At 34.9% G+C, this 72,089-nt stretch overlaps 2 long non-coding RNA genes across 2 annotated transcripts; one reads left to right on the top strand and one right to left on the bottom strand.

Annotated features, from left to right (window-relative positions):
* Window positions 1–7,489: 7,489 nt before the first annotated feature.
* LOC136027960 (uncharacterized) lies at window positions 7,490–13,694 on the bottom strand. Its single transcript, XR_010617709.1, has 2 exons — window positions 13,494–13,694; window positions 7,490–7,798 (listed from the first exon to the last, which is right to left on the bottom strand). It is a non-coding gene; the product is annotated as an uncharacterized LOC136027960 (long non-coding RNA).
* Window positions 13,695–52,247: 38,553 nt separating this feature from the next.
* Window positions 52,248–62,227, top strand: LOC136027958 (uncharacterized). The gene is made up of 2 exons (XR_010617707.1): window positions 52,248–52,385; window positions 61,956–62,227. It is a non-coding gene; the product is annotated as an uncharacterized LOC136027958 (long non-coding RNA).
* Window positions 62,228–72,089: the final 9,862 nt, after the last annotated feature.

Genomic DNA, 72,089 nt, shown 5'->3' with positions numbered 1-72,089 from the left:
TAATACCAGAACAATAGGTTTTAAGTTTATTTACAATTTCCTTTAAAATTAAAGAAAGGTCAGTAGCAGCAATGCGGGTTGGACATTTAGCTGCTCCAGCAATAAACCGTGGTATAGGGGGATTCTTATGAAATTTTACAGTCCAATATAGGAAAGGGAACTGTTTATCATTGTCATTTATTTTAATATTAAACTTTTTAAAAAGTATTTCTTCAGTCTTTTAAATTAAATTCTCATCCTCTATATTTACCTTTTCGTAAACATTAGTTGTGCATAACTCCCTGTTTAAGATATCACAATACTGCTTCTGACAAATTATGGCAAAATTATTATTAGCTTTATCCACTGGAACAATTACAAATTCATTCTTTAGATTAGCAATTGCTTGTTTAATCTTCGCATTATAAAATAATGATTTAGTGTTACTATTTTTTAAGTTAGAATATATTTTATTTCTTATTCTACTAATAATTAAATTCTTCCAACTTTGAAAACTCTCTTTATTTTTATTCTCTTTCTTACACCACTTATCAATAAATAAATCAAAATCATTTTCCAAGCCATGAAGAACACTCGATGGTTTCAGATGATGAGAAAGACGGAAATTAGCCCCTTTATTCATTATAATTTGAAGATCATCTTGCTTTATTATTGACAAGTCACCTGTTATAACATGTTTGTAAGTAGGATTTACAAATGGGCCAAGTTGCTTACAATTACAAACCGGTTTCCAATTTATATCACTATCTAGTCTTTTTAGTATTAAAATATAATTAAAAATAATTTGCCCAATAGTTTTTGAAAATTTATAAGTTAAAACTGGACTATCATTATAATTCAAATTACTAGGAAGGGCCTGTTTCACATGTCGCTGATTTAAAATTTCTGGTAAATTAATATCTTCAATCTGCTTACAAGTAAAATTAATAGGTAAATATAATCTGTTATCCTTATTACTAATCTTATCGAACTTTTTTCTTTTTTGACATAAATTTCGTTTTAGTTAGAATGCAAATTGTATCACATATTACTTTAAAATTATAATCAAGAGCTGTATTATTCTTAACAATCCAGAAAAGTTTGATTAAATTCCTCTTGGATAAATTATTTAGACATTTTATTACAGAAATCATACCCCTAGATTCAAGTAGCTGGCATAGATCTATAGAAAGCATATGTTTTTGTCAACGTCCCCTCAATATACCCTAATAAGTTTCCACCGAATACTATCAGTCGTTCTTTAGATATTGTTGGTATTTCTTTTTCACAATCAGCGAGGACAAAGTGTGTTTTAATACTTTGACCTCTCTCTCAACATTTCTTTAAAGTTTCACCTTAATAATTTAATGATTTTGTTGGAGATTCAGAGCCAAACATGCCATTTCTTCTTAATACAAAACCTTATATGTCTGCAATGTGCAAATTTCATAAATTATAGCCCGTGTACCAAAGGACAGGGATGACCAGGAGGCCTTGTTAGTTGACCTTTGGACTATTTTGTACAAAGTAGCTATCTCAAAGTTTTGATCAGACATATTTGGGGAATAGAGTGTGGGGGAAGGGGGCTGCCCTCCAAGCATATTTTACTCTTAAAAAAAGTGCTTAAGTTTTATTTCTCAATCAAATTAACCCCCTCCATAGTTTATACGACCACCCTTTGCATAAAAACCTTATACTTTCATTATGGGCAACATTTATATTATACAGAACTTGCCTTAGGGGTCGAGAAAGGTGTTTGTCAACCCCGGAGGTATGGTTATTTGATCTTTGGACTATTTTGAGCAAAATGGGTATCTCAAAATTTAATCTATATATTTAGGGGGGAAAGGTGCTAGTTAGATTTTTAGAACAGAGAGCTTGCGTTTACCCACAAAAAATTTCCTTCGGAAAATTCCTCCTAAGAAAATTCCCCTCAGAAATTTCCTCCCACAGAAAATTGCCCCATGGATAATTTCCAGAAAGGTGCTAAAGGGTGACACCTCCTTTCTTAATGCACTAAAATGTTTCTGGAGTTGATTTTAATCCTTTACACAACTAAAGTGATTTATTTCATAATACATTGATGTATTATTAGGGAGATTATTATTTGGAGAGGGGCCTAAGATACCTAAAGCAGTAAGTTTCAATGGCCTTTTTTCCAGAGCCTCTTTGAGCCACCAGATAAAAATTGAATGAGTTTTTGAGACTTGTTGTCTATTCCTTCTTGGTTCCCACTTTTATTTTTGGTCTACACCTTTATTATTGGTGCTGGGAGGGGGAGGGATAATATTGTCTTATATCCTAGGAGTGACCAAGTTATTCCAGGCTGTGTTTCCCAATGATAAACCCTTCATGCTATTAGGGACAAATTGGATAGTTTGAAATCTTTGTTTTACCCGGGGGCCATCCGTTCTTTTTTTACTTTCCTCTCCACATGATTTTAAGTTCCAGTCTAGGACCCTTAGCCATTACTGATATATTGCTTTTGTACCCTTTTGACAGCCCTTCTGCATATAGTGTGTTTTGAAGGGTTTTATACTCTTAGTCTTTTTATACCTTTATACTCTAAGGGTTTAAACTTTACACTCTAAGGGTACCTTTTTACTCTTAGCCTTTTTTGAGACTCAAAATCAAACATGCTTCTTTTTCTCAACAATCAAGGCCATACCTAGGGGGTTAGGAGGTTTGAAACTCCCCCCTCCCAGCCTAGAATGTTTCTAAGACTCGTAAACACGTAAGAAAAATGAATATAAGCAAATTATGGACGTGTTTTTTAAAGTTTTTTGTAAACACCTGTCCCCCGAGAAAATCCTTTTGTAACATCCCCTCCTGAAAAAAATATCCTAGATACTGTCCTGCCAATAATCAACCTTATATATAGACAATGGGCACCTTAAATAAATTAAAATAGTTCCCCCAGGAGCTATGGGGATTTTGTCTTAAGATAGCAAAAAGAAAAAACAGGAGAGTAGAACTTTCAATTTTCATTCGAATGAACATCCAAAATCATCCTTGGGAATTGAGGAAAGGGGGAATATTCAACGATAAATTTTCAGAGTCTTCTCAAAGTTTGTACGAAGAAAATTGACAATGGGCAACTTTCATAGGTTAGAGCCCTTGCCCCAAGGGCTTTAGGTCTTTTTTTCAAAATTGGAGGTACAGTTTTTTTTTACTTTTCGACTATTTTGAACAAATTGGCTGTCTCAAAATTTAATTTTGTACCAAAGTTTGTACCATATTTCTGCCTGGGATCCTGTCTATTTCTTCACGCAGCTGTAAGTAAAATTCATCTGAGTCACTAGTAACTCTATCAATCGGTCCCAGAAGGGTATATATTACTGGGACTGATACCCTGCACTATTTGGTCATAAAATGAAAAACTGGAATTTTATGATTAATACCTTCCTATCCTAAACAAGAAAGTTTCCTTACTCATCTTGGGTCTTAATCCCTGCATGAGCAACCCGTCCTTCCTGCCTGAATGAATAAATTATAAACTTTTGATACAATATCAGTTTTTTTCAACCCTTGGGATACGATACGAGTTTCCGAAACTTCTCACAAATCCAGTTCAAAGTGTCTGAATTCGTAAGTAAAAATGTCGATGCGGTAGGCTATTACTTTTTCAAAGTTGTAACTTTCCGAATTGTTTTTTTTTATTCTTTAGATCATTAAAATTCTTACAGCCTCGGGAAAAACAACGGCCCCAGAGTGCAGTATGGGGACAAAACAATCTTCTCAAGTCTAAACAGGACGCTTAAGCCAGCTTAAAACCTTTTTCATGCCTTTTTTCAAAGCAATCAGGGGTAACACTATAGCGTTACCGATAGTAAAGGGCCATAAGGCTTCAATTTATTAACTATTTACTTTTTTCTAAGAGGCTCTTTATATGGAAGGGCTGGTCGTCTAAAATTTGGAGGGGGCTAAGTCAAGTGTAAATTAAAAGTTCTAGTGCCCTTTGTAAGAGTCAAAGGTTATTAGAGGGCAACCGTTCCCCTCCAGCACCTTTACTCCCAAAGGCATTCAAGCCATATTGTTCAAAATAGTCCAAATGTCATATAATTATGCCTCTGAGGCTGCCAAACCACCTTTGTCCTTCAGAGCGAGGGCTGTAGGCTATGCAAGTGTCCGAATATTAGCATATAAGGTACTTATTGGCGAAAGAGGAAGCGAAATTCAGTGTAAACCAAAAGTTTTAGTATTCTTTGTAAGAGTCAAAGGTGATTAGAGGGCAAGCATTTCCCTCCCCCACCTTTATTCCCAAAAGCGTTCAATAAAAATGTTGAGTTAGCATTATTGTTCAAAATACTACAAAATTCTAATAAGTATGCCTCTGGGAGGGCGAATTCACCCTTGCTTCTCAGGGCAAGGGCTGTAAGCTATGCAAATTGCTAAATATTAACATAATAGGTTCTTTACTGGGAAAAATGGAGGTCAAATGAAGCGTAAATCAAAAGTGCTATTAACCTCTGTAAGAGTCAAGGGTGATCAAGTGGTAACCATTACCCTCCCGCGTCTTTATTCCCAAATGCATTCAATGAAAATGTCGAGTTGGTCATATTGTTCAAAATAATGCAAAGATCAAGTAACTATTCCTCTGGGGTTGCCAGTTGACCTTTAAACCCCTGGCAAGGGCTGTAAGCTATGCAAGATGCCCATTAGTAACATATAAGATCCTTTGGATCCTGGCTCTCCAAAAAGGCTCAAACTTTTAAAGTGAAACTTTCAAGAACCGTAAGAGAGATTCCGAACATAATAAAGACACACTTTGCGGTTGCAGGTTGTCAAAACGAATATCTGCATTATCTCAGGAACGGCTGAAGTTCTCCCGTTAAAATTTTCAAGGGAAACTAGCTCCCCTCCATTCCCTATTTAGCTGCTTTCTCTGCTCAACACTGAGCGAAATTTGAAATTATAATTTTTTTTCAAACTGGACAAATTTCTGATCGCTATGACTCTAGCGATGCCTTACATTCCACAATCAAGTGCTATGATTTTTAAGTTCCAGCGTAAGACCTTAGCCATTCCTTATATATTGCTATTGTACCCCTTTTACAGCCCTCCTGCATATAGTGTGTTTTGATTTTTTTTTTACATTCCCCTCAATATTTTCTCAAACTTTATACCCTTAGCCTTTTTGGAGACTCAAAATCAAACACGCCTCCTTTTCCCAATTATCAACCTTATATATAAACAATGGGCAACTTGTATTAAGTAAAGTACTTGCCCCAAGGGCCATGGGGGTTTTGTCATCCCTGAAAGGATAGTTATTTGACTATTAGACTTTTTTAAATAAGATGGCTATCTAAAAATTTTGATTTGATGTATTTGGCCAAAAAGGTGTATGTGGCGTTGGTTACCCTCTGATTACTTACAAATTTTTAAATGACACTAGAAATTTTCGTTTATAATTGAATGAGGAACTTCCAAAGTTTATACGGTCACCACTTCCATATGAAGTAAGACTGAGAAAAAAAAATAAATAAATAATAATACCTTGAAGTCTTATGGGTCATAGGCACAGCTATATTATTGCCTCTGATTTAAACAGATAAAAAGCACTTACGATGTCCTCTCTAATGAACATCCATAATTATCCTGGGTGAACAGGGGGAGGTTATCCGAAAAATATTTTCCACTTTGGGCAAATTTCCGTGAAGATAATTTCGGCGGAGGGATTTTCTCGAGGGATTTCCCACGAGGGGAATTTTCCAAGAGGAATTTTCTGAGAGGATTTCTTTTTGGGGGGAGGGGTATTCTAAAGAGGGAAAACACCCAGTACCAAAAAGCGTAGCTAAAACTCTCGATTTTCAATCCAATCAGCCTCCTCCATAGTTTATACGACAAAAAGTGACAATGAGCATCGTTGTCAAAGTTGACCCTTAACCCAGGGGCCGTATATTTTTTTTTTTAATTTGAGGTGCAGTTAATTTTTGGATCTTAAAAAGTTGCTTTGGAACTCCAATTTTTAATCATACGATCTTCCCTCTAAAGTTTTTACATCCACCTCTTCAATCTGAAGTGTATCTGGGAGAAAAAGTACAGTACATTGAACCTTATGGCTCTTCACTATAGGCAGTGCTATAGCATTGTCCCTGAAAGCTCGATTCCAAAATTGCAATTCTCGGCTCCAAATAGTGTCTATAAAAAGAAAAACGAAAAAAATGGATAACAAAACAAGGAGTGGCAGTAACATTTTTACCCTTTTGGTGACGTTTTATGTGTTTTTTAAGCTTCCATCTGAATTTAGACCCAAAAGAAAGACATATAACTACCGAAAAAGAAGTTTTCTGGAGTGAATTTTAGACAGAAGGGTTTTGATTACGCATTCTAACTGAAAACAGGAACTAAAATCGTGTCCAAATTGCTGTTAAGCAAATTTTTCACAAAATTTGGCTTATGAAACTCAGATTTATGAAAAAAATACCAGGACCATTTTACAGCGTTATAACATTTTGAATTAGTACCTGGCTAAGCTTTATTTAGAAAAATCAGGCTTTTGACAACAACGCTTGAGATGCTCCTAGTTATGGATTTAAACAGCGACTAAGGCCACACTGCCTTTCCATCGCAACAACAAATTACAAGCAGAAATAATAAGGAATTTTTTCTTAAGACAGTGGAATTCAAAACTTTAAAAGAATATTTAAGAAAACTTCAAAAGTTATTTGAAGTTTAAACTTTAAAGAGCTTAAATCTAAAACTTTTTAGTTTTGAAGTTCGTATTTTAATTCAAGATTCTCTTCTATATTTTCGTTTGTGTTGTGCTGAGGACGACCCTTGGACAAAGGGCTTAAATGTTCATTTAAAGTTTGGAATTCCATTGTCTTAAAAAAGTCCCCTATTGTTTCTAGTTGTAATTTATTGCTTATACTTAGGGATTGTAACTCAAAACAAACTAATGATGCTTTCGTTAAAACAAAAAGAAAAAAAGGGTGAAAGGTCAGTTTCTGCACTGTTGGAGTAGGAAAATCTTAATCCAAAACATTGAATGAGTATTTTAATATTTCAAATTTTTCTTTATTACTGAAGGAGAACTTCAAACCTATGTTTTAAAATTTTGTTTTTCTCGAATTCACTGAGGTTTCAGATTTTTTTTATCTTTATTAATGTTGCCAAATTCTTTTGTCAAATCTGGAAAATTAGTTTCTAATTGTTTATGGCACACATTGTATTGTTTTATGTGTTTAGTTTGTTTTTTTTTAACTGATTTGAGTTTTCACCACTTTATTACATAAACTATTTTTCTTTCACTTTTGATTGTGTGTTGTCAGTTATAGTCAGTGTCATTTTTTCTTTGGGGTGGAAAAGAAAATGAGTGGAAATTCAATTTTTCGTGAAAGAAACTTATGTCCACTGGCTTATTGCCAAGATAGTAAATCCAAGGAAATACGGAGGAAGAAAGGATTTTTAACTCCTTTTAAAAAGGTACATAAAAAGAGATAATTTTAAGAATCTAGAAGCTAGTGTCCATTGCTAAACTATATCGCGCTAAATCAACTGCAAAATATTTAAGCCAAAAGTTCCTTTATTGAAATTACAAGAATAGAATAAGCCAAACAGCACATCAGAAAATTAATGAAATAATCCATGCAAGTAAGAGTTAAGAGTTAAGAGTAGGAGTTTGCAAACTTTAAAAAAGATTCGCTACAAATTCGCGTCCTTGTTCAGAACTCTGTTCACTCATTTTTTTTATTATTTTTTTATTATTTTATTTTTATTTTTTTATAAACATAAGATTGGAATAGTCGAAAGCTTCAGGTGATGGCTTTGCCAATGCTGCGCAAACAAACACCAATGCGGAAAAGATTGCGAATACCTGCAACAAAATATTCACTTAACAGTCTGTTAAATGAATTAAACAAAAGAAAAAACAGTTTTTTAACTGAAAGTAGGGAGCGACATTAAAATTAAAACTGTCCATTCCTCAACGCTCCGCTCTTTGCGCTAAAGTTTGACTCTGTCTCACAACTCTACTTTTGTTTTAAAAAATAACAAACTTTAGCAGAAAGAGCGGAGTGTTGAGGAGCAGAGAGCCCTTTTAGTAAATAGAATAATTTCTGTTCGTTTTAAGTTTTAATACCACTCCTTACTTTCAGTTAAAAAACACTTGTTTTATTATTTGATTTCTGGACGTTTTCGAATTGATGCAGGTGTTGAATTTTACTCACCGTACATGAATAATTAAAACGAAATCTGCATATATATTTTACTTTTTTCTAACTAGTAATAACGTTATAATAACCTAAGTTTGTTTTTTGTTCCAGTTGCTTAAGAATGAAAACTGAATCCCAAAGGCTGTTCAGTTAGATTAATAACCTTTATAAATGTTAAATAAGAATTTTTAGCGTATGAACGAGCTATTGAGGAGAGGCAACCTCCCTCATATACGTAATATTTCCTGTTTATATAAGTTTCAATCTTACTTCTTACTTTCAGTTGAAAAAGCTAGTTTTGTATTTAATTGCTGAGTTTTTTTTAAATAATTTTGGGAAATCAAGCTCCCCCTCCATGGAGAATTTCCTTCCCCATGAAAAATTTCTCCATGTGAAGATTCTCCGATATAACTTGAATTTAGGATATTTGTAAAACTAATTTTGTAAGGTATAGCAACCGAAAGGCCAAAGAGGTCGAAAATATATTTATTAAAATGAAAGTCACAAGTTGATAAATTCTCAAATCACTGAAATGATTGAAAGAAAATATCTTAAAAAGATATATGTAATAATTTATGTTCGTTTTAAGTTTTATGTCATTCCTTACTTTCAGATCTTCAAAAGATCTTCAAAGATCTTCAAAAGATATATGTAATAATTTAAGTTTGTTTTAAGTTTTAATGTTATTCCTTACTTTCAGTTGGAAATAACTTTTTTTATTTAATAACAAATACGAGCCGATATCATAGTTATGAAGCTGTTTAACATAAAATTAAAAGCTGAGATGGTCCAGAAATGAGGCAAAAAATTAATATCAGCCATTATTTAGCAAAATTTGAACTTTAACATAAAGAGCGAGGCATTGATGAGGGGCATTGATGAGAGGATTTTATTCTAGTTTCCTTTTCGTTGGAATGGAATTGTAAATACAACAACTCAACCAAAAGAATTCTTTTTATAACAAACTCGTACACAAAACATCAAAAAACTCATACAATTCATCTCAAGGCGTTGGTAGCATTGGTCAGGAAACCACCGTTAGTTTTGCGCGAGGCTTAAGTTTTACAATGTGGTAAAATGACAAAATTTCTAAAATAAAAATACATAACTTTATGGGTAAGTAATACCAGACCAAAGGAACTTCGAAGAGAACAAACAATTTCAGAAAGAAAAGTAGGCTGTATCGATTTGTAGCACCAAAAAATTGGATTTAGTTTTTGCTGAAACGCCTTAAAATTTGAAGGCACGTAGACAAAGCAAAGGAAGTCTCTGTTCAGATTAAACAAAATAAAAAAAAAAAAAATTGTTGCATTAATTCGTAACGTTCCAATTCTTGCAAGACATCAAAATTTAACTCTTTTCTTCAGTGTTTAGATTCTTCAATAATGATCTGCATTTATTTAAACAAAAATAATGTAACAAAGTGAAACATGAAAAGATTGTTTTGATAAATTAATATATAAAGATATTTATATGTATAAGGATATATAAAGGTGGAGATCCAGAGTAGCTACAATCCAATAGAAGATGAAACCCAGATTTCAATCCGTATAAATATAAGTCCCCTTCTCCTTCCTCAATGCTCTGTAGCAAAAATATTATTAAACATTACGGCTCAAAACTGCTGTTGATTTGATATTTTGACTGAATACTCCAATTTTGCCTATTGATTAAATTGTAACCTAATAATTTACCCCAAAACAAAATCAAGAGATTTCTTTGGGCCATATAGATCATGTGCAGTTGATTATACGTTGGCGTGGGGTTATTACAAAACATGAATACTGATAAATCGCATAGAGAAAAATGCAGAAAACCCATCATTAAACATTTTTTTAAATGATGGACTTGGAACATATTCTTTGCTCTTTATCAGTGTCTACTTAGGTCAAGAATGTACCGAAGGAAGGTTGATACCTAAGAGATTAACTGTAACTGTTGAAACTTGAGAAGTGATTACAAAAATATCTAGTTTTAGGATGAGTGCCTCCTTACTATCAGTCAACAATGAGATAGAATCAGAAATGATCCTGATAAAATTGAGAAAATTTATTAATTCCCAATAAAGGTTGAGCGACTGTCACAAATTTCATCAGTTTTTTTTTTAAGGCATTATAATATCAGGACGAATCCTATTTTGATATTTGAGGGTTGTAAAGTTACATGAACCCTCTAGGATTTCCTCCACTCTGTGCTCTGAGGGTTAAGGCAACGGAAGCTCTTTTAATATTGCAGAGAAGATTATTTGATAATTAAACTTTATTTTGTAAAGAAATTTTTTTTTTATTTATTTTGAAAAGAAAAAAAAACGCTAAACGAGATCCTTTTCTTGAAATATTATCGTGCAATATTTTAAATTTAACTTGGAGATTTTTCTGAGGAGGCGGTATTCCTCCTTGAATTTAGGGCGACCCTGGGTACGCATTGTATTAAGAACCAGCAGAATTTAAATAAGAAAAAATAAGTTTTTTTTCAAATTAATGCAAAGAACGATATTAAAACCTCATATGAAGAGAAACTATTCCGCATGTGAAGGCGCTGCCCCCTTCTCAATCCCTCACTCTTTATGCTATATTTTGACTTTTTGTTAAAATCTTCTAAGAATGACTACTCAAACACAAGGGCCGTTTCAACGGAAAAAACAGCTTTTTTTAAATCACGAATTGTCCTTAGCGCAAAGAGCAAGGTGTTGAAAAGAAAGAAGCCCCTCTCACACAGGGAATATTTTCCCTGTCATTGTTGACAAAGGTCATTTTTCCAAGGTCATTGTTGAGTATAGTGGCAATCTTCCTGTCTGAGATAATAAAACTATCCGCTACCAGCTGAATCTAGGCGTGAAATCTTTTCCAGCGCGAATAAAAAAAATTAAAATTGCAAGTTTCAAGGTCATTCGCGATGGTCCCTACTGTACTCGTCACTTCTGGCATCAGTTACGAAAGATTTGGCGATCATTGTGGAAATTTTTCTGAAACGTGATTTAATAGTAAAAAAAGCAAAATTTTCAATTTTCGGGGTCAAGCACCCCCCGTCCGAGTATATGACGCCCATTTTCGTGATCAGTGCTATCGATTACCCCATATTCCGTTGTCAAACCTTCTGCTGCTCACTCATCACCTACCAGACACATTTTCGTTGAGTGGCTCCCTGACTACAGGGAATATTTTTTGTCCGTTATAAGCTCTAATTGTCAGTCCTTACTTTCATTGGATTTTTTTTTAATTTAATATACATCTATATTTATAGATGTCTAGGTTGTACTTGGTGATACAGCAGGAAATTTTAGGGAATAAAAAGGGAAGAAAAATAGAGAGATTATATTTGAGATATTTTGGGAGACTTTAAGGGCTAAGTGGGGAATTAAATAGCTTGGTAATAAAGAATTGCTCTTACTAAGGGTAAAAAGACTTTAGAATGATAGGATACTGGGAAAAGGCTATTGGCTTACCAAATAATACTTTAGTAAAGGTGTTATCTGGAGAAGCAGAAAAGAAGAACAGATTCTTGTTTCAGGATAGAAGAGAAAATTCATGGGCTCCCAAGGGAGATCAATTTTAAATAGCTCTGGGTTATCATGGGTTTTGAATGAAGGGAAGGGGATAGGCTAATCGAAGTAAGTTTAGTAAATTTAGTATAGGGTGTTGGGAAGACCAGGGGATTCAGAAATGGCAGTGTGAGGTTGCAGCTTCAGTGTTTCTTGGAGTTTACTAGCGGAGGAAGGAGGTTTGGGGACATTGATCCGTTTGAACTAAAAAATCAGTATAACACTAGCGAAATATATATATTTTTTTATCTGTCAGGTGCCATTAAATACATTAGTAAAAAAAGGGGTGGCTTTTATCGTGCAATTTATTTATTTATTTCGGTCACAACAAAGAACTTTCATATAAGGGATAGTCAAGCGTTTTTACCCAGGCTCCATGCTCAAAGGGTTCATAAACCATATGGACCTCTGCTTACGAGAAAAGGAATGCTTTTTAGCAGTTTACGTTGAATCCTAATTTGACTGAACAGGATTATCTGTGACAGGGATTAACTTAAACCATCCTTAAATTGAAACCGGCACAAATATCACCACCAGGAAAAGGGATCAATGGAAATCTGTTTTAAACTCCTATACTGAGCCACTGAGCTCAACTACCACAGGTGGGTTTTGAATAAAGAGTAGCTATGCCACACTAATGTTTAGGTGCCCGTTGTCCAAAAATACGGACCAAAATCAAGGGTGTTGTACAATATGGATTTCCTTTTATTTCCGAATGAAAGTTTACAATTATTCCTTAAGAAGGTTTACAATTATTCCTTAAGAATGGCTGACCTAGCAAAACTAAACTGGATTATCTTGAATCAGAGTAAGAAAACAAACAAAAGGTACAGGTTTGTCCAAGACATTTTTATGCTTAATTCATATTTTGTATTTTCATGAAAGTTTCATGCAACAAGCCTCAGTCAGTGAACTTACTATTGGAACCATTTCATTTTGTTACCAGTTCATTATACTTTTCAGAAGAGTTACTGATAAATAGTCAGTAAAACTAGTTAGTCTCAAAGTTATGACTCGTATTTATCTATAACCCGACTGCTTAAGAAAACAGGGGAAAGGTTGTAATTATTTGAATTTTGTTTCAAAATTGATCCTAGAATAATTTTGCCTACTTTGCCTTTAAAGAAATGGAATTATTGTCTGAAACCCAATTTATTTTCGGGGAAGAAGTTGTTGATACCTCTGACTTCTGCAAGATTTTATCTTCAACAACCCCAAAAAATCACCCAAACTCTTAACAGGAAGAAAAATTAAAGAAAGGCCAGTTACAAACCTCATGTTATTCTGGCCATTATTTGTATTAATGAATAAAAGATTGGGATGTAAAATATGTTTAAGGGGTCAGGAGTGGGAAGATGTAAGCCGTTGGTTTTTTCTTTAAATCTTGAATATGCATTTTTATATTTTGCAATAAAATTTTGCAAATTTTAAAATAGTGAAGTTGAATTGGAAGTCAGCAATGCAATTTTTCTTAGAAATAGTTATGATAACAAGTGTCTTTTTAAATGGTAACGTTATATAGAAAGTACGAAATGTGAAAGGTATCAAACTAGGGCACCCTTGATCTTTCTTCTGGGAAAAAAAGGAAACGAAATTCCGCCTAGCCTTTCATAGATCAATTTTTTTTAATAATCTAAGCCTTTGGCCTTATATCCCTAAAAAATAATTTTTGTATCGTATCTTTAAAAATGTATAATTATTGTCGAAAATCCAATCATATTTTCCGTGTTGCTAATACTATCAAATTTGACCAGATATAACCTTGAACAAACCCAAGAGAGCTTAAAAGAGAGAAAGATTAAACAAAGGTCACTCACAAACTTCATAGTATTCCAGTTACTAATCTGATTTACAATTGAAGAAAGTTGCAATCGAATATCGATATATACCTTTAAAATACCACAGCGGGTTTTGAAATAATTTTATCTGTATTTTCTAGTTGGGTAACAGGTTTTATCTTATATTTACGTACGTTATTTTGTAAAAAGAAATAAACTTAGTTTAGAGAAGTAATGATAAGATATACTGCCCGCATTGTAAGATATAAAAAAGTTTTCAATTTGACTTTCTGTATCTTAGAAAATGGAACGGAAGCCAAAAAATAATTAGATTTGAAAACAGATGAGGCAAAAACTTGAATGCAAAGATGCAACATTAGAACAAACGAAAGTCTGAGTGATTTAGCGTCATGGCTGATAAGTTTTAGGAGAGACATGAGGATGGGGTGCCGGTCCTACCCATGAAATAGGAGACCTTATAAAGAAATTACATGTTTTGTTACACAGTGGCTGCACCCTAAAATGGCTGCACCATTCATTTTAGGTTGCACCCTAAAATGAACAGAAATAGGCAGAAGTTTTGATTAACCAAGTAAACGCCGAAAAAACTTTTATCAAAAACACTAGAAAATATTCAAATATTTCGGTTTTGTATCCGGAAACCTTTATCAGTCGTGAAAAAAAAGTAGAATATATTGATTAAATTATTCTAATCGATCATACTGATAAAATATATTGATCACAACTAGAAAATAAAAGGAGAACCCCTGGTATTGCCTATTGGAAAGAACCTTGTACCTTCAATGTATTTTCTTTTCGGACACTTCTTACGGAGTGGGTAGTCTTACAAGCTCGAGAGATGGCTCATTCGATTGGAAATGTTAAAGATTCTGTAGCCTTTGGAAGAGTTACAAGTTATTGGAAGTGACCAGTTACCTTCCCCAAACTTTAAACTTACGCGGAGCCTATTAGCCGCTCCCTATGTTAATTTTCGGTTTGACTAGAAACTTAGATTCTTAATTCATTGGGATAAGGTGATTCCAACGCAAAAGGAAGAATACCGAATTATTTGTTCAGGGGCCCGAGAGTGCCCCAAAAGGGCAAAATACATCTTTTTCCTAAACCACTTGATTTTTATAGCTTTACGGTTCAAGCGACAATGGCGTTTGGACCAAAAAGATCTTAATGCAGGGTGAAAAAGTGAAAAAAGGCTTGAAAAAGAGCCATTTTTTTTATGGCTTCAAACCTGAAATTGTTAGGCCCTGGGCTGACAAAACCCTGATATATAAAAATAATTTAGTTTTTTGTGTCTTATACCCCCCCCCACCATAAAAATGGGGCCAAAAGTAGGGTCAAACATATTTTGATCGACATTACAGTTAAGTCCTTATTGTTATTAAATAAAAAAAACAAGTTTTTTAACTGAAAGTAAGGAGCGACATTAAAACTTAAAACGAATAGAAATTACTCCGCATATGAAAGATGCTTTTCTTATGAAAATATATGTATCTTATATATGAAAACTTATGTATCTTATATATTTCTTATGGAATCTTATATATGAAAGCGGGGCATTGAGGAGGAAAAGCCCCTTCCATATACGGAGTAACTTCTCTTCGTTTTAAAATTTAATGTCGCTCCTTACTTTCAGCTAAGAAAACTTGTTTTTTTTATTTAATTTCTGAACGTTTTTGATATAATGCATATTTTGATTTTGGCTATCTGCAAATAATTTATTAAAACAAAATTTGTATATTATTTTTTTTTGGCTAAATGGCTTTGTCATAGTTTAATCGGAAGATTTTGAGAAAAATGGAGCGGGGGAGGAGGCCTAGTTGCCCTCCGATTTTTTGATTGCTTAAAAGGCAACTAGAACTCAAAATTTTTTTACGAACGTTTTCATTCGTAAAAAATATACGTAGCTCACGAATTAACTTATGCAACGAACTTCCATTTTCATATGTTTTTATTACGTATATGAAGGGGTTCACCCCCTCGTCTCAATAGCTCGCTCTTTACACTAAAGCTTAAATTTTGTCCAAATTCCTTTAGAATGACCCTTGAATCACAAAGTCTGTAGAATAAATAGTTGAAATTACAAACAAATACTTTCAAACAGTTCGTGGTAACGAACTGTAGTAAGGAGCGACCCGGCTCAATAGTTACCAAAACTCTAAAAAATTGAATTTTGATATCAATAGCTACATCAAAAGAATCGGATTTTAATGCTGATTTTAAATATATAAGTTTGAAATACAGCCTGATATTCGAACTTGAAATACATCAAGTTTAGTCTTACCCATCAAAAGTTACGAGCCTGAGAAAATTTGCCTTATTTAGGAAAGTAGGGGGAAACACCCCCTAAAAGTCGTAGGATCTTAACGAAAATGACACCATCAGTTTCAGCGTATCAGAGAACTCTATTGTAGAAGTTTCAAGCTCTTATCTACAGAAACGTGGAATTTTGTATTTTTTGCCAGAAGACAAATCACGGGTGCTTGTTTATTTTTTATTTTATTTTTTTTCCCAGGGGTCATCGTATCGACCAAGTGGTCCTAGAATGTCACAAGAGGGCTCATTCTAACGAAAATGGAAAGTTCTAGTGCCCTTTTTAGGTGACCAAAAAAATTGGAGGGCATCTCCCACGCTCATTTTTTTCCTAAAGTCAACGGATCAAAATTTTGAGATAGCCATTTTGTTCAGCATAGTCAAAAACCATAATAACTATGTCTTTGGGGATGACTTACTCCCCCACAATCACTGGGGGAGGGGCTGCAAGTTACAAACTTTGACCAGTGGTTACATTTAATAATGGTTATTGGGAAGTGTACAGACGTTTTCAGGGGGATTTTATTTTGTTCGGGGGTGGGGCTGAGGAGAGGAGGCTATGTTAAAGGATCTTTCCTTGGAGGAATCTGTCACGGGGGAAGAAATATTCAATGAAAAGGGCCCAGGATTCTCTTGCATTACTATAAGAAAACAATGAAAAATAAACATGAAAACGGTTTTTCAAATGAAAGGAAGAAGTAGAATTGAAACTTAAAACGAACAGAGATTATAACGCATATGAGAGGTTCTAAAAATACTTTAGCATAAAGAGCGAGGTATTTAGGAGGAGATAAATACCTTGCTCTTTATGCTAAAGTATTTTTAGTAATTTCGAGTATTTATTTTACGGCCTTTCTGATTCAGGGGTCATTCTTAAAGAATGGGGACAAAACTTACGATTTAATGTAAAGAGCGAGGTATTAACGAGGGTACAAACCCCCTCGTATACATAATAAAAATATAAGGTTATGAAGGTTTGTTACGTAAGTTAATTCTTAAGTTACGTATATTTTTTACTAATAAAAATGTTCGTTAAAAATTAAAACTTCTAGTTGCCTTTTAAGTAATCAAAAAATTGGAGGGCAACTAGGCCTCCTCCCCCGCTCCATTTTTCTCAAAGTCTTTTTGTGCTTTTTAGCTATCTACCTTTTTTTAAGCGATTCCTCAACTATCTACTTTTAAACAACTGCTTTTTTAGCTATCTACCTTTTTTCAACCGCTTTTTCAGCCATATGGTTTTTCAGTCATATCTAGTGAAAATCTTGATTTCTATGAGAAGGATAGCTGCCCCCTTGCCCTCTCCCCCCGTCACCATGTGTATGCGTATAATAAAAATGTCCAATTTGTGATATGTTTGAAGTAAAAGTAAATTTAAAGCCATAAACGTAATAAAGAAATAATTTTCTCGTAATTTTGGCAGGATTTTTTTTTTTTTTTTTGTTCGTAAGATTTTGAACAATAAAAACCACATTGTCTAAAATACTTATTGTGTTCACCGAATGTACACTTATTGTGTACATTCTAGGGAGAGTGGGTATTTATTTATTTTGTCAATAAATAGACAAAATATATTTTCCAACGAAAATTCCAAGAAAAGTTACAATACAAAAATATAGGGGAGGGGAAGACCCAGTAGCCCCATTTACCTCCCGCTCTTTCCAATTGACGCCCTTTTTCTTGATTAAATTTGTTTCTCGAGCAATGTGGTCAATAAGAAGAATTTGCTGCAGTAGTATTTCCAATCCTTCCAGAAAGATGTTGATTAGATTGGAAAGGTTAGGGGCGGACTCAAAAACTAGACTTGACTACCATCTATCCTTATTTTTATTGACCTGTACATTAAAAGCCGCTTTGATCCTGTTTATTTCTTCACGTAGCTGTAAGTAAAATTCATCTGAGTCACTAGTAACTCTATCAATCGGTCCCAGAGGGGCATATATTACTGGGACTGATACCCTGCACTATTTGGTCATAAAATGAAAAACTGGAATTTTATGATTAATACCTTCCTAACCTAAACAAGAAAGTTACCTTACTCATCTTGGGTCCTAATCCCTGCCTGTGCAACCCGTCCTTTCTACCTGAATGAATAAATTATCAATTTTTGATATAATATCAGTTTTTTCCAACCCTTGGGATACGATACGAGTTTACGAAACTTCTCACAAATCCAGTTCAAAGTGTCCGAATTTGTAAGCAAAAATATCGATGCGGTATTAGTTTTTCAAAGTTGTAGCTTTCCGACTTGTTTTTTATATTCTTTAGATCATTGAAATTCTTACAGCTTCAGGAAAAACAACAGCCACAGAACCAGTGCAGTATGGGGACTAAAAATTTGGTTCGATAAATTTTGGGGAAAATGATGTGAGAAGGGAGGGGGGCAGATAGCCTTCCAATAGCTTTTGTATCTTAAAAAGTTGCTTTGGAACTCCAATTTTTAATCGAACGATCCCCCCTCTAAAGTTTTTACATCCACCTCTTCAATCTGAAGTTCATCTGGGAGAAAAAAGTACAGTACATTGAACCTTATGGCTCTTCACTATAGGCAGTGCTATAGCATTGTCCCTGATTGTCCCTGCTCGATTGTCGCTGCTCGATTCCAAAATTGCAATTCTCGGCTCCAAATAGTGTCTATAAAAAGAAAAAAACGAAAAAAAATTATAACAAAACAAAGAGTGGCAGTAACACTTTTACCCTTTTGGTGACGTTTTATGTGTTCTTAGCTTCCTTCTGTCCAATTTAGACCCAAAAGAAAGATATATAACTACCGAAAAAGAAGTTTCTGGAGTGAATTTTAGACAGAAGGGTTTTGAGAGTAAAAATCTTCAGTGTTAATTATCAATGATATTCATCAAGCTTAGCAAATTACTTATAAATCCCAGACAGCTGTTATGCTAAAAATAATAGTAACCTTGCTTATGATGCAAAGCTCGAAAAGCAGACAAGCAAAATAATAATAAAAAACACCATGAGACTGAAATCCTTTCAATAGAAATTTTTTCATGAAGGAAAATGTAAAATATAGTATCGAAATAACGTAAAACACAAAAGGATATGAAAATTCCCCTACGAGAACCACCCTTAATCAAGAAAACAAAAACAAATTTTTTGATCCACTTCACGTTTTTCCACTAAAAGTCTCTATGCAGCTTGAAATAGTTTGGTATAAAAACCAAAAGGAAATGGACAAACACAGAACCGTGATATTGCTTATAGAAAAACAAAAAATCCGCTTTTAGGTAGATACGAGCTTGAGACTTGACAATGGGACAATTAAATGACTATGGTTTGGCTCCTTAGTCGCTTTTTGAATCTCGTCAAGGTTACCTGACGTTTTTGGATGTTTTTCACCCAATTTAAATATCAGGTAGATATTTTCAGGCTCATATATTGTGAAATATAGCATCAAATATAATCAGTACAGCATACTTGAAATAACCATAAAACCAAAATGCCATCAAATAAAAATTGATCAAAACGTCTTTTTTACTGTATAAAGTTTTTTACTGTCTTAAAAATTAGATTTGAAAACAGATGAGGCAAAAGCTCGAATGCAAAGATGCATTAGAACAAACGAAAGTCTGAGTGATTTAGCGTAATGGCTGACAAGTTTTAGGAGAGACATGAGGTTTGGGGTGCCGGTCCAAGTCCAACCCATGAAATAGAAAAACTTATAAAGACATTACATGTTTCGTTACACGGTGGCTGCACCCTAAAATAGCGGCACCATTCATTTTAGGCTGCACCTTAAAATGAACAGATATAGGCAGAAGTATTGATTAACCAAGTAAACGCCGAAAAATCTTTTATCAAAAACACTGGCAAATTTCCAAATATTTCGGTTTTGTATCCGGAAACCTCTATCAGTCGTGAAAAAAAGTAGAATATATTGATTAAATTACTCTAATCGATCACACTGATCAAATATATTGATCACAACTAGAAAATAAGAGGAGAACCCCTGGTATTGCCTATTGGAAAGAACCTTGTACCTTCAATGTATTTTCTTTTCGGACACCTCGTACGGAGTGGGTAGTCTTACAAGCTCGAGAGATGGCTCATTCGATTGGAAATGTTAAAGATTCTGTAGCCCTTGGAAGAGTTAAAAGCTATTGGAATTGACCAGTTACCTTCCCCAGACTTTTAACTTACCCAGAGCCTATTAGCCACCCCCTATGACATAAGGTCACATACTTATGAGAACGCTTCTGCTCAAAATAACCAAGCGTTCCAATAAATGTGCCTATATTGATGACCTAGCCCCTGGAGCACCTGGGAAAGAGCGGCAAATTATGGAAATTACAAATCGTTTATAAGTAGATTTTAAAGAAGAAAATAAGAGGGGGGCATCTTTGATCTTAGTTGTCCGATAAGCTCAAAAATTAAAACGCATAGTTTCTTGGGAGGTTGAAGGTGTTAGGGGTCTTAAACACTCTGGACTAAGGGGTCATAAATCTGGACTGAAGATAGGCTATGAACTATTTCGAGTGTATGAATATCGGCGAATTCCTAGGTGCTGCAGGAAATGTCACTCACCTGACCACCTTGCTGTAAAATGTCCCGATAAAAACTATAAATGCTCACAATGCTCTGGTCCCCATATGAACTCCAGTGACTCACCTTGCAGTAACACCCCAAAGTATACAAATTGTAGTGGAGATCATGCTGCTTACAGTTTTCGTTGCTCCAAACTAAAGGCTCTTGCTAATTCCAAATTTCCAGGACCTTCTCACTTGCAATCATGAATGAGTATAAAGTCTCAGTTTGCTCTTTCAACATCAATGGGACAAAGGATAAAGTGTTAAGCCTTGACGAGAAACTAGCTAATCATGATGTTGTTCTCTTACAAGAACGCTTGCTCCAAAGTCGCAGCGTAAACTTTCTAAGGCGAAGTTTTCAACATGCTGTTTCATTACGAATGGCCGACATATCCGAGGCAGGCCTTCCGGCGGTCTTGCCTGTATAATTAAGCGACCTCTGGCTGGCTATTTGTCTCCTAGCTACTACCAATCCTCTGAACACTATCTTGCAATCCGGTTTGCAGACGTGATCATAATGAACACCTATTTGCCCGTTGATAGAAGATCTGTTTCTTCCTTCTCCAGCTATGCGAATGCCTGCAATAAATTAAAGACTGTATCTTGATAATTAAAGAATATATCTGGTATTGAGCGTCTGGGTTACAAGTGGGTGCTTATAGACGACTTGAACTGTGACATCACCGTTTCCTCGACACGAATAGAAGCGCTTTTTCAGTGTCTACCCTCAGTATTTAAGGTCCTAACGAAAGACCTCAGTTTTACATATATCCACTGTAATGGTTCTGTCTCAAATTTAGACCACTGTAACTGCTATCATTCATTACAAACTTCAGCCGTACATGCTGATGAAGATGAGAGAGATTATGATCATTTACCTCTGTATTTTGATGTTATGGTCTGACATATACTCGAACCAACCCTCAATGTCGCATAAGTGGTTTGGAAAACGCAATTGGTCTAGTGCGAACATGCCTCTTTACCTTGTCACACTTGGAATTCTACTGTCCACCGTACGTGTTCCTTTCCTTCTTCTTTGCAAAAATGCGTACCCTATTATTGACTATGCTCGTGCTGATTTGGATCGCGATTATCGTGACATTATCTTATGCATAAAGCAAGCTGAAGATGTGTCCATCCCGCTGATCTGTGTCAGGTAATAATGATCTGTGTGGAATACCCAAAAACCGATTTGGAAGTGTGATCCTTTGATGAAAAAAGTCAAGAATAAGGCCAAATTCTGGTTAAGAATCTGGTCTGCCTGTGGTCTACCTTCTCGGGGTACTGTGTTTGTTCTAAAACAAAAGACAAAACTCGAAGGTAAGCGCCATCTTCGTGCCGTTCGTTAGTCCGGTGAAACTTTTCCGAAAAGTAATAGTGAGTGGCGAAAAGTGATAAATTCTGCCAAGTTTCCGGATGCAAGCTCTATTGATATTTTATCTCGTCCATCTTGGATCGAACTTTATTCAAAAATAGTTTCGAAAGTTAATTATGCAGTGCATAAGCGTTTTTCATGTTTGCTTGAAAAAATTTGCCGCCACGTTTATGTCAGAATCATGTGATTCCAGTTGAAAAGTGGGCTATTGTTAAAGGTATTAAGGCTTTAAAATCAAAATCTTTGGATATTGATGGGATTAGTGTTTTGAATCTTGTTCCGAAATCCTTTGAAGTGGTATCTCATCTCCAACTGTTTTTCAAATGTGTTTGAGTAGTTCGTGTGTGCCCGACTCGTTCTTATGTGGTAGCGTTACGTCACTTCTAAAAAAAGGAAAAGATCCGGTTTCTTGTACTTCTTATAGCCCATAACGGTAGCTTGTACTCTTAGCAAGCTTTTTGAACACCTCCTACTACCTTATATCACTAAGCTTGCTCTAAATGATAATAATCAATTTGGTTTTAGATCTGGGCTAGGCTATCAGCATGCTCATCGTGCTTTGACTTCTTTATTTAAATTTGCCCATCGCACTCGTCACCTACTTCATTTCACAACCTTAGCCTTGTCTCAAGCATTTGACAGTATTTGTCATACTCAAGCATGTACAGCCTTATGACAGAGAGGAGTAAATCCGTCGGTAATTCACGTGCTTCGTTTTTGGTAGTCCCATTCTTACCTTCGACTTAAGTCATTAGATAATTTTTCTTCGGTCATATCCCTGTTCGTTGCGGTATAAGACAAGGGGGAGTTCTTTCGCCGTATATTTTTAATGCTTGTATTGAAAATGTATTATCAAAATTATCGACTACGTGCCCATTAGGACAGTCTGATATATCATATCTGGCTTATGCGGACGACCTTCTTCTGATTAATCAAACTGAGTCTGGTCTTGACCGTTCAGTGAAATCAGTTAATTCTGCTTTCCGCGATATCGGCCTGTACCTAAATATTGAAAAATGCGAGTTTCTTGTTTTCTTGTTTTCAAACTTGTTTCATTTCTTGTTAAAATTATTACCGGTACTGCCAATTTTTTTTATACCTTTTTTTTGTATATATGTACAATTTTTGTTGGTATAAATATACAATATTTATACCATTTTTTTGTATATATATACAAAACTGGTTAAAAAGTATTGTGCGACAGATATTACTGGAGCCTTCGAAATAATATCTGCGAAGCTATGTATTGAAGCGCTTTATAAGCTAGGTTGTTTTCATCGCATTATCTGTCTTTTTTCTGTGTGTGATTAAATTTGTTTCTTTTGTATTAGTTTTGCTGTTTTTCTTTTGTATTTTACTCCATTTAACCTCTATTTTGTGAAGTGGGCTATAAATAAATTATTATTACTATTATATATAAATATATATAATGTGTAAATATATATATATATATATATATATATATATATATATATATATATATATATATATATATATATATATATATATATATATATATATATATATATAATTTTCTGTTTGATTCGAAACTTAGATTCTTAAGTCATTGGGATAAGGCAATTCTAACGCAAAAGGAAGAATACCGAATTATTTGTTCAGGGGCCCGAGAATACCCCAAAAGGGCAAAATAGATCTTTTTCCTAAACGAATTGATTTTTATAGCCGTACGTTTCAACTGACAACGGCGTTTGGACCAAAAAGATCTTAATGCAGGGTGAAAAAATGAAAAAAAGGCTTGAAAAAGAGCCAATTTTTTTATGGCTTCAAACCTGAAACTGTTAGGCCCTGGGCTGACAAAACCCTGATAAATACAAATAATTTAGTTTTTGGTGAATTATACCCCCCTGCACATAAAAATGGGGCTAAAAGTATTGTCAACCATATTTTGATCGACATGACAGTTAAGTCCTTATTGTTATTAAATAAAAAAAACAGGTTTTTCTAACTGAAAGCAAGGAGCGACATTAAGACTTAAAACGAACAGAAATTACACCGCATATGAAAGGGGCTTTTCCTATGAAAATATATTTATCTTAATATGAAATCTTATGTATCTTATATATTTCTTATGAAATGTTATATATGAAAGTGGGGCGTTGAAGAGGAAAACCCCCTTTAGTATACGGAGTAACTTCTGTTCGTTTTAAGTTTTAATGTCGCTCCTTATTTTCAGCTAAGAAAACTTGTTTTTTATTTAATTTCTGAACGTTTTTGAATTAATGCATATTTTGATTTTGGCTCTCCGCACACAATTAATTAAAACAAAATTTTCATATTATTTTTTTTGGCTTAATGGCTTTCTCATAGTTTTAATCGGAAGATTTTTAGAAAAATGGAGCGGGGGAGGAGGCCTAGTTGCCCTCCAATTTTTTATTACTTAAAAGGCAACTAGAAATTTTTTACGAACGTTTTCATTAGTAAAGAATATACGTAGCTCACGAATTAACTTATGCAACGACCTTCTATTTTCATATGTTTTTATTACGTATATTTGGGGGTTCACACCCTCGTCTCAATAGCTCCCTCTTTACAATAAAGTTTAAATTTTGTCCAAATTCCTTTAGAATGACCCCTGACTCACAAAGGCCGTAGAATAAATAGTTGAAATTACTAACAAATACTTTAGCGTAAAAAGCGAGGTATTACGAGGAGTTGAACCCCTTTTATGCGTACTAATTTATGTAAGTTTTAAGTTTTAATGCTGCTCCTTACTTTCAGCTCTCCATGACAAATTCCTCCATGGAAAGATCCTCCCACTTAACCCCCCTCAATTTCACCCCCCAACAAACCAAAAAAAAAAACCCTAAAAACTTCTCTACGCTTCCAAAAAACCATTATTCTGTGTAAACACTGGTAAAAGTTTTTAACTTGCAGCTCCTCCCACGGGGACTGTGGTCGTCCCCGTGTTGTTCTTCCCCAAAGACATTCCTCTCCAAAGATGTGGGTGGTTATGTTGTCCCTGATAGCAGAGTTATTTAAGTTTCGGGCTAGTTTGAACTAATTGGCTTTTTCAAAATTCTGATGAAACCATTTTTGAGCGAGGACAGCTAAAAAGGGTGCAAGAGGAGGATAGGAATCTTTCTAATATCTTTAAACCACCCTCCCCCCTCAAGGTTTTCTAGAATTTTCTATTTAATCCAGTCAGCCCTTTTTAAGATATTACAGATCCACATTTTCGAAAACTAAATGTACATAGTGTCTTTCGATGTAGTTTAGGATATCCCTCAACATTCTCCAAATTTTCACCTTAATACCTTTGACATTTTTGGATACACCCAGATACAAAACTTTCCTCATTTCTTAATGATAAAACCTGTATGTAAACAATGAACAAATCCCGTGTTCCACAATTCTAGTCCCGGACAATAGGGGGCATGGCATCCTTGGAAGTACAGCCATTAAACCTTTTGAGTAGTTTGAATGAAATGACTATTAAAAAATTTTGACCGTTAATGAGGAGAGAGGACAAATAAAAAGGGCAAGGAAGGTGGTGAGGGGGCTAGTTTTCTTCCAATCTTTTTTCAACGTCCCCTCAATACGCCTCGATAAGTTTCAACCTAATTCCATCAGCCGTTCTTTAGATATTATTGATATTCCTTTTAAACAATCAGTAAGGCCAGTGTGTTTTAACACTTTGACCTCTCTCTCAACATTTCTTTAAAGTTTCCCCTTAGTACTTTAATGTTTTATTTTTGATCCAGATAGATTCAGTTGCTATCAGCCAATCATATTGGAAAACACCTAAACTCATTTAACCAGTGTTATAATTTGTTCGTCTCATATCGGATGCAGGAAATTGATTTGGATTAGCCTCCTGCAAACCTAATTGGATAATTTCTGGTGCTATTTGAAGCATGGGGGTTGTAAAAAAGTCCCCCTTGCGTGTAAGTCTTTGTCTCGTGTTAATTAGTAGTTTACGATGTCATCTTGGAAAATCGGATATGTTGCGGTTGCTAAGTTTCAGGGTTATCCCTTGTGGCCAGTTAAAATTATTGGTGAAGTCAAGCAAGCGTGAGGTCCAGCAAAATTCACCATTTTCTGCTACGGTTCACATGATTTTCAAACAGTCTCTTCCCAAAGCCTCCATGACGTCAAATTAAAGAGAACAGAGGTACTGCAAAAATTACTAACGAGGCCAAGTTCGCTTTCTATGAAATGGACAATGACCCTGAAATCTACCAGCCATACTTGGAAAAATATCGTGTTAAGCGTAAGGGCACTGTTTCTAACAGCACCGATCAACCAGGATATCTTTCAAAAAATCATCCGTCAAAAAACAGCTAAAAAAAACAGCTTTATGATCTGTTTTGGAACTAAATAAAGTGTATAGATTTACCCTTCCAGCGAACCCTGCGCGGCCTGATATGATTGCCCCGGAACTCGCCCAGTTTTCGTCTAAGGATGTGGCTAGAAAGGTATTCGTTGCTAGGAGCAAACCGGCCAAATCTGTTATATTTGTGTCAGAAAGTTTAATCCTACGCGGCCTGATATGATTGCTAAGAGCAAACTGGCCAAACTGGAAGGATTAGAAAGGCTACTGCAGCAACTTCTTCTTGTTGACCACATTGATTGAGAAACAGATTTAATCAAGGAAGGGTGTCGATTGGAAATAACGGGAAGTAAAGTGGCCTGGTGGGTCTCCCCCTCCCCTAGATTTTCGTATTATAAATTATTTAGCATTTTCATTAGAAAAATACTTTTTATCTATTCATTGATAAAATAAATAAATACCCCACTCTCTCTAGAATTTAAAATACAATTTGCCCCCTCCACAATACTTTTAAGTGAATTGGAAACCAGAGATGAGTTTTGAGGACTGAATGTCAGTAATGGTTCTTTAATAATAGAGGCTGAATATGAACCTAATTCCTTATAAGAGGACTAATTTGGTAATAGAAACGAGAGACCTGGGGTAAGGCCCCATCAATAATTTCAAGAAGTCATAATTTGAATTTACTAAATAAATTTACATTGTGGGAAATCCGAAATAGATAGAATGTGTCTTTCGTGGTTATGATATCTTGTGCAAGTTCCGCATTTAGCAGGAAATTTGAGGTAATTACTTCCAAAGTAATGTATTATCATTTAGTAAAGCATTAGCAGATAAGCATTAACCAACAGGTTGTTATCTATAGGTTAGAATTGGAATTTTATAAAGGAAGCTCTTTGAATACTCTGTCATCGGGGTTATTTCTGTGTTCTACTTTCTTCTGTCAGATTCTTAGCACCTTCTTCATCTGGCAGGTCTTTCCCCATCAAGGTTTCAACCTACACTTAATGAGACATACAAAGCACACACTACCTGGTGATCACCGGTACCACAAAAGTAATAGCGACAGCCAAACAGTTGCATAGGACTGCCGTAATCGTCATTGCAACAATTAGTCACTAAATTAACGGTTGGTCACTATTGTAACTTTTTAGACCTAAACACACATCTCTAGTGCTCAATGTTTTATTTCTTTTTTGGACCCTCTTCTTCTAGTTTCTCTACTCTCTATGTTATATTCATCTTTCTCAGAATTTGTGTTTCTAACCGTTTTTTTTTTAGTGGCAACAAAACAAAAACATAATAAGGCAAGACTAATCATGATTTACAATTAAGGGCTAGACCCCTTAAACTCTCTAAGAGTCTTGGTCATCATTTGTGCTGCAGTGAACACCATTAGTATTATAGACAATATGGTTTTTATTATTCAAAATCTTTTACTACTTTTCAAAATACTTTTACTAAGTGAGAAGGAAACTGTTTTCGTTCAATCTTTTTCTTTCAAATCTGTATATTTCAAACATATCACAAACTGAACATTTTTATTATATGTTTACACATGGTGAAGGGGGGGAGGGGACAAGGGGGCTCTGTCCTTCCCTAGAAATCCAAATTTTCACTAGATATGCCTGAAAAACCATATGTTTGAAAAAGCGGTTGAAAAAAGGTAGATAGGTAAAAAAGCAGTTGTTAAAAAGTAGATGGTTGAAAAAGCGGTTGAAAAAAGGCAGATAGGTAAAAAAGCAGTTGTTAAAAAGTAGATGGTTGAAAAAGCGGTTGAAAAAAGGCAGATAGGTAAAAAAAGCCGTTGTTAAAAAGTAGATGGTTGAAAAAGCGGTTGAAAAAAGGCAGATAGGTAAAAAAGCAGTTGTTTCAAAGTAGATGGTAGAAAAAGTAGATTGTAGAAAAAACGGTTGAAAAAAGGCATATAGGTTTAAAAAGCAGTTGTATAAAGTAGATGGTTGAAAAAGCGGTTGAAAAAAGGCAGATAAGTAAAAAAAGAAGTTGTTTCAAAGTAGATGGTAGAAAAAGCGGTTGAAAAAAGATAGATAGCTAAAAAAAGCAGTTGTTTCAAAGTAGATGGTTGAAAAAGAAGTTGAAAAAAGGTTGATAGGTAAAAAAGCAGTTGTTTCAAAGAAGATGGTAGAAAAATAGGCTAAAAAAAGGCATATAGGTAAAATAAGCAGTTGTTTAAATGTAGATGGTAGAAAAAGCGGTTGAAAAAAGGCATATAGGTAAAAAAGCAGTCTTTTAAAGTAGATTGTTGAAAAAGCGATTGAAAAAAGGCAGATAGAAGTTGAAATAGAAGTTGTTTAAAAGTAGATGGTAGAAAAAGCGGTTGAAAAACGATAGATAGCTAAAAAATAGTTGTTTAAAAGTAGATTGTTGAAAAAACGATTTAAAAAAGGTAGATAGGTAAAAAAGCAGTTCTTTCAAAGTAGATGGTTGAAAAAGCGGTTGAAAAACAGTAGATAGCTAAAAAAGAGCTGTTTAAAAGCAGATGGTTGAAAAAACGGTTTAAAAAAGGTAGAAAGCTAAAAAAGCAGTTGTTTAAAAGCAGATGGTTGAAAAAGCGGTTGAAAAAAGGTAGATAGGTAAAACAGCAGTTGTTTCAAAGTAGATGGTTGAAAAAGCGGTTGAAAAAAGGTAGATAGTTAAAAAAGCAGTTGTTTAAAAGTAGATGGTTGAAAAAAGGTAGATAGGTAAAACAGCAGTTGTTTCAAAGTAGGTGGTTGAAAAAGCGGTTGAAAAAAGGTAGATAGCTAAAAAACCAGTCGTTTAAAAGAAGATGGTTGAAAAAGTTGTTGAAAAAAGGTAGATAGGTAAAAAAGCAGTCGTTTAAAAGTAGATTGTTGAAAAAGCGGTTGAAAAAAGGTAGATAGCTAAAAAACCAGTCGTTTAAAAGAAGACGGTTGAAAAAGTTGTTGAAAAAAGGTAGATAGGTAAAAAAGTAGTCGTTTCAAAGTAGATTGTTGAAAAAGCGGTTGAAAAAAGGTAGATAGCTAAAAAAGCAGTTGTTTAAAAGTAGATGGTTGAAAAAGCAGTTGAAAAAAGGTAGATAGCTAAAAACAGTTGTTTAAAAGTTGGTGGTTGAAAAAGCTTGAAATAAACAGCTGGAATTACAGAATAAAAGCCAAACAAGAAGACACAATCAATAGTGCATTGGAAAGATTTATCTCAAATCCAAGAAGATTAAGGCTGAAGCTTATTGATGATTTACGATTTTTGGTGATTACTTATTAATAAAGGTTTCATAGGTATGATAGAACTTTTTGGCAATGTAAGGTTCTGTGAACTGAAAATATAACTTCAGATGCTCCTTGCCCTTCATCTGCTGTCCCCCTCCCTTAGACAAGAAGCTATGTGCGCCCATGTGTCTACATATGGTTTCTTTTCCTTTCGCCCTAGCTTTCTTTCCTCTCGTCAACATTCAGGGTTAACCCTCCTTGAAGCTTTAGCTTGATCCCCCAGGCCTTACTCGACATCCCCATCCCCAAGCCTATAAACTATTTAGATATACCATCTTCACTTGTTACCTTTTGATTTACATTCCTACTTCGCCGATAAAATATTCTGTCTAGTAACATCATTTTATATTGAAAATTTTATGCAGGCGGGAGTTAAATCCATGAGCCCTCTCCTCTCAAGTCTACATAACTTTCAATTTGCCCCCCATCCACCCCCTAGAGACACTCTGAAAATTTCAACTGGATACCTTAAATTGTTTCCGAAATATTGTAAATCCAGTGTTTTGATAACCTGGCAACAACTACTTTCTTTTGATTCCGCACAACTTATTTGTGAATAGATTCCATATCATGCAAGAGCTTATAGTGCATAAATATTTGAGTAGTTGGAGACGAAATTGTCCCCCCCTCTTCTATAACCAACCCTAAATCATAATTCAAGTTCTGCATCCTTGCACTCCCTGAGAGTTTCACATTCACCCCTCTCCCCAGGTCAGTTTTCAGATTAACTATTTGTATTACCTGCATTGACCCCCCCCCCTAACATACTGCAGATCAACTATTTGTATTACCTGGCAACAGACAGTTTTTTTCATTTTGCTACATAGATGGGAATAGATTTCAAGTAGCATTTTAACTGTAAGTTAAAAAAATACTAGGTGGATCAAAAAGTTATTTAGGTTTTATTCATAAAGGGTATTTCTCTAGAGAGAACTTTTATATCCCTGTGTGTTTCACGTCATTTCTATGCTATATTTTAGATTTTCTTCATAAGAAATTCTTCTATTGAAAGGAGTTCTGTTTCTTAGTGCTTTTTTTTTTTTTTTTTTTTTTTTTTTTTTTTTTTTTTTTTTTTTTTTTTGCTTGTCTTGTCAAAGTTTGTTCAGTTTCCCTAAACAAAATTCAGTCCAGAAAACCCTTTTTTTTTGCTTTTTTTTTTAGTAGTTATATGTCATTTCTATAGGGTCTAAATTGGACGAAAAGAAGCTGAGAATCACCAAAATTTCGACGAAATGGCTAGAAATATAACCGCTATTCCTGGTTTTGTCATTCGTTTTCTTATTTCTCTTCTTTCTTTTATAGACCAGTATTTGGAGCCGAGAATTACAATTTTAAAATCAAGCTTTTGGGGACAACACTATAGCACTGCTAATAGCAAATGGCCGTAAACGCATCATGTTATCCCCAAGAGCTCTTCATATTGAAGGGGTGGTTGCAAAAACTTTTGGAGGGGGGTCATTTGATTAAATATTGAAGTTCCAATGCACTTTTTAAGAGTCAAAAGTGACCGGAGGGCTACCAGTCCCCCTCTGTAACCTATGAAAGTTGCCCATTGTCAACTTTCGTCGCACAAACTTTGGAGAAGGCTTGGAAAATTTATCATTGAAAATTCCCGCCCAGAAAATCCCCCCGCGGAAAATTCCCTCGCTAAGAATACACCCTGAAAATCACCTCCGCGGAACAAACTTTTTTGTTAATTCCCCTCCTCGATCCCCAAGGATGATTTTGGATGTTCATTCGAATGAAAATTGAAGGTTCTACTCTCCTGTTTAAGGTAAAAGCAATGCTAGACCTGGGCCTATAGTAAAGAGCCATAAAACCATAAGTATTATTATTTAGGTTGTTTTTTCTCAGGGACACTTCATCTGAAAGGGGTGATCGTATAAAATTTGAAGGGGCTCATTCGATACAACTAAAATCGATAAAAAAACAGCTTCATGGTCCTCGAAGAGCGAGTGAAAAAGATCGAAAGTAGACTTGACGATATTGGGCAGGAAGATAGGCTGGATACACTTATTTTCAGTGGTGTCAAACAAGCCTCCAGGTGCTGATGTAAAATCGTGTATTAATAGTATTATCTCGGACAAGATGGGCGTACAGGTTACTGTTTCGGAACTAACTAAAGTGTATAGATTTACCCTTCCAGCAAATCCTACGCGGCCTGATATGATTGCCCCGGTACTCGCCCAGTTTTCGTCTAAGGATGTGGCTAGAAAGATATTTGTTGATAAGAGCAAACTGGCAAAATCTGGTATATTTGTGTCAGAAAGTTTGACTAAGAAGCGACGAGAAATACTACAACTGGCTCTTGATAGGTTAGATAACCACAATGTATGGTCCGATCACGGCCGTATTTTCGCTCGATCTGGAACTGACACTCGGCCACGCGGAACGTGGAGTTGTGACGACATCTAATCTGAATGTTGTTTTTTTTCGTTATAGTAGTTACAAATGTGTACTTCAGTATTTTCATTCTTTGGTAGTAATAGTTCTTTAATAGGAAGTAGGATAATTTATTTATGAATGTTTTAGCGATTACAACGGTTAGAAAATAATCGCTTTTCGTTGGATAATATTTTGTCGAGTGACGTTGGTAGCCTGTCGGAATTTTGGGATAAACAGCCTGCAAGGCTTATTAAATATGTTGCAGTAGATGATGTGAGGATTCCAGATTCTCCACTGGAATTGTCATTTAACTACTTCACATGAAGATGTAGTTGATATAATTAACAAACTTGACAGTGAGGTGCAAGTGATAGGTATTTGTGAATCATTTATTAGTAAACAGTGTCCTGCTTCGTTATTTAATTTTCCAGGTTACACACTTATTTCCAAGAACCGGTCAGCGATGGAAAGGGGAAGTTTAGCATTTATAATCAAGGATGATGTAAAACTTAAAGTAAGGGAAGATTTGTCTTTATGGATTGAAGGTAAGATTGAAACTTTTGTTATTGAAATAGTGACAAGTAATAATAATCCACTTTTATTTCATCGGTGTATAAACCCCCTGGTGCTAGCACGGATTTTTTCCTAGAGGAATTCGAAATTTTAATATCAGAAATAAATCTAAATTTTGATAAAATTGTAATCATGGGTGATTTTAATTTTGATTTATTAGATCTTCAAGCCAAAAATTGGGATTTCCTTAATGTCATGCTTTCATTTGGTCTTTTCCCATTAAATTCTATCCCATCCCGATTAACGGACCATTCTGCAACTTCGATTGATAAAATCTTCGTCAGTGAAGTTAGGGTGGAAGATAGCACGTGTGACGTATTAATCCATGCTGGTTCAGACCACTTACCGCTTCTTTGTTTGTTGCAGAAGTTATCAGATTGTAAAATTAAAAGAAAAAAATAAGATTCTTCGGAGTGACATGAAAGAAGTTAATCTAGCTAAATTTAAAAATGAAGTTAGTTCGTTGAATCGGGAGGTGGTTTACAATGAAAAGGATGATGCTTGAAAATTTTTTAATATTTTTTCAGATATTCTTTACCCTGTGTTTGAGAAAAATTGCCCATTGAATGAAATTAATTGCAAAAAAGCTAAACCGAGAAAGCCGTGGAGTAATGATGAAATTTTGAGTTTAATAAGCCAAAGAAATGAATTGTATTGTCAATATCTTGATAATCCATCTGAAGTGATTTTAATGAGTTTAAAGAGTTGAGAAATTATGTAAATAATTCAAAAAGAAATGCAAAGAATAAGTATTATTCAAACCGTTTGAAAATTAAGGAAGGTAATATAAAAGATACTTGGGGAATTGTCCGTGAAGTGATACGATGTGAAAAAAAAGATATGAGTATGACCGATTTAAAAACTAACAATAGAATTATTCATGATAAATTGGAAATAGCAAATAACATGGGTGATTATTTTTTGAAAATTGGTAGTGTTATACAGAATAAAGTGCATGCAGCATACAGAACGGGTTTGAATTTGTACCATGTAATGTAGAAGAAGTTGAAAAAATTGTTTATAGCCTTAAATCAAATTCTTCTGGTGTAGATGGATTGAACCTAAAGGCTTTTAATTATGTGTCGGTGTATATTTTGCCAGTACTGGTTCATTTTATTAATCTCTCAATGGTTAAAGGACATTTCCCGTCGGAACTGAAATGGTCTAAAATCATACCTTTATATAAAGGTGGGGACCCCTCAGACCCCTGTAATTGGCGACCAATTTCCATTTTACCTTTATTTAGTAAAATTTATGAAATAGTTATGTATAAACGATAGTATGATTTTTTGGATTCGAAGAAAATTTTGTATAATGGACAGTTTGGTTTCAAAAATAAACATTCCACAAGTTATGCAGTACACCATCTTTTAAATTTTGTTGATCATGCGCTTGAAAATAATGTGGTTCCTTTAACTGTTTTTGTAGATTTCCGTAAGGCTTTTGACACTGTTGATTTTAATACTCTTCTAAGTAGACTAAGTGGGCTTGGGTTAGGTAGTACTTGTGTAAAGTGGTTTTCACCGTATTTGCATGGCCGGACTATCAAAGTTGCTTTATCAGATATATTAAGCAGAGAGTTCGGTGTTAAGTGTGGAGTGCCTCAAGGTTCCGTGCTGGGACCTCTACTTTATCTTATTTATGTTAATTCGTTGGCCTCCTATGTTGGAGTTGAAGCGCTGACCTCTTTCGCGGACGACACTGCGATAACAGTAATTGGTAGTTGTTTGGTGCAGGTTGCACATTAGGCTAATTTAGCACTTGAACGTTTGCGCAGTTTTACAGTAGGTACTTCCCTAGCAGTTAACGCATCTAAAACAAATTACATTATCTTTAGTAGAACAGGTAGGCTACTTAATAATAATAATTAATAATGTAATGTTATTGGTGCTAAAATGGCTAGGGGTCTAGGAATTTTGAGACGTGTAAAAACAACTTTTCCATTCAAGATTTTAAAAATCATTTATTTTTCCCCTGTTCATCCTTATATAGATTACGGCCGTGTTCATTAGGCTAGCAATTTCTTTTCTAATTATAAAAGGATCCAGATTTTCTAAAATAAAAGCATTCGATTGATTTTGGACATAAAAGTGCAGGTTGAATCCCAAACTATTGCTAGCTTTTCCTGGTGTAATGTTTTAAATGTTGGTCAGATTCGTGACTACCAGGCATCAATTTTTGTGTTCCAGACGATGAAACATATATGCCCTGAGTATTTCCATGATTCTTTTTCCATTAATCAGGATTACCATAATTATGATACAAGAAATTCTCAGTTTTTAAGCCATGAACAAAGAAAAATAGTCAGACCATCATATGTGGTTCGTAATCTGGGGCCTTCTGTGTGGAATAGTCTGCTGGCTGGCATCAGGGAGTGTGTCATTTTATATGGGTTTAAAAATAAATTGAAAACATTTTATTTAAGTAATAGATTTTGAAGGGCAGGAGGCTTTTGATGTCTTTTTTTTTGCAGTTTCTTGGTGTGGGGTGGGGGCTGAACACCGGTAAATAATATTTAATAGGATTATTTTGTTGCATTTTCTTCATGTGTAAGTGTTATTGATTTTATATATAAGATAGGCTAGGTGGTTAATCATGAGATGTTATGTTTCGATAGTTATTTTTAAGATATAAATCATAATATAAAGTTGGAGCACAAGTCCTTATGACTTTCTTTTTGCTGCAATAATTTATTTGAGTTGTCATTTTTATTTATGTTTTTATTGTGATAAAATAAAACTTACCTACCTACCTAGAATCAAACACGCCCTTTCTTCTTAATATAAAACCTTATGTGTCTGCAATTTGCAACTTTGCATACCTTACAGCCTCTGATCCGAGGAACGGGGTTTGTCAATCTAGGAGGCTTTGTTATTTGACTTTTGGACTATTTCGAACAAAATAGCTATCTAAAAATTTTGATCGGATGCATGTGGGGAAAAGGGTGAGGAGGAAGGGTGGTTGTCCCCCAATCACTTTTAACTCTTAAAAAGGGTACTTAAGCTTTAGTTTCCAATTGAATTAGCCCCCTCAAAACTTTATACGACCACACTTTACATAAGAACCTTATGCTTTCACAGTGGGCGACAAGTGTATTATACAGCACTGACCCCGGAGATTGGGGAAGGAAGGTTAGCAACCCCAGAGGCATGGTTATTTAAGGTTTGGACTGTTCTGAGCAAAACGGGTGTCTCAAGATCTTGATCGATACATTTAGGGGAAAAAGGGGCTAGCATGATCCTTAAAAAGGAGAGCCACAGTTAACCCGCAGGAAATCCCCCTTGGACAATTCCTGCTCTTAAATGCTCTAAAATGTTTCTGGAGTTGATTTTAATGTTTTCATAGCTAAAGTGATTTACTTAATAATGCAATGATGTATTATTAAGGAGGACTGATATGTCTTTTTCGAGGGAGGGGGGGGGGGGTAAGATATCTAAAGCAGTAAATTTCAATGGCCTTTTTTTTCAAAGCCACTTTAAGCCATCTGATAAAAATTGAATGGGTTTTTGAGACTTGTTGTCTGTTCCTTCTTGGTTTTCACTTGGATTTTTAGTCTAAACCTTTATTATTGGTGCTGGGAGGGGGAAGGAAGTGTTTCCCATGTCCTAGTATTGACCTTGTCAATTCAGGCTGTGTTTCCCAATGATAAGTCCTTCCAGCTATTACGGACAAACTGAATAGTTTGAATTTTTTTTATTTTTTTTTACCCCGGGGCCATCCGTTCCTTTTTTTACTTTCCTCTCAACATGATTTTAAGTTCCAGCCTAAGACACTTAGCCAATCCTTAGATATTGCTATTGCGCCCTTTTGAGGGCCCTTCTGCATATAATGTGTTTTGATTTTTTTGACATTTCCCTCAACATTTTCTAAGGGTTTTATGATCTTAGCCTTTTTATATCTTTATAATCTAAGGGTTTTAACTTTATACTTTAAGGGTACCTTTTTACTCTTAGCCTTTTTTGAGACTCAAAATCAAACATGCTTCCTTTTTTCAATAATCAAGGTCATACCTAGAGGGGGAGGGGGAGGTGTTTTAATCATCACCGCCACCCCCTCATCCCAAAATGATTCTAAAACTCTTAATAACGTAAGAAAAATTAATATAAACAAATTTTAGATATGTTTTTTAAAGTTTGTGTACACCCCTGTACCTCGAAAAAAATCTTGGATACTGTCTTGCCGATAATCAACCTTATATGTAGACAATGGACACCTTACAAAGAGTAAAATAGTTTACCCAGGAGCTATGGGGATTTTGTCATCCTTGGAAGCATAGTTATTTGACTATTATGAATAAGATTGTTATCTCAAAATTTTGATCGGATACATTTTGCAAAAACGGCAGTGGGGGGCTGGTTGCCCTCAGAATTACTTCTGAATCTTAAAAATAACATTATAATTTTAAATCTGCGATCAAATGAGCCCCTTCCAAATTTTATACGACCACCCCTTTCATATGAAGTGTGTCTGAGAAAAAAAAACAAACTAAACAATAATACCTAAAGTTTTATGGCTCTTTACTATAGGCCCAGCTCTAGCGTTGCCTCTAGCTTTAACAGGTGGGTTGAACTTTCAATTTCACTTCTAATGAACATTCAAAATCATCCTGGGAATGGAGGAGGGGGAATTATCAGAAAAGTTTGGTCCGCGGGTCAATTCTTAGGGCAATTTTCCGCGAGTGAGTTTTCTGCTGGGTGATTTTCTGGGCGGGAATTTTCCAAGAGAAATTTTCCTATGCCTTTTAGACCTTGTTAATTCGCTGAATAAAATGACATTTTGAGATTTATATCGGTGTAAAGGGGAGCATCTAAAAGGGCAATAAAAGGGGAGTAGCTGCCCTCCCGCTTTTTTAATTGCTTTTTATCATGATTTTAGAGTTCCAACTTAACACCCTTAGTAACTCATTATATGTTCTTTGTACCCTTCTAGTTTTTCTGGTCTAATACCCTTAGTCTTTTTCCGACTCAGGATCTAACAAGCCCCCTTTTCCCGGTAACCAACCTTATATAAACAATGGGCAATCTATATAACGCAAGACACTTGTCCTAAGGGCTCTTGTGGATTTTGTCCTCCCAGGAAGAAGAGTTATTTGATTTTTCGTCTATATTGAGCAAGATGTCTATTCCCAATTCTAATCAGATATCTTTGGAGAGATTTTAGCTAAAAAGGTCATTGGAGGGGGACTGGTAACCCTACAGTGATTTTTCAACATCCCTCTCAACATGCCCTGAAATATTAAACTTAATATCCTCAGATGTTTTTGATATATTGCAAATACACCTTTCTGAAAACTGGATCGACATATTACCTTTTGATTGACAGAAACATAACCTTCATCATTTCCTGGAATTTCGCCCTAGTACATTCAACGTTTTCGAACACACCCAGAATCAATCATTTCCCCTTTTCTTAACGAATATCTTTTTCAAAAAATGAAAAAAAGGTAAATTGTATAATTTACAATCCTCGCCTTGGGAGGTTGAGTTACTAAATCTGTGCCTGCTTTTAACAAAATCACTTTTTAAAAATTAGAAGATTGTTGAGGGGAAGAGACATGTAAAAATAGCAAAGAAAAGGTGGGCTTGTATCCTTCCGATCACTTTTGAACACCCCCTCAAAATACTGTTTAAGTTTCAACTTAATGCCCTTCGCTTATCCCTGGATGTTGGTGATATACCCTCTCTACAACAGCATGCTATATGTTTGATTATGTTTGGCATTCCTCTCCAAAGATGTGGGTGGTTATATCATCTCTGATAGCAGAATTATTTGACTTTTAGACTAGTTCGAACTAGTTAAAAAAAATATTTTTGAATGAGGACAGCTAAAAAGGGTCCGGGAGGGGGCTGGCAAACTTTCTAATATCTTTAAAACATCCCCCTCAAGATATCCTGGAAATTTCTATTTAATTCAGTCAGCCCTTCTTAAGATATTGCAGATCCACGTTCTTGATAAACTAAATATACATAGTGCCTTTTGATTTAGTTTAGGATATCCCTCAACATTCTCCAAATTTTCACCTTAATACCTTTGGCCTTTTGACTCTCTCTCAACATTTATGCAATTTGCCCATTACTGACATATAAAGTTTTATTTTTAGAAGAAATGGCATGTTTGGCTCTGAATCTCCAAAAAAAAATCATTAAAGTATTAAGGTGAAACTATAAAGAAATGTTGATAGAGAGGTCAAAGTATTAAAACACACTTTGTCCTTGCTGATTGTGAAAAAGAAATACCAACAATATCTAAAGAACGGCTGATAGTATTCGGTTGAAACTTATTAGGGTATATCGAGGGGACGTTGACGAAAAGATTGGAAGAAAACTAGCCCCCTCCCCACCGTCCTTGCTCTTCTTATGCATCCTCTCTCCTCAATAACGGTCAAAATTTTGTAATCGTCATTTCTTTCAAACTAGTCAAAAGGTGTAATAGCTATGCCTCTAGGGATACCATGCCCCTATAGTCCGGGACAAGGATTGTAGAATATGTGATTTGTTCAACGTTTACATACAGGTTTTATCATTAAGAAATGAGGAAAGTTTTGTACCTGGGTGTATCCAAAAAGGCCAAAGGTATTAAGGTGAAAATTTGGAGAATGTTGAGGGATATCTTAAACTACATCAAAAGGCACTATGTACATTTAGTTTTCGTAAACGTGGATCTGCAATATCTTAAGAAGGGCTAACTGAATTAAGTAGAAAATTCTAGGACATCTTGAGGGGGTAGGGGTGGGGTTAAAGATATTAGAAAAGTTACCAGCCTCCTCTCGGACCCTTTTTAGCTGTCTCACTCAAAAATGGTTAATCAAAATTTTGAAATAGCCAACTATTTCAAACTAGTCTAAAACTCAAATAACCCTACTATCAGGGATTATATAACCACCAACTTCTTTGGAGAGGAATGCCGAACATAATCAAATATTTATCATGCTGTTGTAAAAAGAGTATATCACCAACATCCAGGGATAAGCTAAGGACATTAGGGTGAAACTGAAAGAGTATTTTGAGGACGTGTTCAAATGTGATCGGAAGGATACAAGCCCCCTTCCCCTTTCTTTGCTCTTTTTACGTGCCCCTTTCCCTCAAAAATGTTCAAATTTATAAAAAGTGATTTTGTTAAATACAGGCAAAGGTTTTGTAACTCAACCTCCCCAGGGCTAGGATTGTAAATTATACAATTTACCCTTTTTTAATTTTTTGGAAAAAAAATATTCGTTAGGAAAAAGGGGAAATGCTTGATTCTGGGCGTGTTCGAAAACGTTGAATGTACTAAGGCAAAATCTTGCCTGGAAGTTGCTGCAGTAGCATTTCCAATCTTTCCAGATAGATATTGATTAGATTGGAAAGGTTAGGGGTGGACTCAAAAACTAGACTTGACTACTATCTATCCTTTTTTTTATTGATTAAATAAAAAAAAACAAGTTTCTTTAAATGAAAGTAAGGAGCGACATTAAAACTTAAAACGAACAGAAATTACTCCGTATATTAAAGGGGCTTTTCCTCCTCGACACCCCGCTCCTTGCGCTGAAGTTTTTTATTGTTTTAAAAAGTAGAGTTGCGAGAAAGAATCAAACTTTAGCGCAAGGAGCGGGGTGTCGAGGAGGAAAAGCCCCTTTCATATACGGAGTAATTTCTGTTCGTTTTAAGTTTTAATGTCGCTCCTTACTTTCATTTAAAAAAACTTGTTTTTTTATTTAATTTCTGAAAGTTTTTTAATTAATGCATGACTGATTTTGGCTCTCCGTACATAAATTATTAAAATGAAATTTGCATATTAATTCTTTTTTTGGCTAAATGGCTTTCTCTTAGTTTTGTTCAGACGATTTTGAGAAATAAGGGGTGGGGAAGGAGGTCTTGTTGCCCTCCAATTTTTCGGTTACTTAAAAAGGCAACTAGATCTTTTATTTTTAACGAACGTTTTTATTAGTAAAAAAAAATACATAACTTAAGAATTAACTTACGTAACAAACTTTCATATTCTTATATTTTTGATTATATATATGAGGGGGTTGGTCCCCTCGTTAATACATCGCTCTTCACACTAAATCTTGTTTTATCCCAATTCTTTAAGAATGACCCCTGAATCAGAAAGGCTGTAGAATAAATAGTTGAAATTATTTAAAAAAATTTTAGCATAAAGATTGAAGTGTTTATCTCCTCCTAAATACCTCGCTATTTATGCTAAAGTATTTTTAGAACCCCTCACATGCGTAATAATCTCTGTTCCTTTTTAAGTTTTAGTGCTTCTCCTTACTTTCAATTGAAAAAACTTTTTCATGTTTATATTTTCATTCTTTTTTTTTATAGTAATGCTAGAAAGTCCTGCGCCCTTTTCATTGAATTTCTCTTCCCCCATGAAATATTCCTCCAAGGAAAGATCCTCCCATATAGCCCCTCCCCTGAACCCCACACCCAAACCAAAAAAATCCCCCTGATAACGTCAATACACTTCCCAGTAACCATTACTGTATGTAAACATTGGTCAAAGTTTGTAACTTGCAGCCCCTCCCCCAGGGACTGTGGGGGGTAAGTCATCCCCAAAGACATAGTTATTATGGTTTTTGACTATGCGGAACAAAATGGCTATCTCAAAATTTTGATCCGTTGACTTTGGGAAAAAATGAGCGTGGGAGGGGGCCTAGGTGCCCTCCAATTTTTCGGTCACTTAAAAAGGGCACTAGAACTTTTTATTTCCGTTAGAATGAGCCCTCTTGCAACACTCTAGGACCACTTGGTCGATACGATGACCCCTGGGGAAAAAAAAACAACAAATAAACACGCACCCGTGATTTGTCTTCTGGCAAAAAATACGAAATTCCATATTTTTGTAGATTGGACCTTGAAATTTTTCTATAGGGTTCTCTGATACGCTGAATGCGATGGTGTAATTTTTGTTAAGATCCTATGACTTTTAGGGGTAGTTACCCCCTATTTTCCAAAATAAGGCAAATTTTCTCAGGCTCGTAACTTTTGTTGACAATAACTAAACTTGATGAAACTTATATATTTGAAATCAGCATAAAAATCCGATTCTTTTGATATATCTTTTAGCATCGAAATTCCGTTTTTTAGAGTTTCGTTTACTATTGAGCCGGGTCGCTCCTTACTACAGTTCGTTACCACGAACTGTTTGATTACCACGAACTGTTTGATTCAGTGGTTTAAACTCAGATTATTTCAGTGACCTCAGATAATTTTTGATTTCATATAATTAAGAAGCGTGCTGGGAAGAAGCAGAAGAGGGGGAGGAGCCTCCCGCTTGCGACGTATCGCACCCGATAGTATTAAGTTATCCGTAAATTGTGGGGAATAGTTGAGGGGGTCCTTACACCTTCATTGTTCCTAGGTTCCTTCATTCATTGTGAATCATCCTTGTGAGATAATTTATTCTGAATTAACTGACGCTTGATTACGAGCTTGGCTCGCCCCTGAACTGATTTTCGGACTGGTTACTGCGGCCTGATTAGCAGCGAAAATGGATAAAAATAATATTGTTTGGAATGCAGTATTGAACTTTGTGTCGAAGTCAATGCTTGCTGGCATAAAACACCAGCTGATTGTAAGCCGTGCTGCGGAATTCTTCAGTAGAGATGACATTCTAATTGCAAAAGAACTGTTCAAATTCTTTGTCAAGTCAGCAAAGGAAAATCGTGCCTTACCTACCTTCGTTATTTTTGAACCCATAGAAGTCCCAGCTTGTATGGTGGAGATATATGCATGTATGACTGCTAAAGTAAACGACATGTGTCGTCGTTTTGACGGCTTTATGGAACGTATTAAGAAAGGTGAGTTCCACGTTTCTACCCATACCAGCCCCTTTAGTGAACTTTACGCTCCGCTAAAGCTATCATACTCCTTCGCTGTAAAAAACCCTCCACCCTTGAAAACACCACTGGAACGAAAGAAATTTATCGAATCTGCATGTGGCGAAGCTCTAGATGCCACCAAAGTTGAACTAAGGCCTGGAAAGAACGGTTGGCACATGGCTGTAGCTTACAAAGCTACGGCGGAAATAATAGCACTAGCGATGAAAAATATAAATTCAGAATCCGATACCAAAGTAAAAACTTCTTTGTAGAAAGGACTGATTAAAAGTATTCCTGAACCCCTTGACGCAGAGGTCATTTAAATTCTAGTTTCTGGATGTGAGAAAGCCGAACAATGTGGAAAATCACGCGCATTCAAGCTTTATTTTCCAAGTCGTGAATCCCTTGATACTGCAATAAAACCTTCAATGAAAGTGGGCTTTGAAAGTTTCAGAATTAAAAAATTCGTCTTTCTTCCGAAAGTGTGCCCATTTCTTATCGAAGTGTTCCCATTTTGCTCAAAATAACCATGGAGCCACGAAAGAAAATCCCTGGCAGAATGCGATGCGGTGCCTAAGCTTTAAAAGCACCCGACACACATGCTGCCTATCTAACAAGTCAGCGAAGTTAATGACCTCAAACGCCCAAAATGATGAATTTTATATTGACAAGCGTTTCGTCTCCTGGAATATGAAAGGTAGTCTTAGTACTAAAATTACCGTGCTTGAACAGCTCTGCCTCACCGATGAAATTATTTGTCTCCAAGAACACTTTCTGTCAAACGACAGTAGGAATATATTCGATGTCTTACCCCCACACATGGTCCATTTTGTACCAAGAACACCCTTTTGTCTCCAAGAACACCCTCGGGTGGACTTGCTACGCTAATAAGTGGGCATATCAACACCAAATTGTTCGCTAGTTCCGACCATTTCGTAGCAGTTAGAGTTGGCGAGACTGTTATAATAAATGTGTACCTGCCCACCGACTACAGAGACGATTGCTCCGAAATGAAGTTTGCTCTAGCCTGCAAAGAACTGGCGAAATGTATGAATAAAATTAGTTCTTCTCATCTCCAGAGGGACTTTAATTGTGATATATCCAAAAGTGAAAGCTCGCGTTCAGCTTCTCTGCTTATTCTGATTACAAATGGAAATGCTCTTGTACCGAAAGCAGGTAACTTCACGCACATTCACCCTACCGGATCAGTTTCTAACCTTGATCATGTCCTTATATCTACTAGTATTTTTAGTAGCTCATTAACATTAGATGTGCTCCGTGAATTTTTTGTTTCTGACCATTTACCGCTATCGTTCTGAATCAGTGCATCATTTTATCAAATACGCGCAAATCGACCTTTAAAATGGAGAAAAATCATTGAACGGAGTAAAACCGATTTGACTCAGGATCAGTACTGGCTTGATAATCTACTTTCGAAGATAAAAATACCTTTTGACTTGCTCCAAACATCAGTACCTATTCCCACGTCTGGAATTCGTCTAAAACTAAATATGTACTCGTCACTTATTTCGCATGCGCTACTACAAGCGGAATCGCACTTTGTCCCCCGATCCAGAGTCCGTGCTGGGTCACAAGTTAAGGGCTGTTCCGGGAACCCATCCCTTTTTGAAGCCTGCAAGAAGGCCAAATTTTTGCTAGGCATATGGATAGAATGTGGGAGACCCAAGAACGGCATAGTGAATCGATACGAATTTCCATTAAGCGCCATTTTTTCAAAGAACTGCAAAAACATAGAGCCGCTATTCGTTTTAATTTTTCAGAAAAGATAATGAGTAATCCGACCCTTTTGTGGAAAAGTTTGAGGCGCAACCAGAGTGAAAGGAAACGCTCCGTCAGCTCATATCTCTGCTTAGGCCTGGCAACAGCATTTTTTGAAAGAGTTTTCAGAACCTGATTCCAAAGTAGAATATCCCCTTAAATGTGATCTCAATAAGACACTGAAAAAAGACTGTACCCACGTTTATTGTTTCACTGTCTGATATTATGAATTCTGCGCAAAAAATTAAGAAACCTTTTTCGAGGTGTACAGATAATATTTGTGCTAAATATATTCTTCTTGGAAGTCCCCTACTATTTTGTCACCTTGATCTCATGTTCAAAATGGTATTCACAACTAGAATAGTTCCAACCTCGTTCTCGTTTGGTCGTCTTACTCCTGCTCCAAAAAAAATATCGCTGAATGAGTGTTCTTCACATCACCCTATAACAATTGCTACTACTTTCTGCAAGATTTTTGAAACACTCGTAATGCCAGAATTTACAGATACATGCTACATGCCGCCATATCATTTTGGCTTCCAAAAAGGCCTAGGGTGTGTCCACGTTCTTATTGCACTCTCGTCAATACTTATAGATGCTGATAAGTCTGGTGATTCGCTCGTCCTAGGGAGTCATGATGTAAGCCATGCTTTTGACTCTCTGATCCACGCACAAATTCTCCTTGAGCTATATAAACGGGGAGTTGACACGTCTGCCATTCGTACTTTATATGATATGTATAACCATCTTTCTGTTTTAATCAGGCTACCTGATGGGACCATGACACTTTTCGTTATTCCAGTCCGTCGAGGCGTCAGACAGGGTGCCCTTACCTCTCTAGTTGCCTTTAATAACTGTATCCTGAACGCTCAATCCAGCACAGTTCCTTCGTGTATTTTAAAATGGATTGATGTATCATTTATCGCTTATGCAGATGATATTTTTAACCCCAGTCGAACAGTACAGTCGTTCGAAAGAAATTTCGCTATTTTAAGTACAAAATATGCTAAGATTAACCTTACATTCAATAAAGAAAAATCGGACGTAGTTCTGTTCAACTGGGTTGAAACTCGAGCAGGATTTACTATTAATCTTGACGGCGCGCCAGTGTCCCAAAAATCACAAATGAAATATTTAGGGCTTCCTATCGGTGACACTCTTAAGGCAACTAGAAGGCTCTTGATTCCTCATTTTCAAGGTCGAACAGCAACTGCATACGGAAGCTTGGTAGCAAACAAACTTCGACTCAACCGAAAACTGCTAGCAAAACTTTACAATGCTTCTGCACTCCTGAATCTCCTGTACCTTGCACTTTTTTGAAGTATATTTACGATAACCAGGACGAAGGAGCTTCGGCGAATGTATTTCTGGTATGCCAAATACCTGCTTGCCCTTCCACCATCGTCAAGCAACTCCTGGGTCATTAAAAGATGCAGCATCATAAACCCGAATGCTTCTATCAGGAAAAGCATAGAAGCTTATCGTTACCCATGAAGCGCTATTTTGATTCAATGAATGTTTTGCTTTTGTATGTTTTAAGTGCTTTTAAGTAAGGTGAAGTGTTGCAAAGTTTTTTGTTTAGTTTTTTAGGTTATTGGCTTTTTATTTTTCCTCTTTTCTTTTATTCACATTGTACAGCTTTTTCATGTGTATTATAACAAGTTATAAATCAATTCAATTCAAATATTTTCTTCTTAGACAATGAACTAACAGTTCGACAGTGATCGGGGATAAAAGTTGGCCCCTTTCTGTACCCCTAACACCTGCAACCTCCCAAGGAAATATGTGTTCGTTTCAGTCTGGGATGACTTTTTCTTTATTTCTGAGCTTATCGGACAACCTAGATCAAAGATGCCCCCCTTTTATTTTCCTCTTTAAAATCTACTTAAAATCGATTGCTAATTTCTATTATTTGCCGCTCTTTCCCAGGTGCTCCAGGGGCTAGGACATCAATATATGCACATTTATTGGAACGCTTGGTTATTTTGAGCAGAAGTATTCTCATAAATATGTGATTTTATATCATAGGGGGTGGCTAATAGGCTCCGGGTAAGTTAAAAGTCTGGGGAACGTAACTGGTCACTTCCACTAACTTAAATCTTCCAAAGGCTACAGAATCTTTAACATTTACAATCGAATGAGCCATCTCTTGAGCTTGTAAGACTACCCACTCCGTACGAAGTGTCTGAAAAGAAAATCCATTGAAGGTACAAGGTTTTTTTCCAATAGGCAATACCAGGAGTTCTCCTCTTGTTTTCTAGTTGTGATCAATTTATTTGATCAGTGGGATCGATTAGAGTAATTTAATCAATATATTATACCTTTTTTCACGACTGATAAAGGTTTCCGGATACAAAACCGAAATATTTGGAAATTTGCTAGTGTTTTTGATAAAAGTTTTTTTGGCGTTTACTTGGTTAATCAAAACTTCTGCCTATTTCTGTTCCTTTTAAGGTGCAGCCTAAAATGAATGGTGCAGCCATTTTAGGGTGCAGCCACTGTGAAACAAAACATGTAATTTCTTTATAAGCTCTTCTATTTCATGGGTTGGACCGGCACCCCACCCTCACGTCTCTCCTAAAACTTGTCAGCAATGACGCTAAATCACTCAGACTTTCGTTTGTTCTAATGTTGCATCTTTGCATTCGAGTTTTTGCCTCATCTGTTTTCAAATCTGATTCTTTTTTGGCTTCTGTTCCATTTTCTAAGATACAAAAAGTCAAATAGAAAACTTTTTTTTAATCTTACAATGCAGGCAGTATATTTATTATTACTTCTCTAAACTAACTTTATTTCCTTTTACAAAATAACGTACTTAAATGTAAGATAAAACCTGTTACCCAACTAGAAAATACAGATAAAATTATTTCAAAACCCACTGTGGCTTTTTAAAGGTATATATTGATATTCGATCATTTGTAAATCAGATTAGTAACTGGAAAACTATGAAGTTTGTGAGTGACCTTTGTTTAATCTTTTTCTCTTTTAAGCTCTCTTGGGTTGGTTCAAGGTTATATCTAGTGAAATTTGATAGTATTAGCAACACGGAAACTATGATTGGATTTTCGACAATAATTATACATTCTTAAAGATACGATTTAATTTTTTGGGATTTAAGGCCAAAGGCTTAGATTATTAAAAAAGATTGATCTATGAAAGGCTAGGTGGAATTTTGCTTCCTTTTTTACCAGTAGAAAGATCATAGGTGCCCAAGTTTGATACCTCTCACATTTCTTACTTTCTATATAACGTTACCATTTAAAAAGACACTTGTTATCATAACTATTTCTAAGAATAATTGCATTGCTGACTTCCAATTCAACTTCACTATTTTAAAATTTGCAAAATTTTATTGCAAAATATAAAAATGTATATTCAAGGTGGCGTATTGAAAGAAAAACCAACGGCTTACATCTTCCAACTCCTGACCCTTCAACATATTTTCAAGCCCAATCAGTACAAATAATGGTAGGAATAACATGAGGTTTGTAACTGGCCTTTGTTTCATTTTTTTTTCCTGTCAACAGTTTGGTCGATTCTTTGGGACTGTTGAATATAAAATCTTGCAGAAGTCAGAGGTATTAACAACTTCTCCCTCGAAAATTAATTGGGTTTCCGACAATAACTCTATTTCTTTAAATGCATAGTAGACAATTATTCTAGGATCAATTTTGAAACAAAAGTCAAATAATTACACCCTTTCCCCTGTTTTTCTTAAGCAGTCGGGTGTAAACTCATGGATAAATACGAGTTGTAACTTTGAGGACTAACCAATTTTACTGATTATTTATCAGTAATTCTTCTGAAAAGTATAATGTTAAAATGAAATGGTTCCAATGGTAAGTTCATTGACTGAGGCTTTTTGCAAGGAGCTTTCATGAAAATACAAAATATGAATTAGGCTTAAAAATGTCTTTGACAAACCTGTACCTTTTGTTTGTTTTCTTACTCTGATTCAAGATAATTCAGTTTAGTTTTGCTGGGTGAGCCTTCTTAAGGAATAATTGTAAACTTTCATTAGGGAATAAAAGGAAATCCATATCGTTCAGCGCCCTTGATTTTGGCCCGTATTTTTGAACCGGCGCCTAAACATTAGTGTGGCATAGCTGCTCTTTATTCAAAACCCACCTGTGGTAGTTGAGCTCAGTGGCTCAGTATAGGAGTTTAAAACAGATTTCTTTTGATCCCTATTCCTGGTGGTGATATTTGTGCCGGTTTAAATTTAAGGGTGGTTAAAGTTAATCCCTGTCACAGATAATCCTGTTCAGTCAAATTAGGATTCAACGTAAACTGCCAAAAAGCATTCCTTTTCTCATAAGCAGAGGTCCATATGGCTTATGAACCCTTTGAGTATGGAGCCTGGGTAAAAACACTTATGAACCCTGGGTAAAAACGCTTGACTGTCCCTTGTATGAAAGTTCTTTGTTGTGACCGAAATAAATAAATAAATTGCACGATAAAAGCCACCCTTTTTTTACTAATGTATTTAATGGCACCTGACAGATAAAAAATATATATATATATATATTTCGCTAGTGTTATACTGATTTTTAGTTCAAACGGATCTCTTTAATTATCCCATAATATTTTTATTCCATTACTGAGAATAACCGTCCACTTGACCAAAACTACTAGAAAATAATCCTTTCCTTAAATTCTGCAATCTAAGGCAAGCCCCCAAGAAGTGAAGTAGATCCTCACCCTTATCTCCACAACCGAGATACGAGTAAGGAGCATCTATTACCCTAACTCTCCGTAAGTTCTTCTTCCTTTCTTCAACTGCTACAAAAATACCTCTCCCTGACAAATATCCCTTAATTTTTTCACTTTTTAAACCCACTTTAAAATAAATACCATGTCCCCAAGCCTACTTCCGCCGCTCCAACAAAACCTAAAACAAAACCTGTTTAAACCTAAACAGGCATGGCTACAAAAACGGAAAATAAAATACTTCAAGTACCCCCCCTCGTTACAAAAATTTCTCTCAATGGATCATTCCCAATTTTACATATTTTACAATCCCTTTTATTGTCCCATAATATTTTGATCTCATTACTGAGAATAACCCCCACTTAACCAAAACTAATAGAAAATAACCCTTTCCTTAAATCCTCTAAACTAGGACCAAGAGGGATACGAGTAAGGAACATCTTTTACCCTTACTCTCCCTAAGTTCTTCTTCCTTTCTCCAAGTGCTAGGAAAATGCCTCTCCCTGACAAATACCACTTAAATTCTTCACTATTTAAACCAACTTTAAAATAAATACCATGTCCCCAAGCCTCCTTCCACCGCTAGTAAACTCCAAGGAACACTGAAGCTGCAACTTGACACTGTCATTTCTGAATCTACTTGTCTTCCCAACTCCCTTTACTAAATTTACTAAGCTTTTTCGATTAGCCTATCCCCTTCCCTTCATTTGAAACCCATGGTAACTCAGAGCTATTTAAAATTAATCTCTTTTGGGAGCCAAAGAATTTTCTCTTCTATCCTGAAACAAGAATCTGTTCTTCTTTTCTGCTTCTCCAGATAACACCTTTACTAACCTATTATTTGGTAAGCTAATAGCCTTTTCCCAGTGTCCTATCATTCTAAAGTCTTTTTATCCTTAGTAAAACCAATTCTTTGTTACCAAGCTATTTAATTTCCCACTTAGCCCTTAAAGTCTCCAAAATATCTCAATCTCTCTATTTTTCTTCCCTTTTTATTCCCTAAAATTTCCTGCTGTATCACCAAGTACGACCTAGACATCTTTAAATATAGATGTATCTTAAATTTAAATTAAATTATTAAATAAATTATTAAATTATTAATTAATTATAATTATTAATTAGTTATTATTATAATTATTAATTAAATAATTTTCTTAAATTATTAAATATATTAAATTGTATATTAAATAAGATGTATATTAAATATAGATGTCTCTTAAATTTAAAAAATTCAAATGAAAGTAAGGAATGACAATTAGTGCTTATAACGGACAAAAAATATTCCCTGTGTGAGAGGGGCTCCTTTCTTTTCAACACCTTGTTCTTTGCACTAAGGACTTATCGTGATTTAAAAAAAAGCTTTTTTTTATTAAAACGGCCCTTGTGTTTGAGCAGTCATTCTTGAAGATTTTGATAAAAAGTCAAAATATAGCAAAAAGAGTGAAGGATTGAGAAGGGGGCAGCGCCTTCACATACGGAATAGTTTCTCTTTATTTGAGGTTTTAATATCGTTCTTTGCATTAATTTGAAAAAAAAACGTATTTTTCTTCTTTAAATTCTCCTGGTTCTCAATACAATGCGCACCCAGGGTCACCCTAAATTCAAGGAGGAATACCACCTCCTCAGAAAAATCTCCAAGTTAAATTTTAACTACTGCACGATAATATTTCAAGAAAAAGATCTCATTTAGTGTTTTTTTTTTTTAAATAAAGTTTAATTATCAAATAATCTTCTCCTCAATATGAAAAGAGCTTCCGTCGCCTCAACCCTCAAAGCTTTCTTACAAGTCAAATTGCACTGCATATTGTATTGCATTGTATTTTTTTTAGAGTTTCTCCCTACTTCTAAAATTGTGCAAAGTTCTATGTGAGAATCGAATTTAATTAGCAATTTTAAAATAGTTCATTTTTCATATTAAGAACCAGCATTCAGAGAAAATTTTGTTGTTCCATATAGTATGATTAAAACTCCATTTTTGGCCTTTAGTCTTCTAAAATGTGGATCTGCAATATCTTAAAAATTGCTGACTGAATTAAGTAGAAAATTCCAGAACATCTTGAGGGAGGAGGAGGGTTTAGGGGGTTTAAAGATATTAGAATGGCTGTCAGCCTCCTCTTGGACCCTTTTTAGCTGTCCTCACTTAAAAATGGTTTCATCAAAATTTTGAAATGGCCAATTAGTTCAAACTAGCCTAAAACTCAAATAACTCTGCTATCAGAGACAACATAACCCACATCTTTGGAGGGGAATGCCGAATATAATCAAATATATATCATGCTGTTGTAAAAAGAACATGTTACCAACATCCAGGGATAAGCTAAGGCCATTAAGTTGAAACTGAAAGAGTATTTTGAAGGGGTATTCAAAAGTGATCAGAAAGGCGTATTTGCAATATATCAAAAATACCTGAGGATATTAAGTTTAAACTTTCAGAGCATGTTGAGGGGGATGTTGAATAATCACTGTAGGGTTACAAGTCCCCCTCTTATGTCCCCCTTTTTAGATAAAATCTCTCGAAAGATATCTAATTAGAATTTGGAATAGACATCTTGCTCGATGTAGACGAAAAATCAAATAACTCTGCTTCTTGGGATGACAAAATTCACCAGAGCCCTTGGGACAAGCGTCTTGCGTTATATAGATTGTCAATTGTCTATGCATAAGGTTGGTTATCGGCAAAAGGGGGCTTGTTAGATCCTGAGTCTTAAAAAGACTTAGGGTATTAAGGAAAATTTATAGAAAATTTTGAGAGGAGTGTCAAACAAAATCAAAACAGTGTATGTAGTAAGGCTATCAGAGGGGCACAATAGAAATATATAATGTGTGACTACGGATATTATGTGACATATGCGGATATTATGTGACATATTATCCCTCGAGATAAGGCCTTTAGACCTTGTTAATATGTTGAATAAAATGACATTTTGAGATACACATTAGTGTAAATCGGAGCATCTAAAAGAGCAATAAAAAGGGAGGGTAGCTGCCCTCCGTCTTTTTTAACTTTTTTTTAGTCAAAAGTCTGGGGAAGGTACCTGGTCACTTCCAGTAACTTTTAACTCTTCCAAAGGCTACAGAATGTTTAACATTTTTAATCAAATGAGCCAACTCTCGAGCTTGTAAGACTACCCACTCCGTACGAAGTGTCCGAAGAGAAAATACATTGAAAGTAAAAGGTTCTTTCCAATAGGCAATACCGGGGGTTCTCTTATTTTCTAGTTGTGGTCAATATATTTGATAAGTGTGAACGATTAGAGTAATTTAATCAATATATTCTACTTTTTTTCACGACTGATAAAGGTTTCCGGATACAAAACCGAAATATTTTGAAATTTGCTTGTGTTTTTGATAAAAGTTTTTTCGGCGTTTACTTGGTTGATCAAAACTTCTGCCTATTTCTGTTCATTTTAAGGTGCAGCTTAAAATGAATTTATTTGTTCTTTTATTTCATGGGTTGGACCGGCTCCCCCGACCCTCACGTTTCTCCTAAAACTTGTCAGCCATGACGCTAAATCGCTCACACTTTCGTTTGTTCTAATGTTGCATCTTTGCATTCAAGTTTTTGCCTCGTCTTTTTTCAATTATAATTTTTTTTGGCTTTGGTTCCATTCTCTAAGATACGGAAATTCAAATAGAAAACTTTTTTTTTAACCTTGCAATGCAGTCAGTATATTTCATCATTAGTTCTCTAAACTAGGTTTAATTCTTCTTATAGTGCAACAGTGGATATATTTACAAAATAACGTACTTAAATGTAAGATAAAACCTGTTACCCAACTAGAAATTACAGATAAAATTATTTCAAAAGCCGTTGTGGTTTTTTAAAGGTATATTTTGATATTCCATTGCAACTTTCTTCATTTGTATATGAGATTAGTAACTGGAAAACTATGAAGTTTGTGAGTGACCTTTGTTTAAGCTTTTAAGCTCTCCTGGGTTTGTTCAAGGTTATATCTGGCCAAATTTAAAACTGTTAGCAACCCGGAAGATATAACTGGATTTTTGATAATAATTATACATTTTTAAAGATACAGTACAAAAATTAGTTTTTAGGGATTTAAGGCCAAAGGCTTAGATTATTAAAAAAAAAAAATTAATCTATGAAAGGTTAGGTGGAATTTTGCTTCCTTTTTGTCCCAGAAGAAAGATCATGGGTGCCCAAGTTTGATACCTCTCACATTTCGTACTCTCTATTTCACCATTCGACTTCTACGTCACCATTTAACGTCACCACCATTCAACGTCACCATTTAAAGAGACACGTGTTATCAGAACTGTTTCTGAGAATAATTATATGGCTGACTCTCAATTTAACTTCACTATTTTATAATTTGCAAAATCTGAGCCAATTCAAAATGTATATTCAAGATGGCGTGTTAAAAGAGAAAGCCAAAGGCTTAGATCTTCCTACTCCTTACCCTTTAAACATATTTTCCAGCCCAAACTCTTGTTCGAAAATAGCAACAGGAATAACATGAGGCTTGTAACTGGCCATTTTTTTTTGTGTGTCAAGAGTTTTTTTTCATTTTTGTTATCCTGTCAAGAGTTTGGTCGATTTTTTGGGGTTGTTGAAGATAAAATCTTGCAGATGTCAGCGGTATTAAAAACTTCTCCCACAAAAATAAATTGGGTTTCCAAAAATTATTCTATTTCTTTAAAGGCATAGTATGCAGAATGATTCTTGGACCAATTTGAAACAAAAGAAAATAATTACAACCTTTCTACTGTTTTTTAAGCAGTCTGGTATAAACTCATGGATAAATGTCGAGTTATAAGTTTGAGGCCTAACCAATTTTACTGATTATTTATCAGTAACTCTTCTGAAAAGTATAATGTTACAAAATGAAATACTTCCAATTGTAAGTTGATTGACTGAGGCTTGTTATTAGAAAATTTCAAGAAAATGGAAAATATGAATTAGGCCTAAAAATGTCTTTGGCAAACCTATACCTTTTGTTTGTTTTCTGACTGTGACTCAAGCTAAGGCTGCTTTCTTAAGGAATAATTGTAAACTTTCATTCGGAAATAAAAGGAAATCCGTATTGTTCAACGCCCTTGATTTTGGTCCGTATTTTTGAACAACGGGCATCTAAAAATTAGTGTGGCATAGCTGCTCTTTATTCAAAACCCACCTGTGGTAGTTGAGCTCAGTGGCTCAGTATAGGAGTTTAAAACAGATTTCCATTGATCCCTTTTCCTGGTGGTGATATTTGTGCCGGTTTCAATTTAAGGATGGTTAAAGTTAATCCCTGTCGCAGATATTCCTGTTAAGTCCAAGTCGAATCCAAAGTAAAAGAAAAATTCCTTTTCTCGTAAGCAGATGCCCATAATGGCTTATGTACACTTTGAGCATGGAGCCTGGGTAAAAACGCTTGACCATCTCTTATATGAAAGTTCGTAGTTGTGACCGTAAGTTATATAATAAATAAATTGCACCAAAAAGTCACCCCTTTTTTACTAATGTATTTAATGGCACCTGACACATAAAAAAATGATATGTCGCTAGCGTTATACTGACTTTTAGTTCAAACGGTAGTAAAAATGAAATATAATTTTGAATTAGTCAAGGGAAAACTTACACCACCATGTAAATCTTTAAAATTGGGGCAAATGGGGAAGCCAATTTTTATTGAAGAAAAATCTACATATACGCTAATGCAGTCATTGGTAGGATGAGTGTAGATAAAAAATCAGCAAAATATGCCAAAAACAAGGGACATGAAACAGGTAAAAAAAAAAAGAACGCCTAACAACAACGTTAAGATCAAAAAGAAAATGATGAATTGCGTTGCTGTAGCATAAAAATTTAAATTATTTAATTTATGTTAAAAAAAACAGCATGGTTCACTAGTATGCATATTTTTAAAATAAATTCTTATTGCATGAGACGCAATTATAATAATTTATAACCAACGTTATTCTTAATAAAAAAATATTATTTTATGTATCATATTTTTCGATATATACTAATATATAGATACATAGATATTTAGATATTTATTGCAAAAAAAAATGCCTTTTTGGACCCTTGCAAAAGAAAAATGCCACAAAGTATTAGTACATGATAATAACACACGTAACAAAACAAGATGCATAACAATAACAATGAAGATTAATAACATTTACAAAAAAGAAACAAAGTAAAGCACATAATGCAATAAAACTAACTCATATAATTGTACAGAATGTCAAAAACATGATAGATAGACACTAAATACTTTAAACCTAAACAGGCATGGCTACAAAAACGGAAAATAAAATACTTCAAGTACCCCCCTCGTTACAAAAATTTCTCTCAATGGATCATTCCCAATTTTACATATTTTACAATCCCTTTTATTGTCCCATAGTTTGTGATCCCATTACCTAGAATAACCCTCACTTAACCAAAACTAATAAAAAATAACCCTTTCCTTAAATCCTGTAATCTAGGACCAAGAGGGATACGAGTAAGAAGCATCTTTTACCCTTTCTCTCCCTAAGTTCTTCTTCCTTTCTCCAAGTGCTAGGAAAAGGCCTCTCCCTGACAAATACAACTTAATTTCTTCACTATTTAAACCCACTTTAAAATAAATACCATGTCCCCAAGCCTCCCTCCACCGGCAGTAAACTCCAAGGAACACTGAAGCTGCAACTTCACACTGCCATTTCTGGATCTCCTGGTCTTCCCAATACCCTTTACTAAATTTACTAAGCTTTCTTCGATTAGTCCTATCCCCCTCCCTTCATTCAAAACCCATGGTAACTCAGAGCTGTTTAAAATTAATCTCCCTTGGGAGCCCATGAATTTTCTCTTCTATCCTGAAACAAGAATTTTTTCTTCTTTTCTGCTTCTCCAGATAACACCTTTACTAGCCTATTATTTGGTAAGCCAATAGCCTTTTCCCAGTGTCTTATCATTCTAAAGTCTTTTCACCCTTAGTAAAAGCAATTCTTTATTACCAAGCTATTTAATTTCCCACTTAGCCCTTAAAGTCTCCCAAAATATCTGAAATATAATCTCTCTATTTTTCTTCCCTTTTTATTCCCTAAAATTTCCTGCATCATCACCGAGCACAACCTGGACATCTATAAATATAGATGTATATTAAATTAAAAAAAAAAAAAATTCAAATGAAAGTAAGGACTGACAATTAGAGTTTATAACGGACAAAAAATATTCCCTGTGTGAGAGGGGCTCCTTTCTTTTCAACACCTTGCTCTTTGCACTAAGGACTTTTCGTGATTTAAAAAAAAGCTCTTTATTCCACTGAAACTGCCTTTGTGTTTGAGCAGTCATTCTTAAAAGATTTTGACAAAAAGTCAAACTGTATCGTAAAGAGTGAGGGATTGAGAAGGGGGCAGTGCCTTCACATACGGAATAATTTCTCTTCATTTGAGGTTTGAATATCGTTCTTTGCTTTGATTTGAAAAAAACTTATTTTTCTTCTTTAGATTCTGCTTACTCTCAATAAAATGCGTATCCAGGTTCACCCTAAATTCAAGGAGGAATACGACCTCCTCAAAAACAACTCAACAAGTTAAATTTGTCAATTTGAAAGGTTTTGCACAGTAATCATTCAAGAAAAACATCTCGTTTAATGTTTTTTCTTTTCGAAATAAAGTTTAATTATCAAATAATCTTCTCCGCAGTATGAAAAGAGCTTACGCCCCTTCACACCTCAAAGCTCTCTTACAACTCAAATTGCATTGCATAATTTCTATTAAGACATCATTTGTTTTTTAGAGTTTCTCCCTACTTTTAAAACTATGCAAAGTTTCATAAGTGAATATATTTTAATGAACAATTTTAAAATTAATTCATTTTGCATATTAAGAACCAACATTCGATAAAATTTTGTTGTTCCATATAATACAATTGAAACTCCATTTTTTGGACTTTAGGCAATAACAATAATTGCTCTTTCCTTAAAGTTTCTCCCTACTTCTAAAATTGTGCAAAGTTCTAATTATCAATTAGTTATCAAATAATTTTTAAAAAATTAGTTATCAAAAAGTTTCAATTATCAAATAATCTTCTCCGCAATATGAAAAGAGCTTCCGTCGCCTCAACCCTCAGAGCTTTCTTACAAGTCAAATTGCATTGCATATTGTATTGCATTGTATTTTTTTTTTAGAGTTTCTCCCTACTTCTAAAATTGTGCGAATCGATTTTAATTAGCAATTTTAAAATAGTTCATTTTGCATATTAAGAACCAGCATTCAGAGAAAATTTTGTTGTTCCATATAGTACGATTACAACTCCGTTTTTGGCCTATAGGCTTCTACTAACAAGAATTGCTCATTCCTTAAAGTTTGTTACTACACGTTGTGTGGTTCAAGACGCTACGAAACGTGAAAAAGGATCGCCAATCCTTCCTTCAACCCCGTTTTTTAATATTAAAATTTAATATTTGATTAGCAATGCTTCAGAAAAAGTGAACCCATACACATATTTTTTAAAAGGAAAAAATTATAGGAAGTTCACCTCTGATTAAGGGGTGGGAGAGCTGAAACATAAAAATTTAAGTATAAGTTCATTGTTATCATACCTTTCTATACTTTTTGAGGCAAAATCTCTTAACAAGTCTTTTTTTCATAAGAGTGTTCTTCTAGAAGCCAATAGATGGGTGTTGAAACTGGTTGAACCTTGTTGAAACTAGAAGCCGTTAAATATTTTGTGCATGAAGAAGAAAAAATAAATATATTACCATTTAAATCTCTGAAATATAGCTCTATGAAATCCCTCGCTCTATACGCTAAAGTTTTTAATTGTTTTAAAAAGTAGAATTGTGGCAAAGAGTCAAACTTTAGCGTAAAGAGCTAGGGATTGCGGAGGGGACAACCCATTTCATATACGGAGTAATTTCTGTTCGTTTTAAGTTTAATGTCGCTCCTTACTTTTAATTAAAAAAACTAGTTTATTTTTATTTAATTTCTGAACGTTTTTGAATTAATGCATGTTTGATTTTGGCTCTCTGCACATAAATTATTAAAATAAAATTTGCATATTAATTCTTTTTTTTGGCTAAATGGCTTTCTCTTAGTTTTGATCAGACGATTTTGAGAAATAAGGGGTGGGGAAGGAGGCCTAGTTGCCCTCCAATTTTTTGGTTACTTAAAAAGGCAACTAGAACTTTTAATTTTTAACGAACGTATTTATTAGTTAAAAAATATACGTAACTTGAAAATTAACTTACGTAACAAACTTTTGTGTTCTTATATTTTTATTATGTATATGAGGGGTTTGTCCCCTAGTTAATACCTCGCTCTTTACACTAAATCTTAAGTTTTGTCCCAATTCCTTAAGAATGACCCCTAACTCAGAAAGGCCGTAGAATAAATAGTTGAAATTACTAAAAGTACTTTAGCATAAAGAGCGAGCTATTTATCTCCTCCTAAATACCTCGCTCTTTATGCTAAATTATTTTTAGAACCTCTCATATTCGTAATAATTGCTGTTTTGTTTTAACTTTTAATGCTACTCCTTACTTTCAATTGAAAAAACGTTTTCATGTTTATTTTTTCATTGTTTTATAGTAATGCTTTTATTTTTCATTGCTTTTTCATTCGTTTTATAGTAATGCTAGAAAATCCTGCGCCCTTTTCATTGAATTTTTCTTCTCCCATGACATATTCCTCGAAGGAAAGATCCTCCCAAATAGCCCCCTCCCCTCAACCCCACCCCCCAAACCATAAAAATCCCCCTGAAAATGTATCTACACTTCCCAATAACCATTACTGTATGTGAACACTAGACAAAGTTTGTAACTTGCAGCCTCTCCCCCAGGAACTGTGGGGGATTAAGTCCTCCCCAAAGACATAGTTATTATGGTTTTAGACTATGCGAAACAAAATGGCTATCTCAAAATTTTGATCCGTCGAATTTGGGGGAAAATGAGCGTGAGAGGGGGCCTAGGTGACCTTCAATTTTTTGGTCACTTAAAAAGTGCACTAGAACTTTTCATTTCCGTTATAATGAGCCTTCTTGCGACATTTTAGAACTACTTGGTCGATACGATGACCCCTGGGGAAAAGAAAAAAAATACATATTCACGCATCTGAAATCTGTCTTCAGACAAAAAATACGAAATTCCACATTTTTGTAAATAAGAGCTTGAAATCCCCCTGAAAACGTTTCTACACTTCCCAATAACCATTACTGTATGTGAACACTAGACAAAGTTTGTAACTTGTAGCCCCTCCCCCAGGAACTGTGGGGGATTAAGTCTTCCCCAAAGACATAGTTATTATGGCTTTCGACTATGCAAAACAAAATGGCTATCTCAAAATTTTGATCCGTTGAATTTGGGGAAAATATGAGCGTGAGAGGGGGCCCAGGTGCCCTTCAATTTTTTTGGTCACTTAAAAAGTGCATTAGAACTTTTCATTTCCGTTATAATGAGCCCTCTTGTGACATTCTAGGAATACTTGGTCGATACGATGACCCCTGGGGAAAAGAAAAAAAATATATATATTCACGCATCCGAAATCTGTCTTCAGACAAAAAATATGAAATTCCACATTTTTGTATATAAGAGCTCGAAATTTTTCCATAGGGTTTCTGATAAGCTGAATGCGATGGTGTGATTTTCGTTAAGGTTCTATGACTGTTAGTCATAGAGTTTGTCTTACTATTTTCCAAAATAAGGCAAATTTTCTCAGGCTCGTAACTTTTGATGACAAACAGTAAATTTGATGAAACTTATATATATTTAAAATCAGCATAAAATCCGATTCTTTTGATGTATTTTAGGATCAAAATTCCGTTTTTTAGAGTTTCATTTACTATTGAGCCGGTTCCCTCCTTACTACAGTTCGTTAGCACGAACTGTTTGACAAGAAGCCGTTAAACATTTTGTGCATGAACAAACAAAATAAATATATTACCATTTAAATCTCTGAAATATACCTTTGGTAACCCTTGCCCCCTTCCTCTATCTCGGTTAAATTCCCTATAGGACTAAACATCTCTCTCTCATTTTAATAGCCTTGTGTTGATGGACTTGTAAATGTAAACGTTCTTGTAAAATATAAAAATGTCGTTCAGCACTAAAATTACAGGCGTAGTATAAAAAGTTCTCGGGAATCAAGAGGGCTACATATTTATTTCTACGTCCCCATCCCGCTCCAAAAATATCCTACATTTTTTCTGAAGGTATACAGAGAATACCTGAAGCACATGCAGATACATGTGCATGCATTACATATGCGTATACATGTGAATGTATGAACATTTGTATGTGTATGTTCATGTTCATACCCAGTCCCAAAATAACCTACATTTTTTTGAAGATACAAAGAGAACCCAACAAAATTTACAAACTTAAATTTACATTTAACCTTAATTTACATTTACAAAAAAAAAGCTTAAACGCAACCAAAAAAGCAAGAGTTTCTGATGAAAATTACCCCGATTGAATTTAGCATATCAGTAAACTCTATTGAAGAACTGTCCAATCCTGTCAATAAAAATCTGAAAATAACACAATTTTTTAGAAGGAATATTCTTAGGTATCAACCATCATTCGGTACATTCTTGACCTGAGTAGACATTGATAAAGAGCAAAGAATATGTCCAAGTTCATCCTTTTTACACAATTAGTGGTTTCTACATAAATTCCCAATGGTTTTTCTACATTTTTTTTTCTATGCAATTTATCAGCATTCATGTTTCGTAATATTCTCACGCCAACGTATAAACAATTACACATGATCTATATGACCAAAATATATCTCTTGATTTCGCTTTGGGGTAAATTATTTAGGTTAAAATTTAATCGTTAGGCATAAATGGAGTATTCAGTCAAAATATCAGATCAACAACAGTTTTGAGCCGTAGTTTTTAATAATACTTTTGCTACAGAGCTTTGGGGAAGGAGAAGGGGACTTTTATTTATACTGATTGAATTCTGGGTTTCATCTTCTATTGAATTCAAGCTACCCTGGCTCTCCACCTTTATATACCATTAAACATAGACATATCTTAACAGACTAATTTATCAAAGCAATCTTTTCATGTTTCACTTTGTTTTACTATTTTGTTCAAATAAATGCACATTATTATTAAAGAATCTAAATACGGAAAAAAAGAGTTAAATTTGGATGTCTTGAAAAAACTGGAACGTTACGAATTAATACAGCAAATCTTTTATTTTTTTAATTTTGTTTAATCTGAACAGAGGCTTCCTTTGCTTTGTCTACGTGCCCTCAAATTTTAAAGCGTTTTAGCGAAAACTAAATCCAGTTATTTGCACTACGAACCGATACAGCCTACTTTTCTTTCTGAAATTGTATGTTCTCTTCGAAGTTCCTTTGGTCTAATATAATTTACCCATAAAGTGATATCCTGATTCGACAAAAGCAGTTTATGGTTCATTTTAGTGCGTCACAAAATGATAAAAACAATTTTTTCAATATATTTTTTTCACTTATGTTTGTTTTGCCCATTCTATATATCTAGCAAGTTGTAAGCCATTTAGAGGCAAGGAAAACAAAGGTTTATTTTGTTTGTCAGTAGTTTTGAAAATCAAAGATTCTGTTAAATTGACAGTATTTTAGAAATTTGGTCATTTTACCACCTTGTAACAAAACTAGCGGTGGTTTCCTGACCTTTGCTACCAACGCCTTGAGATGAATTGTACGAGTTTTTTGATGTTTTGTGTCTTGTGTTGATGTTTTGAATATTTTCGACCTCTTTGGCTGTTCTGTTGCTATACCTTACAAAATTATTTCTACAAAAATCGTAAATTCAAGTTATGTCAGAGAATCTTCACGTGGAGAAATTTTTCATGGGGAAGGAAATTCTCCATGGAGGGGGAGTTTGATTTCCCAAAATTAGTTAAAAAAGATCAGCAATTAAATACAAAACAAGCTTTTTCAAGTGAAAGTAAGAAGCAAGATTGAAACTTAAAATGAACAGGAAATATTACGTATATGAGGGAGGTTGCCTCTTTTCAATAGCTCGTTCTTACGCTAAACTTTCGTTTTAACATTTGTAGAGGCTATTATTCTAACTGAACAACTTTTGGGATTCAGGATTCATTCTCAAACAACTGGAACAAAAAACAAACTTAGGTTATTATAAGGTTATTAATAGTTAAAAAAAAGTAAAATATATATGCAAATTTTGTTTTAATTATTCATGTACGGTGAGTAAAATTCAACACCTGCATCAATTCGAAAACGTCCACAAATTAAATAATGAAACAAGTTTTTTTAACGGAAAGTAAGGAGTGACATTAAAACTTAAAACTAACAGAAATTATTCCGTCTACGAAAAGGGCTATCTGCTCCTCAACACCCCACTCTTTCTGCTAAAGTTTGCCATTGTTTTAAAAAGTAGAGTTGTGAGAAAGAGTCAAACTTTAGCGTAAAGAGTGGAGCGTTGAGGAACGGACAGTTTTAATGTCGCTCCCTACTTTCCGTTAAAAAACTGTTTTTTTTATTCAATTCATTTAACAGACTGTTAAGTGAATATTTTGTTGCAGGTATTCGCAATCTTTTCTGCATTGGTGTTTGTTTGCGCAGCATTGGCTGTCCCATCACCTGACGCTATACCTGAAGCAGGAAAAAGTCGCAAATATGGAGTGAACCGAGTTCCGAACAAGGACGCCGCATATTGGAAATATCATCGGTATTTGTAGCGAATATTTTTTAAAGTTTTCAAACTCTACTTGCATGGATTATTTCATTAATTTTCTGATGTGCTGTTTGGCTTATTCTATACTTGTAATTTCAATAAAGGAACTTTTGGCTTAAATGTTTTACAGTTGATTTAGCACGATATAGTTAAGTAATGGACACTACCTTCTAGATTTTTAAAATTATCTCTTTTTATGTACCCTTTTAAAAGGAGTAAAAAATCCTTTCTTCCTCCGTATTTTCTTGTATTTACTATCTTGGCAATAAGCCAGTGGAAATAAGTTTCTTTCACGAAAAATTGAATTTCAACTCATTTTCTTTTCCACCCCAAAGAAAAAAAATGACACTGACTATAACTGACAGTACACAATCAAAAGTGAAAGAAAAATAGTTTATGTAAGAGAGTAGTCACAGGAGTGGTCACAGGAGTCACAGGATTGTAAGGGAGTGTTTTGACTATAACTGTCAAAACACAGGAAGCAAACAGCTCAATACATAATCAAAAATACATAACCATAATACATAACCATAAAGTGGAAGAAAAATAGTTTATGTAAGAAAGTGGTGAAAACTCAAATCAGCTAGAAAAAAACAAAAAAGATATGAACAATACAATGTGTGCCATAAACAATTAGAAACTAATTTTCCAGATTGGACAAAAGAATTTGGCAACATTAATAAAAAGAAAAAAATCTTAAACCTCAGTGAATTCGAGAAAAATAAACTTAAAAAAAAGATCTTAGAACATAGGTTTGAAGTTCGCCTTCAGTAATAAAGAAAAATATGAAATATTAAAATCCTCATGAAATGTTTTGGATTAAGATTTTCCTACTAAAACAGTGTAAAAACTGAGATTTCATCTCTTTTTTTTTATTTTTCATCTTCATCATATTTTAACACTCCAATTATGCCATGGTTGGTTTTATATTCTGTACACAAAGAGATGTTTTTGCGTAACCAGTATTTCTTGTTTTCTATCAGATAGGATTGGTATTTATTTGGTAAGTTCATGACGGTTCAGTGTTGAGACTTTAAATATCTTCGCTGAACTGTTTAAAATCATGCTGATAAAAAATGACTGCTTTTTCCATATTTCTGCCTTTGTATTTCAACAAGCAAGGGTCATATTTTAACGCTCCTATTTTGCTGCGGTTGTTTTTATAGTGTGTACCCAAAGATGTGTTTTTTCGTGAATAGTATTTTTCGTATTTTCTATCAGTTAGGATTGGTATTCATTTGGTAAGTTCATGACGGCTCAATATTCGATTTTAAATATCTTCACTGAACAATTGAAAATCTATTGAAAAAATTGAAACATGTCACGGTCACATTTTTGTATGAGCATGATTTTAAATAATTCAGTGAAGATATTAAAAATCAATCAGTAAATCGTCATAAACTTACCAAAAGAATACCAATCCTAACTGATAGAAAACACAAAAACTACTGTTTACGAAAAAACACCTCTTTGGATACAAATTAGTTAAACCATCCGTGGCACAATTGGAGTGTTAAAATATGATCGTTGCATTTTAAAATACAAAGACAAAAAATGGAATAGGGTAGTGATTTTGTATGAGTATAATTTTAAATAGTTCAGTGAAGATGTTTAAAATCGACCATTAAATGGTCATAAACGTACCAAAAGAAAACCAATCCTAACTGATAAATTAAATAAAATAAAAACAAGTTGTTTTAACTGAACGTAGGGGGCGATATTAAAGCTTAAGACGAACAGAAATTATTCCGTAAATGAAAGGGGCTGTTCCCTCCTCAGCGCTCCGCTCTTTACACTAAAGTTTTACTCTGTCTCTCAAATCTACTTTTTAAAACAATAAAAAACTTTAGCGTAAAGAGCGGAGTGCTGAGGAGGAAACAGCCCGTTTCATATTCGGAGAAATTCCTGTTCGTTTTAAGCTTTAATGTCGCTCATTGCTTTCAGTTAAAAAAACTTATTTTTTTCATTGAATTTTTGTATGGTTTTGAATTAATGTATGTGTTTTTTTTGGCATTCCGCACATGAATAATTAAAACGAAATTTGCGCATTAATTTATTTTTTCGCTAAATAGCTTTCTCATATTTTTGATCGGACTACTTTGAGAAAAAAGAGTGGGGGGGGGGAGGCCTAGTAACCCTCCAATTTTTTGCTTACTTAGAAAGGCAATTAGAACTTTAAATTTTTAAGAACTTTAAATTTTTATCAGTAATGTAACTTACAAATTAACCTACATTACGAACTTCTATATTCGTATGTTCTAATTACGTATATGAGGGGGTGCGCTCCTTCGTCAATACCTCGCTCCTTACGCTAAACCTTAAATTTTGTCCCTATTCCTTAAGAATGACCCCTGAATCACAAAAGCCATAAATAGTTGAAATTACTAAAAACGCTTTAGCGTAAAAAGCGAGGCATTAGGAGGAGGAGGTACTTACTGCTCCTTACTTTCAGTTGAAAAAACTTTTTCATATTTATTGTTTCATTATTTTTTTTAATGCTAGAAAATTTTGCGCCCCCTTCATGGAAAATCTCTTTCCCCTTGACAAATTCGTACATGGAAATTTCCCCCCACAAAACCCCCTCCCCTCAACCCCATCCTCCAATCAAAAAAACCCCCCTGAAAACGTCTATACACTTCCCAATAACCATTACTATACGTAAACACTGCTCAAAGTTTGTAACTAGCAGCCCCTCCCATGGAGACTTTGGGGGAGTGAGTCGTCCCCACAGACATAGTTATTAGGTTTTTCGACTATGTTGAATGAGATGGCTATCTCTGAATTTTGATCCAATGACTTTGGGAAAAATGAGCGTGGGAGAGGGCCTAGGTTCCCTCCAATTTTTCGGTCACTTAAAAAGGGCACTAGAACTTTTAATTTCCGTTAAAATCAGCCCTCTTGCGACATTCTAGGACCACCGGTTGATACGATTACCCCGGGGAAAAAAACAAACGAACAAATTAACACGCATCATTACTTTGGTGCGTTAAAATATATAGGCAGAAACATGAAATATGATAGTTATTTTTATAATATGAGTATTATTTTCAATACTTAAGTGAAGGTATTTAAAATCGGCCACTGAACCGTCATGAACTTACCAAATGAGTACCTATACTAACTGATAGAAAGCACGAAATCTACTGTTTACAAAAAAAAAACACCTCTTTGGGTACGTAGTATAAAACCACCCTGACACAGTTAAAGCGTTAAAATATGACCCTGGCGAGTTAAGATAAAAAAGCAAAAAAAATGAAATAACGTAGTCATTCTTTTAGTATGATTTTACAACTACAGAAAAGAGAATAATGAGGACTTTTTTCCCAAGACAGTGAATCAACAAAACCTATTTGAATATTTCGGCCCTATATATAAGGGTCATCTTCAGCAAAGAAAATAATAAACAATAAACCACTTACAATAAAAGTTCTTGGTTAAGCATCCATTTTTTAAAATAGCCTAGGCATCAGTACTTCTTAACGAAAAGTTCAGCCAAGACTGTGCGATAAAAGCTAAGATTTTACAAGCTAAAAAGGTTCATTCATTGAACTAACTGTATTTATTAAAAATTGGAATAATTTCTCATTGCGATATTTGCCTTCTCTGCAGCTAATCTTGTAGTTCTTTTGGGATTGGACTTGTTTTTATTCGTCCCAATTTTTGTTTTATTTTGAATTAGATTTTCTATAATTAATTTTGTGTACATAGGGTTGACTGTGTATTCACCCAAGTCTCTATTTAGGGATGTATTATTATTATGAAAAGAGAAATCACCAATGCAACAGCACAAACACATTAAAAAAAAAAAAAAAAAAGAGACAGAAGGAGAAAAGGAAGACTGTTTTCCTAAATTAGTGATCAATATAGACCAGCACTTGAATGAAGCCTTAACCCTACTCATCCATGCAATCACGTAGGTCAAACAGCATAGCCATACACAATCAACCATAAAGAATAATCCATGGACAGGCAGTCATGTCGTCAATAAGTATAAGTCGTCATTTACTATACAATAGAAACAATAAAGACAAATAATTCAGAGGCAACAACCCAACACAAGGGCTCATCAGGAGAATACACTTGCCTATAGGGTTTCACCACATTAAATTCTCTACCCAGTTAAGTGTTGTGGCTACCAAAGAATATCCATGACATCCCCGTGTCAGGTATCACCCCCAAAATACATGCCTATGAAAAAAAAAACAACCAGCAAATGTAGAACAACCAAGTAACACCAAAATAAGCTTATCCTGTTAATATATCCCTCTTTTTAGCAACAATAGGTAAACTAAATATGATAAATTTTATCAAATCACAAATATTAACATTTTCAAAAATATGATTGCTTAAAGCTGAACCGAAAGATATGGAGTTACTTCTAGAGTTTAATGCTTTTTCAATACTTCCTTTGTGTTGCTGTAATCTTGTTTCTAAATTTTGGTGGATTCAACTAATGTAATAATTTTCACAACTACATGGTATTTGATACACTCCTCTTAGTTAGACGAATAACTGGGTTTTTATCGTTACCATAATTGAGAAGATTCATTATACTTAAATTACTTGTGAATACAACACGTAAATTGTTTTTTAAACAGTTTTTCAGTTTTGAAGTAATTCCCGGAATATACGGTAGGTAAATCGTGCTCGTGGGATTATTCGAATTGCTTTCTGGTGTGGGATTTAAGGCTTTAGAAGAATGCATCTTTAATCTTTGAGCAATAACAGCATTTATGAGAGACATATTCAAATAGGTTTTGTTGGTTCACTGTCTTGGAAAAAAAGTCTCATTATTCTCTCTTCTGTAGTTCTACTATGGAAAGACAGTGTGGTCTTCGTCATTATTTAAGTAAGATTTTAATTAGTTCAACGAAGATATTTAAATTCAACCATTGAACCGTCATGAATTTACAAAATGAATACAAATCCTAACTGATGGAAAGCACAAAAACTGCTGTTAACGCAAAAACACCTCTTTGGGTGCGGACTTAAAAAACCACCCATGGCACAATTGGAGCGTTAAAATATGACGGTGGCGCGTTAAAATACAAAGGCAGAAACATGGAATAAGATAGTCATTATTTTATGAATATGATTTTCAATAGTTCAGTGAAAATATTTACGCCCCACTCTTTACGGTAAAGTTTTTTATTCTTTTAAAAAATAGAGTTGTGACATAAGAGTCAACTTTAGCGTAAAGAGCAGGGTGTTGAGGAGGCGTCAGCCCCTTTCATATACAGAATAATTTCTCTCCCTTTTAAGTTTAAATATTGTTCCTTACTTTCAGTTAATTTTTTTTTATTTGTCCTAGAATCTAAAAAAAAACAGAGGCTAACACAAATATTAAATCTGACAAACAAATGGAGAGTCTGATTAACTTTTTTCGGACAAAATCAAATTCGGACAATCAAAGAGTTAGTGGTAACGAACTGCAAGTAAGGAGCGACGCGGCTCAATAGTAACCGAAAATCTAAGAAACACAGCATTTGTGACAATAGATACTTCAAGACAATCAAATGCTTATGCTTATTCAAAACATACAATGCTACCCATCTAAAGTTACGAGCCTGAGAAAATTGGCCCGATTTTTGGAAAAAAGTTGAAAAATATCCCGAAACATCAAATGATCTTAATTAAAACAAAATCCTCTTATTCAGCATATCAAAAAACCCTACTGTAAAGGTTTCATGCCCCTATACACAAAGCTGGAATTTTGAATTTTCTGCCATAAGCAAGATCACTTGTGGTTGGTCATTTTTTTTCATGAGCGATCGTATCGAACCAGTGATCCTAGATGATCGCAAGTAGGTTCATTTGAACAGAAATCGAAAGTTCTAGCGCTTTTTTTTAAGCGACCAAAATTATTAGAGCGTAACCCCCCCTCCCCAACACCCATTTTTTTCTCAAAGTCTTCCTTCCAAAACACTAAGATAGCCATTTTTGTTCAGTATAGTTGAAATATCTAATAACTGTGTCTTTGAGGATGGCTTGACTACCACAGCCCCCGGGCAAGCAATAAACTTTGCTCATTGTTTACATATAGTATTGGCAAATGGAAAATATACAGACACTTTTGGGGGGAAGGAATTTTTCTGTTGAAAGTTATGGAGGTTGTAATGGAGGAACTTTCTGGGGGGAGGGGAGAGCTGGATTCCGGCACTATTTAAAAAACGATAAAAGTTAAAAAAAAGTTTTTTCAACTAAAAGAAAAGAGCAACATCATAAATTATACAGAACAGAAATTATTACGTACACGAGAGGGGTTTCCCTCTCCTCAATGCCTCCCTTATTACGTTAAAGTTTCCTCAGAACTTTCAAAAAAGCTTTTATAATTATGCCTCATGACTTTTTTAGGAAATGAGCTATTGTGCTGTACGCAAAATTTATACAAAATATCAAAATATCAAAATTATTTACAAAAATATCAAATCCAACACAAAAGAAATACAGCTTTCTGTAAAAACAAAATAGACAACAATATCCGTTTGACACGAAAACTCTAATGTAATCTATACCTAATGAAAAAAAAATCTTGTTCCACTGAAGCACAGGGGCATAGAATTTTAATATCAATCTTTACAATAGACTAAATACATTAATAAAATTTGGCAAAATGATGCTTCAATTGATGAACATTGCCAAGAATTTCAAGCAATTTTTGTGTACCTTATTTCCATTGAGTGTGAACCACAGACAAAACGCATACAATACATATTTCCAACTGAGCAATTTTTTGGCCACTGATTAATTTTGCGATTTTGCTCGTCTGACTTTAAATCCTTCCGAAAGTTTTGTCATGAATGTTTACTGTTAAACAGGAGCTTAATCAAAACATTTAATCGGTATAAAAAAGAGAATTAGGTATAGCTATAATATAACCAGAAGTTTTCTTGCGATTTCTTATCGGTTTTAAATCTTTAAGTTCTGATTTAAAGTTTCAACTTAGCTCTTTAATTCCAGTAGATATGTATATTTTTTTTAATATTTTTTTTGCCATCCTCGGTTTTAATACAAAAAACGCTAACAACGGGGATCTATCATGTTTCCCAATATGTTCCAAATTAATATTTATGCAAAACTAGCTGTTGGTGTGGTGCTTTGCGCCAGACCAATACCTAGTTGGCTGGGGCGCTTCGCCCCCCCCAATCACCCCCACGCGCGTAAGTCTTTACGCGCCATATTAGTTACGCACCATTGTAGTTGTGTCCCTGTGTCCCACCTGTGAATATAGATAGATATATATATATATATATATATATATATATATATATATATATATATATATATATATATATATATGTTTTTAACTACATAAAACTTGAAAATTCTGCGCCCCTTTCATGGAAAATCTCTTTCCTCATGACAAATTCGTACATTGAAATTTACCCCCACATAACCCCCTCCCCTCAACCCCTTCCTCCAATCAAAAAAATCCCCCTGAAAACGTCTATACACTTCCCAATAACCATTACTATACGTAAACACTGCTCAAAGTTTGTAACTTGCAGCCCCTCTCACGGGGACTGTGGGGAAGTGAGTCGTCCCCAATGACATAGTTATTTGGCTTTTCGACTATGTTAAATGAGAGGCTATCTCAGAATTTTGATCCGATGACTTTGGGAAAAAATGACCGTGGGAGGGGGCCTAAGTTCCCTCCAATTTTTTTGTCACTTAAAAAGGTCACTAGAACTTTTAATTTCGGTTAAAATCAGCCCTCTTGAGACATTCTAGGACCACCGGTCGATACAATAACCCCGGGGAAAAAAACAAAAAAAAACAATAAAACAAACGAACAAATAAACACGCATCCATGATCGGTCTTGTGGCAAAAAATACAACTTTCCTCATTTTTGTATATAGATTCAAGAAAACCTGTAAGAAACCGATTCAAGATGGACCTGTAAGACATCCTGATGGCGTTCTCATCACCAAGCGATCGGCTATTGATGAAATATGGGCCAACCATTTTGAAAAGCTTTTGAATAGACCACCGCCTGATGAGCTTCTAGATATACCCTCTATAGCTTTCCTCAAGCTTGACATCAATACAGAACCCCTGACTCTTGACGAATTACTAACAGCCACAAAGAAATTAAAAAACGGCAAGGCACCAGGCGAAGACCGTATCACGGCGGAGTTGATAAAGGCATCAATCAGTTCATGCATATCTATATGGCTGTCCTTGTTCAGAAATATTTGGATGACACAAAAAGTACCAACAGATTGGAGGCGCAGCACACTCATAAAACTCTTCAAAAAAGGCGATAAGACAATACCTGGGAATTGGAGAGGTATTAGTCTCTCATCCATACCTGGCAAACTTCTTTCACTAATAATCCTTCACAGAATACGGAGTCCACTTGACAAGTACTTGAGAGAAGAGCAACATGGTTTTAGACCAGGACGTTCATGTACCGATTTGATCTTCACACTAAGGGTGTTAATTGATGATAGCCGAGAATGGCCAAACAAATTGTACATGGCATTTATAGACTTTGAAAAGGCCTTTGACTCGCTGCATCGGGAGACTCTATGGAAACTACTAACCTTTATGGGATCCCTGAGATGTTAATAGCCCTCATAATGGCTCTATACGAAGAATCTGAATGCTGTGTTAAAACAACAGAAGGAAGGACAAGATACTTTCGTGTCCTTTCCGGTGTTAAACAAGGCTGTGTCTTGTCACCTTTCCTGTTTGAGCTAGCCATTGACCATCTGCTCCGTAACACTGGCACCAGAAGCATACAATTAAACGTAGAACACCAAATTAATGATCTAGACTTTGCCGACGATATCACGCTTATTGAGTCCTGTAAACAAAGACTACAAGAATTTCTAGAAGATGTACGTGATAGAGGCCGACTTATGGGACTAAGAATCAACGCTGATAAAACAGAAAGTATGGCAGTAACCGATTCACCTTTACACCTGAGATGCGATAACCAGGACATTGAACAGGTTCTAGAATTTAAATATCTTGGGAGCACAGTTTTAAATACGGGATCAACTGAAAAAGATACATCATGCCGTATTGGGCAGGCCTCCGGCACATTCAATAGACTGAAACCGATATGGAGGTCGCTGAATTTCCCCGTCTGACCCAAGCTTCATCTATTCAATAGCAACGTCATCCCCGTCCTGTTATATGCTTCCGAAACCTGGCATCTGAATAACACGCAAGAAAGGCGAATTCTAGCTTCCGAGAATACATGTCTCCGGAGAATACTAAACATCCATTGGTCACAAAAAATCTCTAATGAGAAGGTGAGACGGATGACCGGACAACCCATAGTGACAGATGTCATTAGGACACGTCGGTGGAAATACTTGGGGCATGTACTTCGTATGGACGATTCCCGGATCCCGAAAGCGACGTTCCAGAGGCAACCAGAAGGAAGAGGAAGGAGAGGCAGGCCGCGCAATACACTGCGGCGCACCTATCAGACGGACCTGCGTAACATAAATGCTTCCCTTCAACCGGCGTGGGAAGATGACCGTATCACGGCGGAGTTGATAAAGGCATCAATCAGTTCATGCATATCTATATGGCTGTCCTTGTTCCGAAAAATTTGGATGACACAAAAAGTACCAACAGATTGGAGGCGCAGCACACTCATAAAACTCTTCAAAAAAGGCGATAAGACAATACCTGGGAATTGGAGAGGTATTAGTCTCTCATCCATACCTGGCAAACTTCTTTCACTAATAATCCTTCACAGAATACGGAGTCCACTTGACAAGTACTTGAGAGAAGAGCAACATGGTTTTAGACCAGGACGTTTGGGTACAGAGTTTAAAACCATCCAAGGAGCAATTGGAGCAAAGCAATTGACTTTGGCGCGTTAAAATACAAAGGCAGAAACATGGAATATGATAGTTATTTTTATGATATGAGTATGATTTTCAATAGTTAAGTGAAGGTATTTAAAATCGGCCCCTGAACCGTCAGGAACTTACCAAATGAATACCTATCCTAACTGAT

Source organism: Artemia franciscana, chromosome 6 (assembly GCF_032884065.1).
Source record: "Artemia franciscana chromosome 6, ASM3288406v1, whole genome shotgun sequence".
In the NCBI taxonomy this organism is placed as follows: Eukaryota; Metazoa; Arthropoda; class Branchiopoda; order Anostraca; family Artemiidae; genus Artemia; species Artemia franciscana.
Note: the sequence above shows the minus strand (reverse complement) of the source record. Positions and strands in the feature narration are given on the sequence as shown.